Source organism: Alosa alosa, chromosome 9 (genome assembly GCF_017589495.1).
Source record: "Alosa alosa isolate M-15738 ecotype Scorff River chromosome 9, AALO_Geno_1.1, whole genome shotgun sequence".
Lineage (NCBI taxonomy): Eukaryota > Metazoa > Chordata > Actinopteri > Clupeiformes > Clupeidae > Alosa > Alosa alosa.
Genome location: NC_063197.1, coordinates 24,380,129 through 24,449,650, shown reverse-complemented (window position 1 = coordinate 24,449,650; position 69,522 = coordinate 24,380,129). Strand labels below are relative to the sequence as shown.

Sequence of the window (69,522 nt, the reverse complement as noted above, 5' to 3'; positions counted from 1 at the left end):
CTAGTACAACATGAAGAAAAATACCCTCTGCATGAAACAGCACTATAAAAACATTACAACTTAACGTGTGGAGAGGTTTTGGCCCACTTCATGTCCTGACTCCATAGCCCACATCCTAGTGTTAGTTGTTTGTGCCCATAAACACACAGTAGGTTGTTATTGCCATGGTGTATTGCAAACTTTGCAAACTCCATATGCTATGATCTAGACAAATAAATTGCAACAAGAAACAATTGTCTTACCTCTCTCACACTGTGGACCAGTGAAACCGTAGACGCAAGCACATCTGTTGGGGCCGATGCATCGTCCTCCGTTCTGACAGCCACTCTCACACACGGCTGTGGACAGACCAGAGTGTGATATGAGAAAAAGAATAAGTCTGGTGTCTCAGCTCAGTTGTTTTTCAAAAATGAACCTGTTCTTTGTTAGAATCGGTCTGTCCCGTTCATCTTACAAATCAAGTTCTAAAAGCTGCTAGCAGAGCATTCACAAATGGATTTCATAAAGTGTCCTTCATAGGACGCATCTAAGTAGGACCTGGAAGGATTCCTCTATTCAAGCAGGCCAAAGTATCCTTAAGCGCTCTAGACTGACTCATTTCTTATATGAGCACAGAGTGGAGCTGGGTTGTGTACACTCACATCTCCCCCCTGTGTCCCATGTTACAAGCAGCATCTGCTAGGAATGAGTAATGACTAAGCTAAGTGTGTGTGTGTGTGTGTGTGTGTGTGTGTGTGTGTGTGTGTGCGTGTGCATGTGTGTGCATGCGTGTGTGTGTGTGCATGCGTGCGTGTCTGCGTGTGTGTTTGAGTGTGCGTTGGGAGTTGGGGTTGCCGGGGGGAGTACTTACGCTGTCCACAGTGCATGCCTGTGTAGCCTTTCTGACATGAACAGGAATCCTCTTGGCAGCTGCCTCCGTTCATACACCTGACATTACAGGACTGCACTGTGGGAGACAGACAGACGAGTTCAATGCAACGTATAGACAGAACAAGCTATTCACACACGCACACACACACACACACACACACACACACAGATATGATACACATCACACAAACACACACACACACACACACACACACACACACAGATATGATACTCATCACACACACAAACACACACTAAGACAACACATGTACTAGCGCAGGAGGCCAACCATATGTGTCCTACAGCCAAGAATGTTTCCTGTCTGTTGGAATAGATGAGTCCTAACCATACATTTCATACAGACAGAAAACAACCCCAAAACCACACACACACACACACACACACACACTGAATACCCAATGCCATATCTGCCAGAGCCACCCACAACCTCACTCCTAATGTGTGTATGTGGGGAGGCTTTATCCCCCCTCTTAAATGCTCACTTCATAAGTGATCTAATTACACCTGGCAGAACCTCAGTCGAAGGAGACAGATTGCTGGACGGGCTTGAAATGACGCCCAAGACCTTGGAACACCCTCCATTCACTGCTGTCTTAAATCTTTTCAACATGCTACGGGAATTATAGATCGTCGTGGGGATGTGACTAGACTTGCTGGAATTTCGTCCTCAATTCAGTCCCTGTTCTGTGTTAAGTGTGTGTAATGCTCTCCCTGCAAGACCTACAGTAAGTGTAAACAACCCTTATCTTACTCACTGTTCCAGGAAACTGATGGTTTTAGGGTCTATTTCAATGGTTTCTGATTGCCTGTGTGTTTAAAGTATACAATCAGTTGAAGGCTTCTCTTCTTGTGCCTGGTCTGGCGTACCAAGCCAAAAAACATACAAACGCAGGGGAAAAGTTTCTCTTTGGCCAACAGAGAGAACTACAGCATAATATTCGTTTTGATGGATTTCACCCCTGTCTTTCGCTTAAATTGGATCAAATGCTCATCAAAGAAAATGTAAGTCTGCTGCAGATTAATCACATTTTTCCATTTTTCATTTTGTGTTTTTGAAAAAAAAAAAAATGTTGGGTCTCTAAAAGCAAACCCAACAGTGAGAGAGCCAGAGAGAGGGAGTTTGGCAGGACATTAAACATGGCTCTTTTCTTTGCATGTTTAGTTTTGTGTTACAGGCTGCTTTTTCAGCGCGAGCGTGTTTTCCCTTCGACGGGCGGAAGAGTGATGATCTCACTGGCTAGACCCGCTGACAGCTCCGCTGCGGGAGGGGAGACGGTTCAGCTCCCTGACCTGCACGCCACAACACAACGCCACACGTGCAGAAAGAAGGGACACACTTTCAAAAAAAAAAAGAGAAAGATGGGGGTCTCTGCTGCTGGCCCCATAGCAGCCACAATGCCCCTTCTGTCTGTGTGTGTGTGTGTGTGTGTGTGTGTGTGTGTGTGTGTGTGTGTGTGTGTGTGTGTGTGTATGCACACACCGGCTACATCTGTCCGCTTTTACGGGAGAGCAGGAAACATACGTGTGCCTGAGAACACAGGCTCCTCTTTATGGGCCCTGGGCTGCGATGCATACCTCAGCCATGGGAGTCATGTCATGCCACCATCCCACTCTGTGGACAGGGGTCTCATGTGCTGATATACTATGAGTCATACTCTTTAACTGTAATTTGATACTTTGTACAACCAGATGTCAATTCGTTTTTTTTCTTCACCTACAAAGCCAGATCCGAGGACAAGGCCTCCCTAGATGGTACTGGTGCGGTCTATGGTTTTATCTCAGTGCTGTTATAGGCATCCTGTTTGAAGGCAGACGGTTTTTTATCTCAGTGCTATGAGGTCCTGTTTCAGCACTGTGAGAGGTATATGGTCTTGCCTCGGGGAGACTGTTCATATTGCTAGCATAACGTTATCAAAGCTTAGAGAGGAGACACAGGGCCTCATCGTACTGTTTGAAGGCCACACCATCATCTCTACACACCAGTATTATGCACAGCACAGGTTACTGTCAATCCCTTAGCAATCATCTTCCCTCAAGCAACTCAATCTGGGCGCTGTCTGTCTCTCCACATCTGGTTTGAAGGAGGGAGGGCACGTCAAAGGCAGGCAGGCTGCAATTATGGTGAAGCAGGAGGCAAGAGGACTTGGGTCTCTTGGTTTTTCCCCCCTGAGGTACCACCGCTAGGCTTTTGGGCTTAAATTATGACAGCCTCTGAGCCACTTATGATTTATAGAGTAATTACAGATTTGTAACTCGACCATAAACATCGGAGCACTCCGTGTGACCACTGCAGTTGACATGGTGGACGCTAAGATGCTATTATTATTATGGGTGACTGAAGCGGTTTTGGAGCACCAGGGGTTTGTCAGTGCAAGTAAATGTTCGACTGCCCTCAACTGCATGATAAATCCTCCTCTACAGGAGGCTGGTTTGGAGCTCCTTAGAGATCACAGATTGGCTCACTAAGGTGCCATTACTTTTCTGTGTTTGTTTGTTTGTGTGTGAGACTACCTCTGACCTCACTTGAGAGGCATGCAGAGAGTTTAAACTGACCACTTGTGGAGGCAGGGAGAGTAAAAAAACAAATCATCATAGCACTACTGGGACACATTCGAAACAAGAAACATTCCTGCTCCCAAGCAAAGGCATCATGGTCCAGACAAACAAAAATCACTCCAACTTTCCATTTCTCCAGGTAGTGTTAAGCCGGTCCAGAGGTTTTGGAAAAAACAGACCACTAAGTGAGATGCCTGGGGAGGGGGGGTTCTGTGAGATCCGCCAACTGTCCACAATAAAAACAAAAAAACGGTGAAAGTAAGTGTGACCATCAGTTTTCTATAGTTTTGTTGAGGGCCTGGTTGAGGGAGGTAGGCTCTCAGCATTCCTAGCGTTTAGCCACGGGCAGCCATGTCCGAGGAGACCCAGGGAATAAAGAGCTCCTTTGACTTTCCAGGGTTTAGGAGCTGCTTTCTCGGAACATTAAAACTGGCGTCAAGACCTGCTAGGACGTCCAAACAGGCGGGGGATGCGGGATTGTGCTCTACACTTCCAGGTCAAGCTAAGTGGTCTTGGACACTCTATCCCTCTCTTTCCCTTTTCCATAATTCTTCTCCTCTCTCTTGAAGAGTGACAGCGCTGGCTGAGCCCAGCGGGGAGAGTACCATACCTGTGCGGACTGCACATTAAGCCATAAACTAAACAGCAGGCCCCCGGGGGCAGAACTGGGCCAAAACCTCTCGACCGGAGGAGAGCTACAACATGAACACTAGTGACCATGAGCCACCTCCGCTGATTTAGTATTCCCTCAACTGCAGCGCAAATGGCAGAGCTACATATCCAACATCTGACAAACCGCACTTGTCGTGACCTCACCTTCGAGGGAATGTGGACTACAAGACGCCAGCAACATCTTTCTGGGTCAGTAGGCCTTTAAAAAAAAAAAATTGACCTGAATAGCTAACTATGTGAATTCTTTACTTGTTTATTAATCTAGTGAGTAGGTTCCTACCTGAATCATGTGTTCTATTAATGCAAAGTAATGTGCCACTATCACAATACTATAATTGTTTTATGAATGTACTGTGTTGATGCTGCATCTTGTGAATGGTTATTGCGTGGGCTTTATGTGGGTCAAAGGGATGCTGGAGCTCACCTCCGGCCCCCGCCCCACAGCTGGGGGCGAGGTGTCCGCTGGAACAGGTGCACATGTTGGGCCTGGAGCAGAAGCCGTCGCCGCAGGAGTTCCTACAGATGGCTGGAAACAGTGAGGCAGAGAGTCAGCATTGGGGTCAGGCGGGGGAGTTAGGAGTGGCACTCAACACTAAAGCTTTCTCTCACTGGGCTGATTAAGCATGCTGTCTTAAAGGAGGAAAGAGCTTCTTGAGGACTCCTTAAAGGAAATAAATGGCCCTTTCAGCTAAGGAGATCCCTCTGAGGTGCTTGAGAATCATTTTCACAACTCAAAACTAGGCTATTGCTTCTGAGCTGAAGTATCACCCTGGGTGCTGAAGTAATACCTTCAGTGTTTCAAATAGTGCCATTAAAAATAGAGCTAAAGATGGCTTGGTTTTATATCACTGATATGTTAAGTCACAAAATCGGCATAGAAATACTAATGTGGATGAGAAAGAGCAGTCAAATGTACCTTTTTCGGGAGTTTTATTTAGAGAAATCAGCACAAAAAGTCTGGTAGAGCAATCAAATGTATCTTTTGGGAATTTAGAGAAATCCATGTTTTAACCATGTTTTGACTCGAAACATGTTGACACTTCATTCTCAGTTCATTTACACTGCGACCGCAAAAGTCGAACAAGATAGGAATCTTAACTTTTCAATTGTCCGACTGGTTTAGACCTCACACGGGGCATAATCTATGTTAATGATGTCTGACTTCCCTTCTCACTCTCTCCCTCTCTCCTTTCTCACAGTCATTAGAGGGGCGGCGATACTTACGGACAATGCACTGATTTCCTCCAGGGAGAGTTTTCCACCCAGGGCAACAATAGGAATGAAAACGTGAGCCGCACACATTGGGCCTAATAGAAAAAGGCAGAGAAAATAAACATGGCATTTAGAGAGGCCAAATATCATTTACACAGATCCCTTTCACAAACACACATGGACATGGGGTTATTTAGGATATCATAAAAGCCTGGGTTCTTTGCTTTTGATATAAATATGGCTAATGTTGATCTGAGTCCTCCAAGGACAACACACATATTCAAAGAGGATGAGGGGTGGGAGGTTGTAGAAAAAAGACACACCCGTTTGTTTTTATACTGCTATGTTTCTAAACTCTTGGGACGGATATTTGTAGTATTCCTCCTTGAACCCTTTTTTCTGCAGTTTTCGCTTTTGTATAAGCCCTTCTCAGCTTCCTCCCGGTTCAGTAAGGAAAGGGAGTTGGCCTGACCCCCTCCTGCCACATGTAAGAGTCATCACTGACTGGAGGGTTTATGTCTCTGTACTTCACCTGTGTTTCACAGTGTCATTTCAAAAGTGGCCTCTGGTTTAAGCATAACGCCGCTGTCCTGGAATTTCTTTGAGCCCCCGAGACATGTTCGCGAATGTAATTCGGATTAGCCGTCTCAGTTTAGCAGCCCATGTGATGCGCTCTCCTCTTCTCTGCGATGCTGCTTTTCTCATTTCGCTTCGAGCTCCATATGATGCATGACGGCAACAAGCCTGTGCATGAAAATGCGAAATCGACCATCTCCTTTATAACTACAGGTGACTTTATTTCCATCATCGCCTGCTTAGGCCTGGTGTAAATCCACCAGCCAATGACCACAGGGGTGTTTCGATCTCCAGTCCGTGACAGGGACTGCTTTTTTAAATAGAAAACAAATGAAGAAAATGTTACCTTCACCTGGGATGGCACAGCTGTGCATTGCATCTCATGACAGACTCTCAAACCACATAACCAGATGCCCGTCACTCCAGAGGTGGAAAAAAAACGCAAGATGGGGGGGGGGGTGGGAAGGAAGGAGGGGCGACTAGAGGGAGATAGAGGAGAGAGTTAGGTGCAGGAAAAGGCAAAATGGTGGGAAAAGGACAAAAGCCAGTGGGAGGGAAAGAAAACAAGTTTGAGGGGAGAGGAAGGATAGGATGGGGGGGCCCCAAGGAGGGGGAAAAAACAAAAGAGTGGAAACGAGAGCAGCGCATGATGGAACGTGAGCAAGGAGTGGCGAAAGCTGCGGAGGCCAGATCCTTTTTTTCCCTCTCCCACGGAGAGAGAGAGAGCGAACAAGCAAGCCAGCTCAGAGCTCGCGCTTGAAAAATGAAGACGCGCTCTGAAACAAGAGAGCAAGTGAGCACTGCAACACAACATCGCATGCTGGGGCTAAAAACAGCAGATTAATGGACCTCTGAAAACAGGCTCCTCTTGAAATCTGGATGCATTAATACTCTGGGTTTCTGGGGTGACCTTGGGTAGTGCCTGGGCTTTTGATGCCTCCTCTGTCCTTGGGGTTTCGACTGCTGTCCTTATGACTGGACTGGGATTAATATGACGGAGGAGATTCCTCTTTAAGTTGAAACTGAAGTGCAGCCCTTAGTGCTTTAAAAAGGGATTAGTTCAGTTTTACCACGGCACTTTGATGTTCAGCTTTGAAGGTCTCGTTCATTTAGATAATATTTAAGTACAGGAAAGAGTGGCCCACAAGAGAGAACGACACATTCTAAAAGTTCAGAGTCAAAGTAAACACATACAGAGACAAAAGATCCATCAGTGTTTACTAACTAACAGGCATAGTGTCATTTTTTAGGATACTAAACCTATGCAAAACCTTTAGAACTTGTGTGAGACATCAGTGAAGGCTAATGATTGATGTCTTTCGGGGCCAAAGAAGCTAGGGTGTTTGGGAATATGACACACGGCAGTGAAAATGTCTTAACCTGTTACATTTCTGTGGACAGAAAAGGTCAGGAACAAAGGATCAAGAGCAAAACCTCAGGAAATGAAATTAGGAGGATCTTCTGAAGCTTCTGAAGTCAAAAAAGACTGGCGGCAGGTCATTACAAAAAACGTTCGTCAATGAAAAAATTCTTCTACAAGAAGGGCTACCACTCTTTGAGGTCATGGGTTACCGCTCTGGCATCTGACCCTGGTTAGTGAATTTGCTTTACCCAACTTCAGTCCGCATAAAATAAGCCCACTGTTTTATCAAGTGTGACATTAATGGGATAAGGTGCTTTAAGTCTCCAAATCTCCTCAAAACCTTTTTTTAGGTCCAACTTGGCCAGCTTCTACCCTCTGACTGCCCTGAACTCTGAGCTCATAGTTGTCTAGACGGGTCTCTCGCCCCCTTTCTCTTTTCATGGGACTGGGAGTTGGAAAGGGGGGAGTTCTACCTTGTGATCCAAGCTATAGCTTGGACCCTGGTGGGTTTGTCTTGTACCACTGCCAACATTTTTCATTTTACTGGGCACGCAACATTTATGGGTCAACATATGATGTCAGTGATTAACAAGAAAACAAAATGTGCTGTAAAAGACATCAAATAACATCAAATAAATTGTGCAACCAGCTAAACAATGGATTTCTCAATGCTGGACATATTGAAGCCTTTATTCACATTCTCACACAGACAGAGGTGCTGACCTACCCATATGTTGCATACATCTGAGCTCTTTTGGTTTCACAATATGTATTTAGTTCTGACATATAAAAAGACAGGAACTGGCAATCCTTTTTTCAGATTTCCCAGCCTTTTGCATTTCCAACAGGAAATACCAGCTAATGGATGTTTACCGCTGTTTAGGTATGATTCAGGTATGGAGATTCAGCTGGCCTGGACCTTTGGACTATAACTCTGATAGGGGGAGCAGAAACTGCTGGGGAGTCCCAGGAGATTCCCATTTCACTCCGTGGAGAGGAGCTGACACCGATCTGGAAGAAACCTGAGCAGTCAAATGTGATCTTCAGCTCTGAGGATTGGCGCCCAGCGAGCGAGGAAAAAAAAATTCTCCCCTGAGTTCACCACTGGCCTTCGGAGCCAGGTCCCACAGGCCACATTATTCTGTGCCGCAGTTTTTTTGTGTTCTTTTGAGCTGGGCACGGGTGGACAGGTGCCATGAAACTGATTCCCAGTCAAGGCCCACCGGTTTACAAGGCTCTCCCAGGTTTCTCGGCATAATTTAGGGGCTCCCAAACCGCAATGTGATCAGATATCTCTCGTGTTCAGGGCCAAATTGTGTTTCGCTGTGAGCGCCAATAAATCAGACCAACTCAAAATCACCTCCAGCCCCCAAAAAAGTGAGTCTTAAAATGTATTGGGAAATCACACACTGCTGACCAGTGGAGGATCGAAAAAGGCAATGTCCAATTGCAGCCACATAATTACACTTAGTCTACACCACAGATATAAATTCAGTCATGTCCAGTCCACTAAGCAGCATGAGTGTCCTGACGATGCATTTGTGCGGGCTATGACAGGAATGCTTCTGCAGAGACATTTATGTCAATCCGCCGTCTTCAACTAGGCCATCAAATCTGGTCAACAACCTCAGTGTAACAGAATATAAAAAACATCCTTGATTTATGCACTGAAATACCATGACAAGGGAACGCATTAATGAAAACAATGTGTGGACTTGTGCAAGCCCTGGATCCCTCTTGGCTGTTCAGGCAATGGCCAAGTTTCTGAACAACGCATATGTGGCATTATTTCACATTTCAGCGTTGAGCTCGTGCCATGCAGCAGAACCCTGCTTTCCAGACGAGATCAGATATTTATCTTCTTTAGTAATACTGCGCAATTGCCCAGACATATAATTTAGTACAGACCGGATGGCTCACAGGTCTAGCGTGAATGCCAGACTGCTGGATTCCATACTCAAGTGTGTTCAAACACAAGGGCCTATTGAGATGTTTGCTGTTCTCTAAAACATGGTAACATTCTTGCGCTGCCGCCTGAGCAGACCAAGTATTCGGTGAGTTAATCAAACTGACTGGCAACGTCTTCTGCTGGTCTGTTTATTTGACCCCATGCAAGCGGACTGGGGGAAATGTTGTTTCAGAAATCACTTTTGTTTGTGTGCCTGCGCTTCGTCACCCGGGCCCTCGAATGTGATTAAATACAATTTTGGTTTCAAATTGCAGGAACGTTTTCCCCCCTCTGGCCATACTGCGTCTGTTGCCTCATCACCTGCACTACTAAAACAAATGTCCCTTGTTGTGTCCCCCGAGCGATCGGAATACCTCATTTCCTCATTCAGTGAGGGGGGGGTTTGGGGGCTGAGTGTGAAGTCAACCCAGATGGAGACTCAGATTGGAATAACTGATTCTGATATTTAAAACCACGCTGAACAAAACATCCTTTGTTTATCTAAAATTAGAAAATATACAGTATGCTGCCGACGTCGTCGTCGTGCACCAGTGACAACGCCCCCCACCCGCCCTGCCCCAGAAAACCCAGACTTTCTCACAAGCAGAATGGATGGTTTTCGCTAGGGCCACAGAAAAAGAAAACCTCCCCAATGTCAACTGGCCCCTGAGCCCAGACCAACTGCACTAACTTCAGTTTTCAGCAGCAGCTTCATCAGAGTTTCCTTGGAGCAGCGGAGCCGTCACATAAAACGAGCTCACTACACTGGCATGCCCCAATGGTCAGTACTCACTCTGGTAAGGCATTGCATCATCTGTGTATACAAACTGGTGTCATCGTGTAGTCATTAAAAAATATACTCACTGCCATTTCCCTCCATTTATAAAAACAATTCTCGGCTGTGAATATCCCCTGTATTTCATTTCTTTTTTTTTCATCCTGTGGAAAGCGTTTCTTCAGCTTTGCTTTGCGGCACATGACCTTCTTGAAAGGAACAATGACGTATTCATTGTGGTTTCTGCTCCAGTCCTGCTATGGCACTGGTCCAGGTCGCTGCCAGGCGTATTAATAGAATTACAATCTTGGGACTCCCCCCTAGTCCAGTCTGATGGCAAAACCTCATTTTGCAGTGGCACTAATCATGGACAATCCACAACACTTGCATTTAATAATTCTTCTAATTGCCCCTATTTCAGGCCTTCAAATGAAAATGTCACATACCATGGGAATTTGCATTTACCTTTATGTGTTTAGCAGCAGGCAAGTTGATCCAGGCAGGCTTACTGTACAGTTACTATGACCTCTGCCAAGGAGGTGGTGTTTCCATCAGACTTTGTTGTTTGCTTGTCTGACAGCAGGACAAAACACAAACCGACTGACGCAAACCGACTCCTTGTGAAAATTGATGGAGGGCTTAGCATGGGCCAAGGAAGAACCCATGGAATTTTGGAGTGGATCACGAAGTGGATCCTGTACTTTTTTCCACTTCGAGTTTGCCAGATAGGGCATTTGGTTGTGATAGGACAAAGGGCTGTGCTCTCCAAGTACTTGTCATAAATATTGCACAATGGCAATGACAATATCTCACCTAAATTCATAAGGACGTAAACCTCATTTTGCAGTGTATGTAATCATGCCAGCCATAATACCTCACAGTCATATCATCAACTCATCAAATGATCAAAAGCTGTAATGTAGATTCATGTAGATGTTTGTTAGAAAGGCACCACACAATACAACAGCAGACTCACCCCCTCAGAGTGTCCTGGCCTCGCCTGCGCACGCGGCTCTGCACATCATCAGGTTTTCCAGAGAAGCGGCTGGCCTGGTAGCCCCCGTCTCCCTGGCCTGGACTCTGCGCCTGGCTCTGGGCCTGCGGCTGGCCCTGGCCCTGTGCTGCCTGGAGGGAGGCCCAGAAGAGAGCGGCCCATCCCAGCACCAGCTTGGCCTGCTGCCACGCTCCCATTAGCCCCGACTAGTGCTGTGCGCCTTCGACTCGACTCAACTCGACTCCGTGAATCGCTCTGTTTGCTGACGCGAGCGCACCGTCTCTCTCTCTCTCCGGATGTCACCCTGCCCCACGGATCACCTCAACTGCCCCGAGCAACACGTGGCTGAGCGGACCTGTTCCGTCCCGATGCACTCCAGGTTGGGGGGGCTGGAGAGGGAAAGGAAGAGAAAGGGAGAAGACTTAGGGCTGGGAGACAGAAGCCGTTTGGAAGCAAGCTGTATTGTGTCTATGGCTACTTTCAACCTGCAAAACAGCCGGGTAGATATGTTACTTTTGTGAGTACAACCCTGAATCAGGACTCACAAATAAAAGATTTACTCCTGGGAGTTTTATTTAACTTTTTCTTTCTCAACCGGTATGTTTTACAGCCAAAATGGGATCCTTACAACATGGGATGTCTGAGCCAGCTGTTCATAAAAGGGGTCTTTTGTTTCAAACCATATTATCCACCTGGTTTCTGAAGCAAATTAATTCTGAATTACTTACCAGCAAACATAGTTTTTTTATGAGTCTATTCTGACTCCATTAGAATGTATTATATACACTGAAAGGACAGCCATTACGATTTCAATCTTTTTGTTCTCTCATAAAATCTCGGCTTTTAGTCTAAACTATGGGCCCCAAATGATTTATAACCAGGGCCGCAACGGGTTTCAACTTCAGGGGGGTTAAAAAACAGCTTGTTGAAACTGGGTGTTTTCTTTAGAGCTAGGACATATTGGTGTCTAGGAGAAAGGCAACAAAAATATCTTAAACTGTCTGACTGGAGATGAATGAGAAAGCACAGGCAGTGGCAGCCTCCCACCCACTATGAGTTTAGATAAACACAGAGTGACCAATACATATTCCCAACATTGCTGTCAAATATTCAATTTAAGTTGTAAAGTTTCTATAAGTGCTTATATTTTTACAAGTTAAAAGGCTATTTATTCAAATATGCTCGTTTTTGTTAAATAATTCGTGACTGGCTAGTGATTGAATAGTTGGCACTGTTGCAGGGGCAGACATTGTAATTCAGTTAGAAAAACAAACACTACAAGTAGGCTACAAATAATAGTCGCCATAATGAAACTGATACTGTAGCCTTGTCTATAGGAGGAATAAATGTGGGCGGGTCTAATTGAGAGAGCGAACAAAGAAAATGTCTGATCAATTACCTCCGCGTGCCTGTGGCATTTGGCATTCAAACATCCATTTCTCTCATGTCAACTAGTGTGTCATGGGAAGACAAAATCGTATAAAACGCTTGAATATGGATGATTGTTTCATATTTTTAAAGATAAAAATAACGAGTCACTTTCTCATGCTACAAGTTAGATGCATTCTCACGAGTAACGGTTCAGGGGAAATATTTGCAGAACTTTTCTACTGTCTTCTTTCTGAGAACTCATCGCGACTACTATGGGTAGACATAAAATAACATTCCCTGCAGTATCTAAAGAGCTATCCAACATTAAACTGTTATGCTAAACAATGCATTAGACATTGTGAAAATCAGAAGGCTTGACATCCAAACAAGTCTTTTTTTCTTCACTCAGGAATGTTTCACTTCCTATGATCACCTACGCGGCAACGAAGACTTCAGGAAAAGCCGGCATATGAATGTAACAAAAAAAGTTAGAGACTACACTTCGCTAGACTTCATTTTACTGCCGTGTTTCTTGTGCATTGTTACAGTAACCGCAGCTTTTGTTACCTACTTAAAAAATCTAAGTATTCGCGCTAAGTATCATTTAAACCTGTGCATGTCAACCTTTTGAAATAAATCAATAATCAAAGTATTTGCACAATACCTTGCAACGTTTGGAGTGGCCTGAGGTAGACGAGCCCAGGGTCCTTTTTTGTAATGGGATATGTGGCCCAGAATGGGAAATTGAACTCTACCCTTGAGAGAAAAAGAGAAAAGTTAGTGAATGACTCTGATTGGGAGAGGGGAGGTGCTTTTTTTAAGACACCGAGAAAGGGGGGTTTCTAACGGACTGCAGGACAAACCCACTACATTCCACATGCCTTGTCTATTATGTAGGGGGACAAAAATCTAACCTGTGAAATTTCTCTTCAACTACATCTGCACCAGAATGTCTCTTAGAATAGGCTACATCTTTTTTGCCTTTTGACATTTTAGGAGGACAAAGCTGGCTGTCTTTTGAAATGACAATTGAAAAAATATGCTTTAGACTAAACTGAAGATGCATGATCAAACACATCATGCATGGTTTTCATCTGAAATGCCCACATTTTTTCATTCTGCTCACCAATTTGATCTCATGCTAATGCAGGCTATATCTGTTCAAAAAGCAGACAAGTGATTTACACTCACTCATTTGTTCAGCTTATTGTTCTTGGAGACCATATACTGTAGGCCTACATATGTGGTTGATGAAATATCTGATATCTGAGCAGAATCATGCTGAACATAATGTAACTGACAATCTGCTTGAAAATCGCCACTGTATGAACCCAGGAGGACTTTTCCTGCTTTCCTCCCCCACACGCCTTTTCCTGGAGCCCCCTGTGAGGAGAAAGGCCATCTGGGGAGTCAATTGCAGGAGCAGCTGAGAACATCCCAAATACCTCCCCTGTTAAGTGCCAGTATATAGGTCCAGGCAACAGGTTTTGTAAACACAGCAAAAAAGCAACTTCAGCTCAAAATATCCACCCGGTCTTTCTTGGTCATGGATTATTCACACATCATGGCCACTTTCATGAAAGACATCAAAGTGCGCAGCTATTTTAGAGTGTGTAGTTTAATCAAAGTGGTTATTACTGCGGTTGTGAAATCTTGAATCTTGCTGATGCTCCATCTACTTAAATTACAATTAATCAGTGATCACATTGCATTTTAATAGGCAGATGGGTTGTAAGGACCATGTGTTTTTTTGCCTGTAGTTCACTATCCAGACACACATTGCAGATGTGATGTGGTCTTAGAGATGATTTGTTATCTCTTTTTGAAGCCTATAGACGCTCAGTGGCATGCAGTGGCCATTACTAAACGCAGGATAGGGGGTAAGGTTTAGACTGCACCCCAACCCTTCCCAAATCCACAACACCACTCCCCGTCCGCCCCCCACCCCAAACGAGTTTTGTTCATCCTCCTCCTCTAAGCAGAACCACATTTTCTCCACTTCTTCCTCGTACCCTCCCCATTTACTTCTCTGAGGATGATGAGGTACAAGTCCCAACCAGATTTTGCAGATGAAGTTCAGGTAAAGGTACAGATTTTACAGGTGCAGGTGTTTCTCCAACTCTCACCAAGTTAACCCTTCAAAGTCATCGGAGGCAGGTATGTTACATTTCATTCCATACAAAAGGACTTGGATATCACTGCCGTTTAATCAAAATTAGATGTCCTTTTTAAATCACAAACAGTCATTTGGCATCTTGATAGTGCTTCACATTGACAAACGCTGGTTTGTTTATTGTAACTGCTTTACTGCCTGGGGACACAGATTTCACATGTGCGTGACATGAGAGCCCAAAGTGGGATGTCAGCCCTGTTGACTTGTGTTGAAACTGAGATCCCTCCCAGCTCCCTTTGTGTATGGAGGATGACAAGTCGTACAGAAAGCAGATGAGAGTACAGTTGGGGCCCATATGGGCCTAGCCTGGCCGTCTTTAAACCTCCACGCCAAGCCTCTTCCCTGGGTGTCACTATTGATTCCCTGTGTTGTGTGCTAGAGGGCAGATTCTTGGTCGCTTGCCCAGTCTGCTTGGCCTGCTGTAAGTGAGGTCGGACCACCTCAGGGGGCCCGAAGCGCCGATGAGGAGCGTGTCCCATTAGCTGCGCCTCATCCAGATGCCTCAGCTCTGCTCACCTCATTGGCAGGCCAGAGCAAGAGGAGCTCCATTAGCAATCAAACATGAAGGAGAGATGCTATCTGTCCACAGGCTGTTTATAACCCCCCTCACAGTCGCTAACCCAGATCCAGGTTTAGGCAAGTCTGTGTGTTTAAGAAAACAGAGCAGGCACGAAGGTTAAACATGTGAAGCATCTTGGCCTAGTTTCACCGGCAGACTTTCCAACTCTTTGTAATTCAACACATTTTCTGCACACTTTCTGAGAGGCTTCTACACACTTTTAAAGCAACACTAGTTAAAGCAAGACTGAGTTAATTTCAATGGAATGTGGTCATGTGAAGAACAGACGAACACACCTGTTATTCTCACTAGCCCAGGCTATACACTGTGTTCTGCAGTTCTGTAGAATCAAAAACACGAGCATGTACGAAAAGCCTTCAACATCACCAAAAGTATTGCTGTAAACATGACAGTTATCATGTTAACAAGCTTTTGTCAGTGCCAACTGGGCTGTTGATAGTATTTGCAAGGTTTAAGCAAGTAGGTAGCTGGATCAAAATTCCGATAAGATCAAAATTCCGATAACCGACAACACATGCTTTTGTTGTTATTGTTTATTCTGGCTGACTATTTTTGAGCAAGTTGCAATGTTAGATGAGATGTATAACTTTGTAGTTTGATGGTTTGACTGTCATGCTCTCAGTGTGTTAGTGGTGCAATGCAAAGCTTACTCTGAAATGTGAGTATGATCTCTTTTTTTTACAAAAAACAATTTTTTACTATTGTACATTCAATCTCCTGTAGCTTGCCATCCTGTGAGACAGTTGATCAGTGATTTACAGTGTAATGTATCCAGGCTAACCTATTGACATGCACTCTTTTTCTGGAGTTTGTAGATTTGAGACACATGGGGAACCTTGGCTGTTACACCGGCTTTGCGGGGAAAAAAAAGAGTATGGTCTGTGTTTGTACAGGGCTCAATTCAAATATGTGTTTATGAAATCATCTGTGATGAAAAGTGAGTTGGAGATGGAAAGAGACTCACACCCTGCTTTTTTGAGTTTTTAGTGGAGACTGTTTTTTTCCCCATGTATCCTCAGTGTCAAGGAGAAGATTCTTGAAAGTTTTTTCTTTCTTTCTTTCTTTCTTTCTTTCCACAGGGCCCCAGAGCTCATGCACACATATATAAACAAGTGGCCATGTTTGGGAGAATGGTTGCCTTGTGGTGCGCGAGGCTGCGAGGTGTGGCTGTGGGGAGGTTTTGGAAGTGTCATCATGTAGACGTGCGGTTGAGGAGGGCCATGGGGTCGGGCTGGAATGTGGCTTGTTGAACCTTGTGGTCTTGAGGTTTGTGGCCTCCAGAGGATTAAATAAGGACCTTCCCAATAGGGCAGAAAGCAGAATGCAAACGAGATCAGGGATTTTTAATTTGCCAGCACCTCTCCCTCTTCCTCTCCCTCTCTCTGAGTCATAGCGAATGTACTATGAGAAATCCTCTGCCCCAAGGGGTCAGCCACTGGAGAACATGAGCTCATCACCAGGGCAGATGATTCCCTGCGGAGGGCCTTGTGGTCAGTGGGGAGGGGAGAGGGTTTGGGGTTGAGGCGCATGTAGTGGAAAACTTTAGGAAGTGGCTTCGCCCGGGCCTCATGTTTTATGTCTTGTTTTTAGCACACACCTTTTTTTTTTCTCCCTTTATTTTTGGGAAATCAGTCCCATTGTTTCATCCTCCTCCTCCTGAATGCGGGCACTGTTGAAGCCTGAGGTGGGAGGTTATTTTTGGAGGCCCTTTTCTGACATCACCCCAGCTACGGCTGTACTTATGCTCCTAGAGCCCTTATCACAGGTCCACACCTTTATGTGTTTACTCCCCTAAACACATTAACCTCACCTAAACCCAGCCGCGCTCCTCTGCATCCAGCTGCTCGGATGGGTATGATGCAGCGAACGAAGAATGTAGCACATCAAAGTTGGGACAAAGGAGAACTAGCGCTCGGGCTGCGCGCCTTTGTCATCTCATAAAAAAACACGCTAAACACACTGATCCACTTATGTTCACAGGAGACGGCCTCACATGTCTCGAGAACCGGTCGGAAAGCATCGGGGAAGAAACAAACACGTGAGATCCACCACTCACTCCCTCTCTCCCTCACTGATAGGGAGCTTTTGTGTGTTGCTTCTCATGCATGCTTTACCGCCTCTTAAAAACATACAGAGAGGGTGGAAGAGAGAAATAGAGAGAGGGTAAGAGAGAGAGAGAAAGCAAGAGAGAGCTGAATCTGTTTTTTTTTTTTTTTGGGGTGATGTTTGTGGAGCTTTGGACTCATTGGACCATGCAATAAGACTTCCTGGAAAAGGACTCAGAAATTCCACAGTCCTTGTAACTGTTTTAAAAGACAAAAAAATGAAGATAGAATAGCGGGAAAAAAGCGAGAGGGAGAACAGTAATGCCGAAGGAATCCAAGAGAATGGAGGGATTCGTCCGCTTTGCTTACAGCCCCCTGCACTAATAGCTTTCAGATGTACGACGTCTTTCATTTTCAAAAGCACATAAAACATTCGATTGTCTCGGGAGAATCTGTGTTACGGTAGGAATTTACTGCCATGCCGTCGTCATTCAATTCAATTATGTTCTACCAGCTCACCTCTTGTCCAAAGTTGAGTTTTAACCAGCCCCCTATCTCTCTCTTGCCATATCTCAGGCGTGTCGCCCCTCCATATGCACTCCATGCTACTCTTCCTTGTGCATATTGCCAAGGGAGAGATAAAGTATGGAAGGAGTGAGATCATTTTTGTGTGCCGACATTTAATCCTCTGCAGCATCCCAAGGTGACAAGAATCTCCAGAGAAAAATCCCACTCTTACATCTGCAGAGCAGTTCCAGCAGTCAGTCTTGTTACTGTACTTTTTAAATCATTTCATTGTTTTTATTTCTTTCTTTCTTTGTCTGACTCTTACAGTGGAACATTTAGGAATCATTTATAATCATTTATAATCATAATCATATAATCATTTTCTCTTTCTGCTGAATGCACATGGCTTCACTTAAGTCTAAATGAAGACTTTAATTGCACCCTTACTTCCTGTCACCATATCGTAAATCTTCTCATCGGATACAGATTAATGTGGGAGGGCAACATTAAAATCCGTTCAACCATTTTTCCTCCGCAGTGGCTTTTGGCTTCAGGTCCTGAGTTGACTTATGTCTTTTTCAGATATAACTCAAATTACGATCATTATACTTAATAACTCGGCCATGGCCCCCCTGATACAATAAAAAAGAGAACTGGTGTCATTCACAGGTTAAGACTCCCAGGGATATTCTATACGTCACATGATTTCTGTACAGCAAGACAAGAGTGGCATGATACTCCATCCAGGTGGTAAGTCCTCACACGGTTCTTAGCTATGCTTCTCACTTGCCTCCTGCCTCCGATCATGAGAAGGTCTTGTCATCAACACTGGAGACAAAGCTCCATGATTGAGCTTCCAAGAGAGAGGGGGAGAGCAGTGGTGTAGTCTACGTGATTCGCGGGACTACACTGTATACCCACTTAAAATAGGCAAGGATACATATTAACATTTTAGGGTTGATCACAGTATACCCACTACAGCTAACTAGACTACACCACTGGGGAGAGAGAGAGTGTGTGTGTGTGAGAGAGAGAGAGAGAGACAGAGAGAAAGAGAGAGAGAGTGAGGCGAGTCTGAGGTCAAAGGCTTGGTCCCAGGTCAGGGAGCTGGGAAGCTGGTTGGTTGTGAGTGAGAGGAGTGAGTAAGAATTAAGCTCGGGTTTCAACAAAAGCCTTGAGGTGTGTGCACAGCTCTCCGTTTCAATGAAATGCGCAGGGAATGGTGTGCCTCTGTTTTGACGTGATGGAGACGGGGGCCGTTTCGGACCATGACATTGACCTTGCACTCTGGCCCACAAGGACTCCATCTCTATCTGTTTATGCTGACCTCTCGGGGGCCCAGGCTCCAAATGGAAACCTCATGGGGACACAGATGTTTGGGAGAAGGGCCGGAGTGGTGGACTTAAGAGCCATTACGGTTCACATTAGTTTTCCAATCCCTCATCACCAGACAATTACTCTTGGAGGCCTGGCTATTTTTTTTTTTTTTTTATAGATTTCACTTAACAACCACCTATTATGTGTTACAAAGAAAGTACCATGTTAATAACATTCACTTTATAACTTAACCTTCTTGGATTCTGCATATTGAGACCTAGTGCTGGTGAATGTACAACTATCTGCAGGGAGTGTTCCAAATTTTAAAGGGTTGTCTGTCCGGTTATCAAGTTTGGCTTCTGAATGGCTGCGTCTTCCTGTCTGCCTGCTGGAGTCAGCAGAAGAAGATGGAGGGGCAGCTGGGAAATGAAGGCTCGGCCGGCTATGTTCTGGAGCGGTCATCTCATCTCGCCGCCTCACTGCCGTCTCCATGAGCAATAATAAAGCCCGGGCCGGTGCCAGCACTCCAGCGTGAGCTCTGATTATTTGCACAGCAGGGCTTCATCTCGCCCACTCCACCTCTAATTATTTACATTGAGAGTCTCCCAGTCAAGAGCAGTCACCCGCATGGACAGCAACCAGGTCACAATTACCAGGCACAGGGGGCATGGGGATGGTACCATAATCCACGGCCATTCTGATAGACTGATAGCATCTATGGTCCAGGGATCAGAATGAACAATAAACTCCATGAATTGTGAACATAAAGTCTAATCTTGCATGATAAATAAATGATTGAAGGCCCACATCATGAATATTTGCGAAGTTTTATAGAAAACAATTACACTAGTCAATAATATCCTTGTGAGATATGCATAACTTTGATGTGAAGCTCAGAGACCAGACCCATATAAACTGGGGCTAACAGCTGAGAAGATTGACCTGGAATGATGCATGTGTTTATAAGTCTATCAACCTGCCCTTATTTTGTCCTATTATTTGTTTTACATGTCTCTTTAAAAAAAATCAAAGACTGTTCTCAAAGTTTTCTAAGTGCTCTAAAAACCAGCGAGACCACAATTCCAGTCAAAGCTAATGTGGTGCACACTTTTTTACGAGTGTGAACCTCAAGTAAAGCAGGTGTACCTTTGACAAATGGATGGACAGCCTGGATGATCATTAAGGGGTTTAAACAACAGACGTTAAGATGCTTCATTCCAGAACACCCTACCTGCATCCAGTGTCTAGGACACTTCCTGCAGCTGTTTTCGCGGTGTTCCCAGAAGTGTGTGGATGTGATGCGATTGTTTGGAGCTGGAGGTAAATATAGGTCAGGCACACAAAGAATAGAAGAGGGAGATCTTGTATGTTTTCATGCAATAGTTTAATTATCTTATCTGAGTCCATTTCTGGTCAATCTCCAGAAGTACTTTTGTTTATGGTTCATGACTTTTATGGAGCATCGTGAGGATACATCATTGGACCACCCAGGAGTTATATACAAACCAACAGTGGTGGAATGAGAGGATAAGTACCAAAGCACAGCAGTGCACGCAGTGATACCAGAGATATGTCACACTGAGGATCTGATAGCTTTATCGGCTCAGTTGATTTTCACACATCTCATCTCTCTCTCACACACACACACACACACAGACACACACACATATACACATACACACACAGACATACACACAAACACACAGTCCCTGATTGGGAAGTGTCAAGAGGATCTTCCTCTCTTTGTGTGGTCACAGCCGTAAGGTCAGTTTGGGTTGAGTGCATCAGATGGCCAGCTGTGTTTGCCTGTGTCCCTGACAGCAGGAGCAGGAAGTGGCACAGTATGCGTAACCACGATGACAAACACCTACAGACAAACATCTCATCTGCCCGGCGAGCTCGGCCAAGCCAGCAATAAAAGAAGACAAGAGACAAACTTTTTTCATTGAAGGGAAAAAAACAGTGACAGTGGAACAATGTGTGGAAAACTCATCAGGTCTCTCTCTCTCTCTCTCTCTCTCTCTCTCTCTCTCTCTCTCTCTCTCTCTCTCTCTCTCTCCGTGTGTCTCTGAGTAGCGAGTGGCAGGGTGTGAGGGAGGATTTGAGGTTTTGAGGTGGGACACGAGAGGTGGGACATGAGAGGTGGGACACTAGAGGCGCACCCTCTCCCCAGCAGCTCGCCTCCAGGACTTGTTGCGCTTGCCTAGCATTAACAAGTGTAATCCTGTCAGATGGCCTCGGCAGCGGGGTGTCACCTCGACCTCTGTGGAACTCCTGCATGGCCGCTTTGAAGTGGGTTGGTGGGGAGGGAGTGATGAGGGGTGGGTAGGGCTAGTGGTGGCTTGGTGTGGCGTGTGGTGGGGAAGGGGCACTTGAGCGTGCCCAGCTGCTGGATGTTCATGTCCACAGTGATGGGTGAGAACAACAATATTTATTCCTGAGACTATGTTATACTCCCACTCCCAGTGGCCCACTGGTTAGCACTCTGGACTTGTAACCGGAGGGTTGCTGGTTCAAGCCCCGACCAGTGGGCTGCGGCTGAAGTGCCCTTGAGCAAGGCACCTAACCCCTCACTGCTCCCCGAGTGCCACCGTTGTAGCAGGCAGCTCACTGCGCTGGGATTAGTGTGTGCTGTTTGTGTTTCACTAATTCACCGATTGGGTTAAATGCAGAGACCAAATTTCCCTCACGGGATCAAAAAAGTATATATACTTATACTACATACTTGGATGCAAGAGCGCTGCTAGATAATTTGGGCCCGATGACAGATAATAATTTTGGGCCCCCCGATAATATATAGCATTATTTGGGGGGCTCTCTGGGGGCCCCCTGTCAGTGCTGGGCCCTTAGAATCGTCCTATAACCCCCTTTGATGGAATAATAGATCAGAGGAAGACAGGAAAAAGTATAACAGATAACATGTGAATGGCCATCACAGGACCAGACCTCTGCATCTGTCTGCTGGAAGACTGTTCTTTCTCCTTGAAAACAAAAAAAATGGATGAAGACAGAGATGGATGAAGTGACTGTTCAGCATTTGCTTACTGTAAGCCAACCAAAGGCCTGGCCATAGCTTTCACTCCAGACAGAGTTGTAGGTGAAGACCCCCACAGCTCATACCTCGGAAGACTGATGCCTGAAACCCGGGCTACCTCGCCGGAGTTGCGGAGCAGAAGTACCGCCCTATGCTTTTCTGCTGCCCTCTCCTCCAGACAGTGTGTCTTCATTAAGCTTTCTCTCTCCCCCATCCCGATCATGTGATTTAGATCTTCCACTGTTCCTCTGGCGGGGGTGTTTGAGGGGTGGTACATTTCTTCCCCCCTGGATCAGTCAAGTTCTGGAGATAGCATAAGCACTGCCCCGGTGAATGGAGAGGGTGGTGCTGATGGTGGTGGTGGTGGAGTGGTCGGGGTTTGTGGGTGTGGAGGTGAGATTTTAGGTCAGAGGATTGCAGCATGCAGCAGGATGTTCCTCTACTCTCCTTCATCTTGTTTCAGTGGCTTATGGAGTTTGTTTCTGGGAGGGGTGCAGAATGGAGTGAAATGGATGAATGAAAATGATAAATGTGGGCTTCTCTCCAGTTAAGTTCTGAGTGGCATTGTCAGTGAAACTCCTGAGGGGAGTAAGTGTCTGGTTTGAATTAATCTAATTTCGGAGCCAATTAACGCCCCTTACAGAAGGTGGTTGCAACTCCGGTTTATTCCGGAGGGAAAGAGGAGATCTGGTGGCTGGCGTCCTCACGTGTAGGGCTGCTCCTGGTACTGGCAGGCTCCTGGCCAGCACATAAAGTTTCAGTTATGTCATGTCTCATTGTGAATTCAGAACTGTTTCATATTCTCGCTCACACTGTTTCACACACTCACTCTCTCCACTCAAACCAACAGCAGCTGGACGCTTTTCAAACAGACACCCTCGTCTTCCAGCGCCAAAAGTGTTAAAGCTCCAAGTTGTTATAAATTACTCAGAGAGTGTTAAAAAGTGAGAAGTGAAAGATTAGACAGGAACACTAACAAGTTCTTGTGGCTTCTAATTTCAGTGCCTTGTGGAATAGGTGCATTCAGGTGCTTTTACTACGACAGTAACACCAGTGGACCCCAGCATCTGCTCTGATGACATGGAAGCTGAGCACCAAACACACCTTTAGCCCTGGCGCCGGACATCAGCTCCGCCGATGCGCAGGTCCACAATGTGCTTATTAGCCACATGTGTTTCCACTTTGAGTCTCATCTCAGGGTTTTATTTCCAGGGTGTTCTCACGGTCGAAGGAAATTGGTAAAATATGATGCAGCACGAGGAGAATTAATAGTCTTCGATAATAATGATAATTAACCGAAATGACGAAACCCCAGTGATATCATATGGGGACAATGAAAGACTTCTAAACAAGCAGGCGAGTTGCAACATGTGTGTGAGTGGAGAACAAAACAGTCAGACAAGTGTGAGGCAAATGTGCTATCGCTGAATAAACAACAGCCACAGCAGTCGACATAATGTTTCTCCTTAATGTGGTCTGACCATTGTTCTGGTCATTACCACTCCAGGCCTAAAGGGATTTGGGATTGGGTAATCGTTTGACCGAACCTAAATGAAAAAGGTTCACAGTGCTTTTTATGGAAAGGAACAGAGCCCCCATTAATCACAAGTTTTTTCCTTTGACTACATTTTTGTTTTTTAGACAAATTAGTGTCTTTTCAGAGTACAACAGACAGGTACTTGATGATCATGTGTTTCATCATGCGTAACAAAACAAAAAAAAGTGTCTCTCTTACTCTCTCCAACACTCACACACGCACACAAGCACACACACAGACACACACACACACACAGACACATACACACACAGACACACACACACACACACACACACACACACACACACACACTTTTTGCTCACTTTTCCTAAGCTTCTCTTTCTCTCCCTTTCTCTCTTTCCATCTCTTAGCTCTCTAGGCTTTTCTGCTTTATGCATCCTGACTCTTGAGGCCATAAATTCTGGAGGGCCAAACAAGTGATAGCATACTTTTGGTTTGTTTCCTGTGGCGTTAACATCGTCATGGATGTCTCATTATGCCGAGATTACAAACCTCTAAAAGCTGATATGGCACGGGGAATTGCCCACCCATTTCTCCCCTCTATTGTCTAACAGACATTGTAAATACTCTGTGGTGAGATTAGAGGTATCTTGTGTTTACCAAAGATCTTTATCTTTTTGTCGTATTTTCATTTCACTTGTCTCAGAGGACTTGCATACTTGTGTGAAGCCGCATCTTGTCTGGCCAAACACTCAGCTGCAAAGCCCTTCAACAGTAAAACCTCCTCAACATGGCTGGCCGTGGGTTTACGCAATGACGCCAGTGACCCGGGGTGAACAGGGCAGTCCCTTAAATGCTTGCAGAGTAGGAGTGCGTTTACGGCTCGACCCCCAGTACGTTTATGATGTCCTGACACCGGGGGATGACGTCAGTTCCATTTGAGCTTATCGTTTGTCCGTTAATTAATACCGTAAACAGGTGGGTGCTAGGGACTCTCCTGCCAAGGGTGCTCAAACGAAACAACCAAACAGGGAAGTCAGAATCACTTTAGGTGGGCAAACAAATAAACTTCAGAGGCGCATGTTCCTCAAGAGTGTGTGTGAGAGACAGCTGCAGGGAAGAGGGGCAGTAGGTGTATGTGTTTGTGTGTGTGAGTGTGTGTTTGTGTGTGTGTGTGTGTGTGTGTGAGAGAGAGAGTGTGTGTGTGTGTGTGTGTGTTTGTGTGTGTGTGTGTGTGTGTGACAGTGTGTGAGTATGTGATTACAATGGGAATGGGGGTCAGGTCTTTCCCACCTCTCCCTGAGGGCGCTCCTTATGGAAGGAATTCTTTCATCACATTCTCTCCTCTGCCACAAGCAGAGACGCGGAATGCACACTCAAAAAAACTGGGCTACTCTCAAAACCCTTGACCTCCTCTGCTTCCTCCTTATGTATGTCAAATACACTAAAATCCTCCTCAATCCCCCATTTTGGTAACTGAACAGCCAACGGCCAAAAATGCATCAAACCACTCAATACAATGCAGACTATCATGAGAGAGAAGTGAAAGGAACAGTCTGAGAAGCATGAGTGTGCTGGCAGTGCCCCAGTTCATGATGGAGGGAGACCAGCGGAGAGGTGTGGGAGACTAATGGCTGCTTGGAGGAACGAGGAGATCAGGAATGTTGGCACACACAACTAATAAGCGGAATGCACAGGAAATGCAAAACAGACGGAGGCACACAATCAGAATGCTCAATGTAAAAAAAGAAAATAGAGAAAACAGATTATAGGGATGAGCATCCTCTCTATGTTTGTCTCTGACATTTTACATTCTGTTTATGATAGATAGATAGATAGATAAATAGATAGATAGATAGATAGATAGATAGATAGATACTTTTATTGATCCCCATGGGGAAATTCAAGGGTCTCAGTAGCATACAGACATCACACACAACATGCACTTACAGCAGAAATGGTAAACATAAGTATAAACATATAACTAAACTCCACTGTACAATACAGACAGTACAAGATAAGAAAGATAAGAAAACTAACAAAAACTAAATACTAAATACACTATATAAATTAAATTAAGAAAGTCCAATGTGCTTGAGGGTTATCAAGCATAAGACGCTTGTAGTGACAGGGCCGGGACAGGTAATGTAAGATACTGTTATGACACATACTTTTCAATAGTCAATGACTAGTAATTTTCTATAACTATAAATGACTACATCTAAAATGTAACTATGTATGTTACAGTGATTTTACTGTAGAAGGATGTCTCCACAGTGAATGGGTTTGGAAATAGAGAGCCACCTTTTGGCCAATCGGCAGCACTGCTCTTCTGGATATGGAACTGGGTCTATTACGTTGGCCTTATGTTCTGAAACTTGATACACACACATCCTTTGTGCCCATGTCGTAATGTGTAAAACACATTTGTGGTTTCACTAAACATATGGCCGACATATTTCTCTCTGTATCAGAGGCGTGTCTCAAATAGAGGCGCAAACACAGTATGCTGTGAAAGCTACGCTAGTATGTCCATTTTCACACCAGTGACTTTGCTGTTGCCGAGGCGTCTGCAATCATAACCAGTTGCAGCCAATTTACTGTTCTCCAGTAGTTTCTGTAGAATTCCCTTTAAAGAGTGCAGGGGAAGTTAGATCATTGACACATATGTAAATGTCAGATTAGGGGCTTTCTGGTGCTCGGAAACTCTTAAACCCTCCCCTTGCTGGGACCCTGCTGTTCCCCTCTCGTTCTAGATAGTAGATAAGGACCTGGAAACTAGTCCTTTGTTCCAAAAGCTTGAAACATGAAACTGAGTTGAACCCCAAAGACTGATAGGAAAGGTCACTTTTGGCCTCTGATGTATTGAACTTTCTTGCTACATGTGCACAGAAGTGAAGTTTTTTTCTTTCTCTTTTTATCAGCTCCTTACACCATAAACATCTTGCCATTTAACAAGGTGTTGATGACTTGAATTAAGAACAAGGATTTCATTCTCCCCATTGCCTCCATAAACAGTTTTATAGAGACAAGACAATAAATGCCGTCGTACAGACAGAGGAGAAATCCCTCTTGATGAACTTCGCTTGTGAAATATGTGTCTACTAAACTGTATCAAGTCTGTGCTCTGTCAGATTTGATTTGTGAGGGATTCAGCAGCTGCCCCCTGCTGATAGAAATACACAAGTGCACCCAGGGCTATGGTAGCTGGGGGGGGGGCATGGGGGATAGAGCAGGGAAAGTGTCAGCAAGTGAGTGAAATTTTCAATTATCTCGTGGCAATATTTACTGCCAGATGTTATCATTGCTTGTAAGCTGGACGGACATGGCAGTTAGATCTTCTTTCCCTTCCCCAGACACTAGGCCGTTCTGTTCAGGGCCAAGAGCAACAGGATAAGAAATAACAGCGGGTGGAAGCCGTGGCCGATTCTACACTGGGGCAGAATCTATGAGCCCCAAATAATTTTTCAGCGTCTCCTCTCTGGGTTAGAGATCTCCCCAGCAGTGTTTCTTTATTTGCCATGCAGTTGTGTGGCCACCCCACGGGAGCCATCCAGTGGGGGCCTGATAGTGCCTCTGGCTGGACTGGCCTGGGCTGTTGCTGCCTCTGTGGGGATTTGTAGTGGCCGCGGAGGAGCCCTGGGAGTGCGGAGTCACGTGGGCTCGGGCCCAGATTAGCTGGAGCCAGAGGCCCGAGGGGGTCAGTGCTCCTGGACCTCGGGGAGCCTCCCGTGGGAAAGACCCGTGGCTTGTTTCCTGTGCAGGACCGCACTGGCAAAAAAAGTGACCACAGACCTAGTGCCCACAAGCTTCGCTCTCTCTCTCTCTCTCTCTTTCACCAGGTCCTCTACAGCTCAGAGAGATGTGAAATATTGGTTTCCTGTCCACATTCCCTACCTCCCTGGTCGTGTTTTTGTTGGCCAAGGGAGAGGTACCAGGCTGGGAGACTTTGGCCAAATGGGTGTCCCTCTGGAGCAAAATTGGCCGTCTGTTATATAGGTTATGCGGGGCCCAGACAACTGGCCGCCGTTTAAATCCACCTCTATATTATCTACCCTTTTTGACCCTGCACACACCCTCTGTTCGAATGCCCCAGGGGCAAAATATGTTGTGAGGGTGAGCCCAAGCATAGCTTTTTAATTGTTTTACAAGAAACACCATAATGTCTATCTCTATTAGTTGAATTTTTCATCGGTGACTCACTTGCAAATGTTTAAAATAATCACAGGCCCAAAGCAATGTACTTTCCCTTAGAATGTTGCTCAGAGAAGAAAACCTCAGTGATGATACCTTGAGGTCCTGACTGCTGAATGCCATTATATTTTTCCCTCCTTTGCTCCTCTATGGCAGATCATAAGATGAGGTTTCAATCCTGCTTGCACCTAAATGAGGTGCATGTACAGTATGACAGTTGAATGAGCATTACCAAGTGAATGCATATTACTGCTGAAAGCGGAAAAGTGTTCGAAAGTGATTATGGCAAACTTTCCCTTAATTCCCCCTGATTTTTTGCTTCTGTGTGGCCACATTTCTGACATGAGTTGTTTTACAGGCACTCGGTTGTAGGACCACATTCCAGCACTGGCCTAATACAACTCTCTCTCCCTCCGAGTTTATCTGATGGCAGCAGTGAATGTAAATCACACTTTAAAAGGACAACTTCAATAACATCTTATGATCATCACCTGACTGTCATGCTACCATGACACTGCCACAAAGAATGCAATAAATAATGTTCCTTTTCAAAGATATCTACCATCAAAGTACTTTCTACTAGTGAATATACTGTAAAGAGGAAATAGTGCTAATCTTTACATTTACATACATTTAGCTCACAATGTAAAAGACAGATATAATCAAATTCTTGGATGCAGATATATCTGAGCTGTTGTTTTTATATCTGTGAGCTGTTGTTCAGAGAGCAGAGACCAATTCTCAAGTTCATGCAAACTTTTATTGATATTTTTGGAAACAAATCCATTGCTGGAAGGGAAATAGTTATTAAAATATATATGTATTTTATTAGATTTGTCACTATTGAGTTCACTAAATAGGTAGTTTACAATCAAGCAATCACAACAGTTTACAGTCAGATATAAATATGTATGCATCTTGTGTAAAAAGGGGCAAGACATAATGTACCAGCTGGGAAAGTGTGTCAGGTGGGCCACTGGAGGGAGGAAAAGCACCCAGAAGAGACACTAATTTACCTGTGCAAAAATAGTCACACACACACAGATAGCCACACTCACAGCAAAGGGTGGTGCAAACACGCAGTTAAGAGTGTACACAAACACGCTATAAGGAAACACTCTAAGCATGCAGGTAACCAATAAGGAGGAGAAAAGAGTAGGCCTACCCAACCACCAGTGGGCCTGACCAATCTCCGACGCTTGTAGTGACAAGGCCGGGACTGGTAAGGTGCTAAGGGGAGTGAGTGTCATGATGAAGGTGCAAAAAGTAGTCCAACCATAGTCCTTTGAGTTATGTGTGCATCGCAAGGTGCTCAAGAGAGTGAGTGTCATGGTGAAGGTGCAAAAAGTAGTCCAACATTAGTCCAACAGTGCAACAGTGCAAGAATAAGATCTAGAGACCAGCATAAATAATATGGACAAATAGGAGAGTAAAGTATAATGTAGACAAGGTCAAATAAAAAACTATGTCAGTGCAAGAACAGGTTGAGGTTATAGCCATTCATTCATTCAGTATTGTAGCAGAAGCCTGACCGCAGCCATTGATCATGTGTGCTAATATAGCATGAAAAACAGTCTAGCAGTAAAACAGTAGTGAAAACATTAGGCTGTGTACAATAGTAAAACAGTAGTAAAACAGTAGTAAAGCAGTAGTGGGCAGTCAGTACTCACATGGAGAGGGTGGAGAGGCAGACAGACTAAGCAGAGGAGTCTATCTCTCCTCTTCCCTTTAGTGAGGCATTGAAAAGTTCAATGGCCCTGGGGACAAATGACTTCCTCAGCCTTAGTTGTGCATGGCAGTGAGCGAAGTCTCCAGCTGATCAAGCTCTTTTGCTTTTTTTTTTTGATAGTGCTGTAGAGTGGATGACATTCATTGTCCAAGATGTTGATCAGTTTGTTTAGGGTCCTTTTGTCAGATATTGAAGTGATGCACTCCAGTTCAGCTCCCACTACAGAGCCAGCCTTCCTTACCAGCCTGTCAAGTCGCCCAGCATCCTTCTTCTTCGTGCTTCCTCCCCAGCATACCACTGCATAGAAGAGGGCGCTGGCCACAACAGACTGGTAGAACATCCTGAGGAGCTTGCTGCACACATTGAAGGACCGCAGCCTCCTCAGGAAGTACAGCCTGCTCTGTCCTTTCTTGTAGAGTGCATCAGTGTTGGCTGACCAGTCCAGTTTATTGTCTAGGTGGAGACCCAGATACTTGTAGGTGCTTACCACCTCCACATTGACCCCATCAATGGAGACTGGTAGCAGAGCGGGCTTAGACCTGCGAAAATCCACCACCATCTCCTTGGTCTTTGAAGTGTTGAGTTGAAGGTGATTGAGTTTGCACCAATGCACAAAGTCCTCCACCAGGCTCCTGTAGTCCTCCTCTTGCTCGTCCCTGTAAATCTGTTGTTATTCTGCCAATCCTGCCTAACTGTTGCTTTAAGGTGCAATTCCTACGTGTTCGTTTTCATATCTTTCACCACTCCAGCTGTCTGTTAGCACTTTGTAGAACATACTAAATGTGTTGCATTTTATTTTACTCCGTCACCACAGATTTCAGTATTACACAATGATGGTATTCAAAATGTCTGTCATTGGGGTAGTCTCCCATGCTGACACACCCAGAGCATAAACAATGTCTGCCACAATCACTCACAAACTTATTTGCCAAAAGGAAGCTGGTGTTTTCTCCCCTTTGAATCCAAGGTGTTTTATGAGGCCATATAATTGAGATTTGACATTTGTGAACACATGGTAAAGTAGCTACACTATGCTAACAGCCTTAAGCAGGGTGACCTGTACTGTATACAAACATAACAAGGAGGTCACCAGAGATTTTCTCTTTCTCTCTCTCCCTCTTCTCTCTCAGGGAGTTGCTTACTCTGGCAAAGTGCCACTAGGCTAAGCAACTGAGCCTGCCAAAGCATACACACTGTAAAGGCCCTCCAAAGAGACAGCTGTAAACCCTTCAGAGTTTGCCTAAACATGAGCCCAATCAATCTGCTCCTGTATGGACTCCATCATACATAGTATCAAAGTTATTCCTCCAATTTACAAAATGTAGCCTATTCATTAATGAGGCTTAAATGAGCATTTTACATTGGAAAAAATGCACTTTTGTGTTGATTTTATAAATGAAAGACGCATAATGGTTTTATGGTCCAAGCCTCAGGCTACCTAACTACAAGCAAACACCACCAACCAGACCAGCTGGCACTGATAACATACTGAATGGTGTGTCGATGTTGTATAGCGTGGAGGATTTATGCATTCATGCATTTATGCATTCAAAGAATTTCTTTGCAGCACAAATCAAAGAAGTTAATGTATAACCTTGACGGCTAGAGGAAACAACAAGTGTGCTTACATGCCCTTTACTATTCCATGAAAATTAATTGATACCAAGAAGATCATACCAAAAGTTGTTGCTCAAGAGGAGGGGATTTTTTTCATAGTGCATTTTTAAATACAACTGTAATAATAATAATAAAAAACAAAAAGACATGAATAAAAAAAAACTTTTCCATTTTCTGGTTAGGAACAAGAGTCCCCTTAAAGTAAGAATTGTTAGATTTTTATCAGCATCTTTTACGTGAGTGGTGCTGTTCTGCCTGACAAGTAGACTCCACCTTCAGTCAGGTGAATAAGACTTGACATTTCCTCCTTTATCAGCCCTGCTTACTCTGTTCCCTCACTCCATGCCATGTGGTTCAAGGTTAAATAATTGCTCATTGCTAACTGTCAGATCAGATGGAGGCCTCTGTGATGAATCTCCTGCAGAGTGAGCGACACATGGTCAGGTAACAAGGGTACCACTCGTTTTGCTGAATATAACTTCCGTTCTTGCCTGGATGTGTGCTGCAATGTGACTAGGTTCGCCATGGTCTGAGTGTCTGGGTTTTTTTTTATTACATGGGCTATAAAGATACAATGATGAATCAACACAGGGGTTATTACACTCCCAGTATACTTATTTCTTTGTTTCTTGCAAAACCTCCATAAAACCTACACCTTCCAGGGAAAATTTTGCCTGCCAAGACAAATCTGGTTTTGCAACTCAGGTCCATCTATGGAATGTTCAGGAGGGCCAGTTTGTGATGAATTTGATAGTGGATCTCTTGCCACACGCGGAAAGCTCTTAACATTGCTTTTCTTAACATTGCTTTTTCTTACATAGTGATTGACACTAAAGATGTACAGCTGTTGCTATTCTTTTACCCTGAATAATTCTTTCTTCCCCAACACACACACACTTACATCATCACTGTTTTATAGAGAACTGCCCCCCACATACACAGCACATTGAATCTTTCCATTGCCCCCACCTACCCACACACACACACTACACACACACACACACAGTCACTGTCCAGATGTATCAGATCTAGAGAGAAATTTACAGCTCAAGCTTTTTTACTCAGCTCACACTGCCCCCCCCACACATACACAGTCTGGTTTCTCCAACACACATCCTCTACTGACATAGGCTATTTCCTGAATGTGAAGTCGCAGTATACCAAATGTACAGCAGAGGGCGTTGATTCCCTATATGATACAATAACAGAGCCCATGGTTCGTCAAAGGAATATTTTTTATATTACTTAACCATTACGTCTTACAGTCTGTGTTTTCAGATATGCCTATAACTGCATATTTAGACTATTTGTTAAAATTCCTGGTTTTGTCTAAATGTTGCACAGAGCGGATGTGTAAAGCATCTGGCTTGCACCACTCAGTAGGCCTATGTGGGACAGTCTCACACATCTGCATTCTGTATGTTCCCCATATTTTCTGAATTGCACATAATGCTATGCACACGTTTGAACTAACATAGCCTAGGTTAACAGGATTTTTCATTGCGAATTCATTTTCGACGCCACCATCGATTTATCAACAAACCCCGCCCTCCTCCACGGTGACATAGCCTACTGCTGTCGTTCTGCAGTTTGACTTGGCGCCCAGAGTAGGCTACCTCCCATCCATCCTCCTTGTCTCTGCCCCCATCCTCTCATTTCTCCCTCCACACCTTTCTCCCCCATCATCGGACACCGGAGTATGCAGAGCAGAGGTAAAGATTATTATTTTCTGTATTTCTGCGTTATGGTGGCTACACTATTATCGGTTTAACTGTAAATTAACGCAAGTTTATGGGCTAGCCAGCTGGATAAATAACGGAAGTTATTGATGCGGTTTGAGTCGAAAGGCAGACAGATTAATTTGCTTAGCTTGGTATTTTGTCTAGCCATGAGCAGGTGACATTAGTTGGTTAGCTGAATTTCTCTTGTTTTAAAGAGGATTGGTTAGTTTGTGCTGAGCTGTGATTCTGGGCCTCTTATTCGGTTTTTGGGTAAGGGTGCTGATGCTGCTGTTTACATGGCGCGTGCAGTAACCCAAAGATATCGTAGGCTAATCGTAGGGGTAAGTTAACATCAGACGCTTCCGAACATCGTTCTTCTGCCGGGGACATATTTGTTGTCAAAATCAAAACAGCCAAAAGCTTTGGGAGTAGCCTGTGTGATAATCGCATTAGCAGACTGTTGTGGCAATCATGCGTCACAGCTTATAGATAGATGATTTTCTATCATTGTGTTGATAAAGTTTCAGTTTATTAAAATTCGAGAAATGAGAGAAAAGGTGGAAGGAGTAGGCCTAGCCTATTTCAGAATATGTTCTGAAATAGTCCCTGTTAGCGGCCAAACTACATCAAACACTCAGTTATGTCTGGATCCTTTTCTTCACAAAGCAGAAAGCCTCTGTTGATACTCAACGTGGAAGTTTGGTAAGCAAAGATTCATCAGTTGTCTCGTACCAGTTTGGTGTATCAGGATGAGTTCATACTTCATTCATAAACTAAATGTATTATATTTACTGATGCCAGTGACACCTCATATTTCCATTGTGTTTCCCAGAGTTCTTTCTCACAACGTGTGCTTTTTAAAAAATATTTTTTTGTTAAATCATGGATATTTGTTTTCAATTGTCTTTTTTCCCCTCTTTCTCTGTAGGATGGAGGGTCTACTGAACCAGTGGCTATGGCAACAGGAGTACTGGCTGCCCCCAGGCATTACGTGGAAAGACATGCGGATGGAGGAGAGGATGGAGAAAGGGAGTCGGTACCCTCGTCCCCGTGATCTGCTTCTCACTTTGCCTCTGGCACTAGGCTTCATTGCCCTCCGTTATGTCTTTGAAAGGTCAGTGGCCTTTGTTTTAAAAGCTCCTCTATAGACCACATTTTTTAGGCATAGCTTATCTTGTTCGTCGTGTTTGATGTCCCATTTTTGACTACACATAATCTTCCATCGGAGCGTTGCATTGTTCTCCGTTTGAAGTTTTTTCAGACCAGCCTCCAGTGCATGTGGTGAAGGTAGGCTACAGGGGCATGTTCCTTGACTGGACAGGCCAGTGCAACTGAGACAAGAAGACAAGTGGTGTAAACTAAATGTTTTAGCGACTGACTGGAAGGCTTATCATTCTTCTGAGACTGTTCCTGTCAGACTGGGCAGGGTTAGGGAACAGATATCAGATGGCAACAGAATGCCATAGTGAATTATGGCATTCAGAAATGCACTGTTTTACAACAGCGGCTATTATAGTATTCCAGTTGAATATCTTCATCAACATCAAGGCTCAGAGATAAGATACCCTGGCTTATATTTTAACCACCATCATGTCGTGAACCGAACTATGTTTCCAGATAAAAAGTGGACCTTGCATCAGGGAAATGACACCATAATAATGCCACGATAAAGTATGCTAAACCACTACTACAAAGCAGTTAGATCAAGACTATTATGGACTCCTTTTACAGCGTTATTCTTCATGTCCGCATTGATAGCACCTAACCGGTTTGAGATGAGAAGGGCTAACTCTAGGGTCAGGATGGGGTCTGTTTACATCAGAACAGCAGGCTAGCCTGTGGGTGATTCTGGGAGGGCAGCTGTTGGTCTGTAACCTGAAGCCCTCCTCGGCTGCAACCCATCCCTGACCTTCTTTGACAGCCTGATTGCCTTGTCAGCTCACTCCTGTCTAATTAAGTCTCTAGAATTACACAAACATAGAAGACGCCCATAAACAAACATAGGTAGTCTTAAAAGTACTCAAAAGTCTCAAAATGATATAGCTGTGGCCTTAAAAGGGTGATTTTGTTTGTGGTTGTGGCTTAACAGTTGTGGTGATGATCTAACTGACATTTTACGTGTTAAAGGGAGGTGTGCTAGTGATATCACAAATTGCTTTTGTCCTGCAGGGTCATAGCTTTGCCACTCAGCAGACGTTTTGGTGTCCGGGACAGGCAACGGGTACGAGTTGCCTTTATCCCAAAACTGGAGGCGTTTTACTTAAAGAAAAGAAAGCAGCAGCCTTCACAGGTCAGTGGGCTGGATGCATGACCCTCCCAGAGGTGTGAAACGCTCTGCAGATGGGCTGTGTGTACACAAGTTGTTTTTCACCTCAGTAACATCTACAGTTCAATGGGTGCCAAAGCTGTGATGTCATTTCCTGTGGATCATTGATGATATGAGTGTTCACTGGTCAAACTATGATTGGAGTGTCAGTAAACTGGACGCGTAAACAGAAATGGGTTGTTCATATTGTGAGCGGAGCAGACAAAACAGTACAAACACAAATACCACTAAACCCCTTATTCCTCCTGGGTCTTCATGCAATCTGGTCTCCACCCTGCCCAGAGCACAAGTCAGGAAGGAGAGTGAGGTTATGAGGAAATACACCGACCTCAGTGAGCTGCACAGAATTTACAAGTACAGGCATGAGTGAGTTTCTGTCAGGTGGAATTGCTTTCGCTTCAAAGAGGGCTTCACACAGTCTGCAAAAGGTTCTGCTGACTGCCGTGCTATTGACTTGTGTCTCTTATGTAGGTTGCTACAAACGCAGGGTCGTCCAGTGGTCTTAGCCTACTTTTTTTCAGAGCAGTCTGATCTTGTAGTTCCTGGATCATTTGCAAACCACAAAGCCTATTGTGTCGGAGATGGTTTTAGTCAGTTGTATGTTCTATACTCACAGTACCTGCTTTTTATGAGTCTACAACACCTTCATCCATTTAGATAAAGGAAACACTGATAATACTAGCTTATATGACTTGCCATGCAAAGGCCCAGTGGAAGTTAAGCTGAAGAAATTCAGATTTAAGATCTCCTCTATAAATGTAGGTGTGCCATGCCACTGCTTATCTGCATCACACTGAAAACCCTTTGCACAAACGAGAAAGGTGTTCACATAAAGGTGTTCACATAAAAACCATGCACATACATGATATACATGTATGTAGTTGATGAATAAGCATATTTTGTTTTGTCAGCTGTTAGTTTGCCTGAAAGGTCAATCCACATGTACTACATTTTGTGTTTTTTAAAGGATACCTTTTGATGATCACATAGCTGTTTGGCATGGTGGTGAGTGTGGCGCAGGGCTCATGACTCCTCGTCTCTTGTTTGAGAGCAGAGTGACATCCTTGGCCTGGTGAAGCAGTGTGGTCTAACTCGGAGGCAAATTGAGACATGGTTCCGCCATCGCCGCAACCAGGATAAACCGAGCAACACCAAGAAGTTTTGTGAGGCCTCGTAAGTCATCAATGCTACCACTCTACATGACTTTTTAGAGAGACAATGGGCCCTATCATGACATTCTAAAGAGCATCGTCACTCGTCAAAAGTCTATTCAAATTTAGTAGGATGTCCAGTTCACATTGGGAGGGGTTTCGTTATCAAAAGTGGAGCGCATGGCGCAACAAGGTGTTCCTAGGTTTTTTAATCAGTCATATGGGTGTGTTTGGGGCGTAACATCATTTTAAACCAATGAGAATGACATCTGTCATTCCCTTTAACGGCGCAAAGTGCGATATGTCAAATAAATGCATCGGTAATTTGGCATTCAACGGCGCATTTGAAGGAGGCTGCTCGCAAAACCGTATGGAATAGTCATTCTTAAACCATGCTTTACTAAAACCTAGCATAGCCTTCACGCATTTGCACTCGTCTATTATTTGAACTCATTGGCAAAGTGAAACTAATTTCACCAAGGAGTCAGTCAACGACGAGACAGTTAAATGCAGTTACTTTCACTATTGACTGACAATGGGTTACCACCGAAAACATAGGCTGGAAAAAGCAACACTTACCCTAATGTTGCTCAAATGACTGAATAAAACAACATTTATCCTGCAGAGGAGTTGCTTATATCTCGTGACAGTGCGTCTTCAGCTGTGCTCCATACGTGTCTCTCGCCTCTCCCCTAATCACTTCTAACCATCATTACCAATTTGCAAATGATGGTGAATAACTACTCATCATGAGATGTACAGTATTTCGTAATATCTTTATTCTAATTATGTTTCCCATTGTAATCGTGCAATTTGTAATGCTTTGCATGGACGTGCGCTGGTGTGCGTTCATGAATGATAGAAGGATGGTGCGTGCACCTGCCAATATGACTGTTGACATGCGCTCTTAAAATAGCATATGAACAACTCGCCATTGACTTCTGACCAGGTTTAGGTGGTGTATGATAGCGATTTTTAGACAACGCGCCAGGCCCCTCCCTAGGTTGTTAATTGTTGTTAAATGGTAGTTAACCCCTGGGCGCAATGTTTAAAAAATAAACATACAAAATACCGAATTAAATTTTGCGCGGGTGGAAAACGAATTTTACGCCATGCGCTGGTGCCCAAAATACAGCCCAATATGTAGCTCTTGTTTTGTAGACATTTTTTTCCAGCAATGACACAAGATAAAGAAAAAGCACAGTTTTATCTTGTAATGGGTTATTAGTCTGCAAGATATAAAAAGAAATAATAATATTCAAATAATGAAAAAAAAATCTAGAGTTTGGGTTCAACCACAGCTGTCTGTCATATTTCCAGGTGGAGGTTTGTCTTCTACCTCATAGCATTCTCAGCAGGCCTTGCCTCTCTTATAGATGTGAGTACTGTGCACGCCCTCCCTCAGCCTCTTGTGTTCCGCTATGTCTACATGTGCCTTGCCTAAGTTGCTGTTAAAAATATGTGTTTAAATTATAAATGATTCTTGCATAGCTCGGCAGCTGCACGGCTACCATCTGTACTGATGTGGTCTCCTGCACGTGTAGCTGAACACTGACTCTACTGTGTGACTTGTTGTCTTTCTGCCCCTGCAGACCCCCTGGTTTTGGGAGCACAGGGAGTGTTGGCAAGGGTACCCCAAACAGGTGAGCCACTTGCCTTTTTACTTTCCCTTTGAATCACTTTGGGGCAGCAGGACCTACTGGTTGGGGCTTCGGGCTTGTAACCGAAGGGTTGCCGGTTCGAACCCTGACCAGTAGGAAAAATGTGGGCTGGGGAAGTGGTTGAGCACTGCTCTCCTGGTTCGTTTCCCGACCAGTGGGAAAAATGTGGGCTGGGGAAGTGGTTGAGCACTGCTCTCCAATGCCCACATCCACAGCTGAAGTGCCCTTGAGTAAGGCACCTAACCCCTCACTGCTCCCCGAGCGCCGCTGTAGCAGGCAGCTCACTGCGTCGGGATTAGTGTGTGCTTCACCTCACGGTGTGTTTGCTGTGTGTTTCACTAATTCACGGATTGGGAAAAATGCAGAGACCAAATTTCCCTCACGGGATCAAAAGAGTATATATACTTATACTTATATATACATTACTATATACACAGGAAGCATAGTTTTTCTGCTCTCCCCCCCCCAACACACACACACACACACACAGTCACACACGCAATTATTGTATTTTGCACCTAACTCAACCCCACCCCTAACGTGAACAGGAAAATAAAAAACAATAACTTCTTCTACAGACTGCAGAGATTAATAGTATTGACTTTCTAAGCAAGATCGTAAACATTGTAGTGTTTTCTTCCCTCAGGGTTAAAGGATGTAACTTACGGGGTGTGTAAGACCTGTGTCAACTTCCCCCCATTGTTTTTAGGGTCAGTCCTGTTGAAATGTTGTTTTGTTTAGCACAGGCGTCTGTAACTAGACCCATCCACTGTTTGAGTTTGTGCTCTATACGAGTCAGGCCCTCTGCTGTTGGTCTTGTGCAGTGGTATTACAGATTACAGATTATCTGAATGTAAACTTCCTGTCAGGAAATCTCATCCCACTCATGCCCTCAGACAGCTGCTCCCTCCCTCCTCCCTCCCACCTCCACGCTTGACGAGTTATGATTGGCAGGCAGCAGTGGAGCAGGTGGAGACTCCTCTGGTCATCTCCTCATGAGGAGCCAGAGGTCAGAGCTCCATAGACAAGCATTACTCTCCAGGTGTGGCACATCACTCATTTATTTGAAATGGTCCTTTCCATTGATCCCACTCCAATCCTCTCACCCACTACATCCACGAAAACATACGCACATACTTGCAAAGTTAGAAACAGGTGCGGATTCTTAAATTGCATCCAGGGGTTGGGTTGCTCCCTCCAGTCTGTTTGTATGTTGAGGTAGGGCATGCATGGAAGGCTCCACATACCTATCTATGCAAAGAGAGTTAAAGGCTGCGTGCCTTTCAGGAAGTATTGCCCGTAGGTGGGCAGTCTTATCAGTGACATCAGCTTGTATGTGACTGTGACGTTCTTCCCATCCCCCCACAGTTACAGATAGCTGACTTCCATAATGTTTCCTATGTTTTCTCTGCAGCTGGTTGCCGAGGCTCACTACTGGTACTACATCCTGGAGTTGAGCTTCTACTGGTCCCTACTGCTCTGTGTGTCTGTAGATGTGAAGAGGAAGGTAAGTGTGATGGCCTAGTGCTCACACCACCACCATCCCCAGTCTAAAGACAGTGCTACTCCATCAGTGAATAGAGCTTGAGGAGGGCAAGAGAGAGTGAAGGGAAACGAATTGCAAGGAAAAAGCTATTCCTGCTAACTGACTAGTTTGTAAACTTTGTACATGAGTAGTTAAGTCACAAGATGGATGTTGAGTTGTGCAACACCAACTGTGTGTATCTGTTCACCTTCTCCCTTTCTTGTTCACATGTTTCCCAGGAGTCATTTTGTAACGAAAAAAAAAGTTAAATATCCTTCCACTTCTGTGAAGATTGACATGCAGGTTTTTGCAGGTCATGAACATGAGACAACCTGCACTGATTGCCTGGGAACTTTTCTAACCCATTGCTTACCAATTTCAGACTGGTTCTTAAAACTTGTTTGTTGTGGCATGACATTTACCTGAGGCTTTGATTCACTCTTCCTATGCCTTCTGTGATGTATTTGTTTTGTTTTTGAAGAGATTTATTAGCTAATGCTTTTTCTTCAAAAATCATTTAGTTTCTGGTCAGACATGTTCTGTCCCCGCCAGCTCCGCCATGCCACTATAACTCATTACAAAAGGGCCTGTCTTTGCTGATTTACATGAGGAGCGATGTCTGGCACTGCAGCAGACGTGCTGAGGGAAGGGTATTTGTGTGCTCCAGGAGAGGTGGTGCTCTGAGAGCTTGGGGAGTTTGGGGGAAAGAAACAGAAATGTGTCCCCATTCTGCAGGCTCTAGCTGCACCCTCTCAGGGGACCCAATCCTCCATTGTTTGCTCTGTTTGCACAGGGATTCGTTTTGTTCCTTTTTTGATGCTTGAGAGCCTTAGAAAAGCATTTAAATGTTCAAAGAGTTGACGTGAAGGCAGGGAAAGAGGAGATTAATGGACTGTGACATTACATCTCCTTAGCAATGAGGGTTCCACATTTAAGCATATAATTATAATCGGTGCTCTTGGACTGCATGGTCATTGAAGGTGTTCAAATGAATCATTTGCTGATGTTTGATGGTAATAATATACCTACTACTAGAGCACTACATATATGATGTCAGATAACAATCCTCATATCTTGTTAGGAGAAAGTACAAAAATTGTGGTTTCTTTTTTTCTTGTACTCAATTAATATGTGGTGGTGACAGAATTGGTCGATAGACAACACAGGCCCATAACCACCACAGCAGCTAGTGTGTTTATGTGTGTGAGTAGGGTACTGATGACTGATGACTAAATGTTAAAGCTGCCTGTATTGTTTCTGTGTCCGTACTTATTGTTCTTGCAGGATTTCAAGGAACAGATTATTCACCATATCGCCACCATCTTCCTCATCGGCTTCTCCTACTGTTCTAACTATGTACGTGTGGGGACTCTAGTCATGTTAGTCCACGATTCCTCGGACTTCCTTCTGGAGGTGAGCACCAGGAGGGAAATATGACTGAAGGGGGTTTTGTGAGCATCCAGACCGGCTTTGTTGTGGAATGTTATTCCCCCAGGCCCGTTTTCAAGACATTTTGTTTCCTTTACTATTGTGTGATATTTCACTGATGCTGATCTGACTGTTTTAGAGTTTCTGAAATACTGTATGCATGACCTGTCTGGTGACATCAGACGGCATGGTTCCCTGGTAGATCTGCGCCACACTCTGTGGGAGAAAAAAAATCTGGCAGCATTACAAAGCTCCAGGCCCAAACTGGCAACACATTCTCTCTCTCTCTCTCTCTCTGTCAGTTACAGAGCTCAAATCATTCAAATGTTTTAGATTAGCTAGATTAGCATTGGGCTCTGCATCACATGTATGATAGCTGAACTCAGGACTAAGGTTGTTTTTTAACTAAAGGGGCAGATGAGAGGGTTCACAGTAATTAGAAGGTTAGAAGGAGGAAGTGACAGCGGCGGAAGACACACCCCCATGGGACAGCTAAACCAGGTGCATCGTGCCAAGGGGGAACCGATGGAGTAAAGGTGATGAGGGTTGGGGAGAGACAAGGACAAAACCTGTCAGAGAAGGGGAAACCCCACAGCCTCTCTCCAAAAGGGGGATTTGGGGTTGATGATCAATGTGAGGACATATCTGAATGTGCGATGTGTACCTCTTTGAGAGAATTTATCAGGAGAATCTATAATATTTTTGACGTTTTGAAGTTCTTTATTGAGACAACTTATTACCAGTTATTACCAATTTTATTAAGGAACATTTCTTTCAGTGTTCCGATTAGAGGTCTGCAGAAAGGTTTTGTTTGACATTAGGGGACACACTTTTTAACAGAATTTCTTCCTCTATACAAGGTGTAGTAGATCAATATCTTGAAAGGAGGAAATATTACTTTTGAAACCGCTGCTCTGTTTTTTGTTTCCAGCTCTGGGACTCACAAAGCCTATTTTATTATTTCTCTAGACCAGTTTATGCTTCCTGCCAGAACAGGGAAGAAGGAAATGAGAAGCTTTCATCACTGACATTTTAGTGAGGAGTGTTGTTTACATTTGTATGAATCATCACATTATCTTCAGTATTTTATTTCCAAAGAGAAGGTTGAATGTCTTCAAATGAAATGATATGCTCAGTCTGTCCTTTAGGCTACGGTCAGATTACTGGAAGGATGTTGCCCAGTGCGTGTTTGCACGTAACTTGAAACATGCAGATGCGGGTCGTCTCGGGACAGAACTACATTCACAATAGTGAGAGACATGGATGGACATGGACTTGCATACTAGCAAAAATTGAGCTTTGTGCCTGGACAATGTCTTGGACTTGGCAACTTGTCACTGGCAACTTAGGTTCAACCTACCTGCGTCTTAAGCCCATCCATGATTCTGTGTCACTATTTAGTGTTAGTATGCAGATGTTTGAATGCTGCTTGCTCATTACAATACACTACTAATGAAGCATAGGGTTTGTCTCACAAGTATAACCGCAGGTTTATACTTTTCTATTGCAGTCCGCTAAGATGTTCAACTATGGTGGATGGAGAAAGACCTGTGATGTGCTGTTTGTCATGTTTGCAGTGATTTTCTTGGTGACTCGGCTAGTGGTCTTTCCAACTAGGTGAGATATTCATTTATGTGCTGATAACAAACATGGACAAGATCGGCCTATTTAATGAGAGTATAAGCTAAGATAAGATAACACTTTAATGTCCATTTACACAGAAATTTGTCTTGCATTACAGCTCAGCAATCAGCATAGAAAGACGTTAAAAATAACATTCAAGATCATAAAATCATTCACGTATGTAACAGGTGTAGCCTACACATAGTCAATGTCCATTAGACTAGGGATTAGGGATCTACTTTACTCTCCTCTGTTGATTGAGTAAAAACAGAGTGAGGGAGGAAAGAGTGTTTGTATTTATTTCTCCTCCTATGATGAGAGAATTATGTACTGTATGTAGGTTTATCAGTAGATCATTTTCTTTCTCTCTCTCTTTCTCGTAGAATTGTCTACACTACACTTGTGGATTCTCTAGATTTTTTCGCCCCATTCTTTGGCTACTACTTCTTCAATGCCCTTCTCCTGGTGTTACAAGGGCTGCATATCTTTTGGGCCTGGCTGATCCTGCGCATGGTCTACAAGTTTGTCTTCCTTGGCAAGGTGAGTCAGGTTCACAATCACAGTACCTCCATATGACATTAGTATTACATAGATACACAGAATCTTAAATCTATACCATGTCTCTTTGAAAGGTGGAGCGTGATGAGCGGAGCGATGAAGAGAGTGATGTTGAAGAAGAGGAGGAAGAGAAGGAGGAGTGTAGTTGGGAGCAAAAGAAAGGCACCCTGAACTCTAAACTTGCCTCACTGGCCAACAACTGTGTTCTCAATAACTTAACCCATCAAAGAAGAAATATGAGTTACCGGATGGCCAATACCAGATAGTACTAAGATCAAACAAGAGGTTGATATGTATTATCCTGGTTTCCTAGAGCTAACTTTGTGGTTTATGCATTACTACTGAAGTCCACTCATAATTTCACATTAGTTCACAGTCATATTGGGAAATAATACAAAAGAAAGACGTGTTCTAATTTCGTCACAGACTATTTGTTGTCTCTCCACTGTTTCAAACACAATGGATTTGTTTTAAAATTGACAAAAGAGACATGGCAGGAATATCAGTTTTGTTTCATTTTCTGGTTACAGTAATTCTTTTTGGGCTCTTCACTCTTGTAATTACTTGCCTTTATTTGTCATTCAAGACCTGTAGATCTACTCAAAATGTAAAGGTGTATGTAGTGTATGTAATGTAGTGTGATGAAAAAGAAAAATTGAAACGCTTTTTTAAAGAATTGTACAATTACATTATGAGTGTCTGTGACGGACAGGTTGTACAGAACTGGAAGTTGTTAGGTGACTGTGAATTTGTTTAAAGTAATATACTGGTATTTTACATGTGAAAGATAAATAAACATACATTGATTGAAATGGGGTGTTTTGGAAGTCTGCCTAGTCAGGGAAGCAATACACATTAAGATACGGTTGTTATGCATTTGCTGACAACTCAAAAGACAACTTTTTTTAATTATTTGAATAAGTGTTTGCATAGTTTTTTTCCCTTCCTACCTCACAACATAGAGCCTGCTAGACTTTGACATATTTTATTGCCATTACAGAGTCTTTTTTATGATAATTGGATGTTCAGTGCTTTTTACAACCACCTGTAACGTCTTCTTTTGGGTCGTTTTTATAAGTAAGTAAGTAAATAAATAAATCTGTTATATTTGTTTTAGTGATACACTGAAAACTGCTTTATTTTACTGTAAAATACACACAGGATACATTGTGCAATGTAAATATCCATTGATTTCAGCATTTTCAGTTTCTTGGATTATTATCACTTCTATTTTCTGCATTTGAGTGTCTTAAGTTCTAGTAAATACCATGGGTCGGTTCCACACGGTTAGCATTTGTGAGCTTTAATGTATCTCCTTATTTTCATTCAAAAATCATTCAGAAAATTATAATTCAGCGTATTTTCAATGTGAAGACAACACATATTTAATGTCACAATGTGTAGATTATCAACACCAATAAACTCAATAAATAAATTCAAAATAAAGTCATACTATATATGCACAGCTATGCTGTTTCTTAACTTTAATAGAAGGCCCAGACCTGCAGGCTCAGTAGCAGCAACAAGGCTAATGAACAATGGACAATGAGAGCCTGTTATGTGTCTGTGATCACACACACACACAAACACCAAACATGCCAACACCCACCCCCATACAAACACTATCACTTACACAGATATATCAACTACAGCATCAGCACAACAAGCGCTTACATATTATACTCTTATTTTTTTTTTTTTTGCTGCAGGAGAAGTCATAACACACCATTTTACTTTTCTTATGCATGTATAATGAAATGGAACAATAAACAAATCATGAATCAAAAAATTAACGGTTTAAATATTATTCAACATCCTTACCATCAACTTTGTATGAGTAGTACTTGACATCTTTTTACATTAATATGTGCCCAAAACTTGGTGCAGTGCAGTACAAAAAAGGAGTGGTAAAATGACATGACAAGATAAAAACATTTTTGAGTATAATCTGCCAGAGGCCACTAAAGTCAGAAAAACTATTCTGGGTTTGTGTTTTAGTAGTTTATCATACGGATGGAGACACATCCATGTGTACAGGAACTGGACAGGGTATTGCATCATCTATCTCAATACAAGTGTCAATGTATGGATCAAAGAGAACCATGTTGGGAATGTTCCTCAGCCTTCGCTCACCCAATAGGTAGATTTGCCCACTGGCCGTGGCACATCCAGTGAAAAACCTCCTATCCAGACACTCCTCCTCCAGTAAGGTCCACTCATCTGTGTCTATGTCCAGCCGCAAGGCCTGTCCTCCGAAGAGATAGAGAGCACCATTCAGCTCTGTCGCCAGAAGGTCATAGCTGAAAGAGGAAGTACAGGACAGTCAACCATAAATCTAGGAGTTTTTCTGCCCACAGTCACACGGCCTTGACAACACTCGCTCTGAATGCAAAACATGATGGAGCTAGACTAACTGGTAGGGCCGCCTTGCTCATTGCACTTGTATTGAGCAATTTTGTAGTTAACATCTGATTCTAGAAAATTAAATCATTGCAAAATCAGAGCCCTTGGCCATCATTTATCCTGCCTTCTGAAATCAGCCACTCTGTGCAGTCTAAATGGAAAAGTACCAACTGTAACCAACTGAAATGGAGATGGTCCATAATTCTCTGGGGCCTCATCAACATTTTTATGAAACGGAAATCCTGTACATACCGTGGATGAGGGCAATGCAAGACGACGTCCCATTGGTCAGTCTTCATCTGGTAGCGCTGAATCCCACTGTACACCTCCCCGTTCTCATCCAGTCCACAAGCCACGTAGATGCAGGAGCCCATGGTGACCACGGCCGCTCTCTCCACCGCACACACCATGGGGCTGACCTCCTCCCAGGCGTCCGACCCCAGTACAAGCACCTCAACATTGTCCACAACTCCGTCGTCCATGCTGCCACCCAGCACATACAGCCTGTTGCCCATGCCGACAGAGCAGTGGCTGTGTCTGGACTTCTGCAGTGCCGGTCCGTCCACCCAGCGCTGGTTTCCGCACTGGTACATCAGCACCCAGTCCACACTGTACCACCCGATCTCACGGTAGTAGCCCCCTGTGACCACCACATTGTCCTCTAAAAGACAAAAGTGTTTATTAAAATGGATGTCATTAATTTTGCAATTAGTTAGAAGTGTAAAATAGATAGATAGATAGATAGATAGATAGATAGATAGATAGATAGATAGATAGATACTTTATTCCCAGGGGAAATTCAAGGTCTCAGTAGCATACAGACAACACACACACATTCACTAACAGCCGAAAAAGTAATTAAAAGTATATAATATAAAAACACAACTAAGCAATAAGGACAGTAGAAGATAAAGAATATACTAAATATACTAAAATACAAATTATACTAACACTTAATCTAAATCAGTTCTAAAAACAGTATCCACATAGTAGTGATTAATCAATCTAGACGCGCTTGCAATGACTGAGGTAGGGACTGAGCCTGTGATTCTCTGTGCATAGTAAGGTAAGGTAAGGTGCTCTGTGTAAGTGAGTGTCATGGTGATAGCATATCAGAAATTCAACATATCTAATCTATCTAACCACTGTTCTTCTAGTCATGCGAATTAAATGAAGATGAAATGTATTCAGCTGAGTTTGGCTGAGTGGCTGTGTTTTCACCACCCGTCTCCTTTCAGAGAAAGCAATTTACCTACTGCTGCGATTGAGTACTGGGTGAGGTTTTTTCTCTTCATTGGAGCGCAGCACTGCCACCTGCTGCTACGCGGGTTGAACTGGTACAGTGGCTGTGCATCAACGTCATGTGGCCCACCAATCATAAACAGGGATTCTCTTGAGCGTCCCCGAGGCATGGAGCGGCCAGCCGTCCAGCTGGCGGGGATGTTGTTGTTGAGTCTGCAGATGAGCTTGGCTCTCGGGTCAGAGCCTTTGAGCCGGGTCAGCAGGTCTGTGAGGTAGGGAAGAGTCAGGGACTCTGGACGCACTAGTCCAATCAGCTCCATGAAGTCATCCTCCCTGCTGGGGTCAAAGGTCGCCCAGCGCAAAGTCACTTCAAAGGCCAAGTCCTCTCTAGGTATGAACAGGTCATCACTAGCAAGCAGATCTGCCACGCTCTCCTTGGAGAGATACAGGAAGTCTTCGTCAGATGCTATGGCAGGTAGGTGGGTGAGGGCCACATCTCTGGCTGCAGCATATAGTCCTAGACAGCCTAACTGCCAAGCATATGCCATCATGCCCAAACAGTTGCTTAGGTGTAGCTCCCTCTCAAGGAACTTACAGCAAAGTAGTCTGGCCTTTTCCAGCTGAAGGAAGTCAGCTGCCTCCAAGATTCCCAGAACATTTTGTCTATTCAGAGGTAATTTAAGAGTCTTAGTGAAGTCCATGAGTATGCGGAACTGCTCTTCGTGTACTCCTTTAATCACAATTTGTCTTTTAGTGCTCTCTTTACCGCCACCATAGAACATGGCACGGAAGTATGGACTGAAGTCTGCCAGTTTTTTTCGGTTCACTAGGAAAGACTCTGTCTCCACAAGAAGGACTGTGTCAGGCACCACATCGTCCACTAATCCCACATCAGTCTTGGTATGTGCCACTAAAAGACCAACTACACGGAGTCCAGAGTTATCCCTTTCTTTCTCTTTGTAAGCCATATTAGAGGTCCACTTTCACAGACTGCAGGCAAAGGTATTTATACCACACGTGGTTGCCAACTTACTTGGCTGAGTAATGGGGTCACTGTGTTTGAAAACAAGAGCTAAATATAACCCATCGGTTTGCTGTGCATAATTCTGTCATGAAAGGACATTCCTTGCACTTCACAAAAAATAAAATGCATGCAGTTTGAAGTTCAAGAAATCTTCTCACAACATGAAAATCAAATGTATTCTACAATGTTCAGGTTACTGCGTTTTGTTTGGTACTACAGTAATGATAATGTCTACAGGATCACCAATGGCTATACTATATCGTCTTTAGTTTACACATATTAGCCAAATAAAATATATCAAAATCGCCAAATCTATGCTGCCCTATGAGACGGGTTTGATTTTCATGCCTGACAAGAACCGATGGGGTCAAAGTTGAATTCGCAAAAGGGGCGGTCTTACATTTTGAACATGGCGGTGAGTTCTGCGTCTGCTTAGCGTAGTTGAATGAATTCAATGAAATCACAACATTGTTTAAGATTTTTGTATTAAACACAAATTATTTGTAAACACACTCCGGGGTTACACAAATCTCGAGATTCAAAAGCATGTTTTACTGTGATGTGCAGTGGAATACTTCGAAGTGTTAAGCAAGTAAGCTAGCTAGCTGGCTAGCAAGCATGCTAGTAATGTTGTTAACCGAACCTCAGCTTAATGAGAGTAAACAGACATGCATTCCTGTTGTAGGACAAAGAGAAGAAGAAGAAGGAAAGTATATTCGACCTGTCGAAATACATCGATAAGCCAATCAGAGTGAAATTCCAAGGTGGACGAGAAGGTAAGCGACTTGTGATGTAGAAAACTAGCCTTAACACAGCTTTAGCATCACTATGAAGTCCTGCATTTCCTTAGACTGTAGGCAGTTAGACTAGAAGCTTAAACTTCGGTGATATCATTTAGGTCTAAAGTAAATATGTTCAATGTGTCATGTTGTAAGCAAGCGTGTATAACAATAGCCAGTGTCAGTTTTGATTCCACGTGAAAGTCAATTCAGTTGTCTCGCTAATCTCTTTGTAGGTTACTGTAAATGCTTTCGGCTTGCTTAACAGTTATAGCCTATACGGTTAACACTTATAATCTAGTTTTCCTTCTTTTCTCATTCCAGCAAGTGGTGTCTTGAAAGGCTTCGACCCTTTGTTAAACCTCGTATTGGATGGCACTATCGAATACATGCGCGGTGAGTAGGATGGGGGACACATGACATTCAACTCGGTTTCTTCTCCAGCTGTTTTTAATTGAGCGTGTATCCATAGAACCTGAGTAGTTGAATACCGGTATGCTACAGTGCATAGCAAACGTGGTTTTCAAACGTGTGTGTGTTCTTAGTCGTCAAATGTGCATTACAGGTTTTAACATGCATCAGAAATGGTGTGCTTTTTATATAGATATATATAGCAATAGTAATTTTCCTGTCAAAATCAAAAAAATAAATCTGTTTGAAAATACCTCTTCCACTGGACTAGAAGCTCTACCTTTATCTTATAATGACTCTAACCCAATAACATTCCTTTGTCCTTTTATGCAGACCCTGATGACCAGTACAAATTGACTGAAGACACTCGGCAACTGGGCTTAGTGGTGTGTCGAGGGACTTCCGTGGTGCTCATCTGTCCTCAGGATGGCATGGAGGCCATTCCAAACCCTTTCATTCAACAACAGGATGGCTAGTCCTCTGCAAAACCTCATAGAGCTCATATGTACATTATTTGATTAGATTGAAGTTGTGGGTAACATTTGTTAGACAGACCTATTGAGTTGTGGCAGAAATCATGCTAGTGCTTAAGCCTTGGTTCAACTATTATTTTGTACCACACCACTTGAGTAAAAATGTGTTTGTTTCACCATTTTTTTTTCTGTTGTGGCGCATTGAATCAGTTGGAAACGCGGCAGAGTTGTAACATCTTATTTCCCTCTTTGTCTTTTTTTTATGAAGTGTCCATATTTTTGAAGTGTCCATATTTTTGGAACTGATGTTAGTTTACAATTAAATTGATATTTCATAAACTGCAGTCCTGGGAATTCTTTTGATGTGTGACTGAAAGTTTGCTGATTGTGTGAGTGTTGTGTGTGAGAAAGAGAGGGAGTGAAGTTTATGGGTTTTTCAGTAAAATATCAAATTTTACTCTGAGTACTGTGGTGTAATTATGTACTCACACTTTCTTTATATATGTGGAAACTTATTTCCTAATTCAAAACAATATTTATGAGAGCCTATCTTCAAATTCCAAAAAAGGTTGGTTGTCAGAAGTGCTTCGTCACTGATATGTCTCTCGAAAGCAGGTGCTCTTTGGTTTTACCATCAGTGCATGAAGACATGATTTGTCGAAACGCGTAAGCCCACCTAAATTAAAGGTTTTTTAACTATAAAAAGCAGTGTGCCTTTGGACTTTTTTGGTCAAACCAACTCTTTAAAGCCAATATTTATGAGATTTTTTTTTTCCAATTAAGAGATTAGGCTTGCTGTAGGTGGTGTCTGTAGATCAGTGTTTCCGCAAGTGTGGTCTGCAAGCAGACGTAAAATAAAATATAGATGAGTTGGTTGCAATATTGAACCATCTTGTATGTAAATCCAAACAGTTCTGTTACACTGCCTATGTAAGCTACACTACTGTAGTTTAAATCATATGAATCCTCTGACACAATAAGCAAGGTGCAAACAATAAGTAAAAAAAAAAGCTTCCATCCCTGAACGAACTCCATTAGAAGAGATGTTGGAGTAGGACTATCAGGATTTTAAAAGACACCTCCCACCCCGGCAGCAGCCTATTTCGGTTACTGAAATCAGGCAAGCGATTCAGGAGTATCATGTCTAACAGAAAGACTCAGGAGGAGTTTTTATCCACAAGCTGTTAGGCTCCTGAATCAAACCATGACGTGCACCTCCCTCATGAACTGCACAATGCACCTTGCACTTTAAGCCCTGGTTCTACTTTTAGTGAGCTTTTAGTAGTACAAGGTTTTATTGTATTTATGGGTAGGAGTAGTCTGGGGGGTATATCTTTTTATCTTTATTTTAGTTTCTTATTTATTCATGTTTTAAACTAAACTTTTATTCTATAACTTATTATTACACTCGTATGTGAAAGCACAGTTGGAGTGGAGTCAGGAGTTCATTTCACTGCTTGTTGTAGGTATAGTATAAGTATATATACTCTTTTGATCCCGTGAGGGAAATTTGGTCTCTGCATTTATCCCAATCTGTGAATTAGTGAAACAAACTCAGCACACAGTGAACACAGTGAGGTGAAGCACACACTAATCCCAGCGCAGTGAGCTGCCTGCTACAACAGCAGCGCTCGAAGAGCAGTGAGGGGTTAGGTGCCTTGCTCAAGAGCACTTCAGCCGTGCCTACTGGTCGGGGTTCAAACCGGCAACCCTCCGGTTACAAGTCCGAAGCGCTAACCAGTAGGCCACGGCTGCCCCACAAGTCTATGACTGCATGTGACAAATAAAGAAACTTGAAGTAAGGTGGTTCAGTGAGTAGGCCTATACTGTTGAAGTAGGTCTACTGTTTTTTTTAGCTAGGTGGTCTATGAGTTTTTATTTATTGGTTAAGTGGTCCTTGGTCTGAAAAAGTTTGAGAAACAGGTGTACATGACTCACCAGTTTTGCAAGAGACTGAGTTTACACTCTGCATGTAGTGTGTAGTCCAATACAGTCTCCAGCCGAATTTTTACAGTTTCATGCTAACTTAAGTTTAATTGTCCTTTCAAAGTGTTGTTAATTCGAAAAGTTTAAACACTGTTCATTGCCCCCCTTAATTTACTGTTCGCGGTCAAATTTGACCAGACAGTTTTAACTGCTCTTAAATACCAATACCATGACAAAAGGTATTATTTAATAGAACAAATTGTAATGTCTATTGTAAATAGACCCTTATTAGGACATTAACATCTACATCATGTGTGTGGGTGTGTGTGTTTCTGTATGTGCATGAATGTGTGCGAACACTGGTGGCTCACATGCACAGTGGCAACATGACAACATGAACTGACAACATGAACTGTGTGTGTGTGTGTGTGTGTGTGAGAGAGAGAGAGTGGGTGTAAATGTATGTGTGTGTGTTTTTTGTGTGTGTGTGTGTGTGGGGTGAGTGTTTCCATGTGTGTACATGCATGTGTGTGCAAACATTGGTGGTTTTCCTGCACATGTGGAAACATGACAACATGATCTGACAACATGAACTGTGTGTGTGTGTGTACGTGTGTACATGTGTGTGTATGTGTCTGTTTGTGTGTGTGTGGTGTGTGTGTTTCTTTGTGTGCGTGCATGCCTGTGTGTGCGAACATTGGTGGTTCACATGCACAAGTGGCAACATGACAACATGAACTGTGTGTGTGTGTGTGTGTGAGTGGGTGTACATGTGTGTGTATGTGTGTCTGTTTTGTGTGTGTGTGGGTGGGTGTGTTTCTGTATGTGTGTGAATGTGTGCGAACATTGGTACAAGTGGCAACATGACAACATGAACTGACAACATGTACTGAGTGTGTGTGTGTGTGTGTGTGTCTGAGTGGGTGTACATGTCATATGTAAGGATATATGGATAATTGTGGTCATTTGTGCATGGTGTGAAATGTGAATTTTTAGATAATGATTGCTGTGCTTTTTACTTTCTTATTTTATCTTGTGGTGTGCATTGATTGCTGTGTATTATTGTCTGACCGTAATTGCATGACTCGGGGCTACACCCTTTTCACCCCCTGCGCTGCAGGTAAGAGCTGAACAATGGCCTAATAGCTGATTAGGTTTACAGGTGTTATTGATTGCCGGCCTAGTAGTAACTTAGACTTACAGGGTGGACTGTTCAGATGAAGTGGTGCGGCCTGGCTTGCTGTTTGGTGTCTGCTGCTCTTTTTTGCTCTTTCCTCCGTTTTTGCTGTGGATAGTCCGTTTGGAGCTCCTGGCTTAAGCTGCGCCTGTGGTTCGCTGGATTGTTGAGCTGCGCTGATCTACGACTCCCGTTCCCGACGTTACGTTTTGGGCGAATGGTTTGCCACTCATCCCCGTGGGTTTCCTAAGGCGTGGAGGCCCAGTGTCTACAATCAACCAAGCGGCACCGGCGCAGTGACTGTGGGCTACGTGCAACCGGACTGGGAGTCAGATGCGTCTGCTCCTGCAATGCGGCTTCTCTTTTGTGGTGTGCATGTTGTGTGAGCGCGCGTGTGGGTTATAGGTGCGCCTTGGATACGCTGTTGTGAACTGGACTGATAAAGAGGGGATTCCCCATACGGACTGTGTGGACTTGCTGTAGCGTCTGCTGTGTGTGTGCCTGTATCGGATGGAACGTGGACTGGTTATTCGGATTGCCCCATACATGAACGAGTGCATGAATGGTGTACACTTTTAATTGAAAGCTTGTAATAAATATATTTTTTTTATACGGATTTGCTGTTGTGGTAGTTCTGTTCTGTTGCTCCCACCAAATTAAAAGAACTTGCCGTTCATTGTTAGAGTTCCCAGCTCTTTAATTGGGTGGCGTAGTCGGGTGAACCAGTGCCTTATATGTGCGTAATGTATGTATGTGTGTGTGTGGGTGTGCGTGCTTCTGTGTGTGCATGCATGCATGTGTGGGAACATTGGTGGTAAGTTGTAGTGTGTAAGATGTCTTTCATCTCCTGGATGAAAATTATATTATTTCCCATTAATTTTCTATGGCGGTCATTAACATTGAATAAATCACTCAAAATTCAAAGAAAGTAGTTGAAATAAATTATGTGTTCAAAAGCCTTTTGTGAAGGATATCATAAGATCTTGAGGCAATCTGATGAAAAATGCCATTTATGGTACAGGGAATGTGTAAATCGGTCATTTTTGACCGGAACAGTGTTAGAAGGTTAAATGGGAATGCAGCTGTCCAGCGTCTGGTGAAAGAAGCAACAGGAGAAGAGAGAGCGGTGATGCTGTTAATTTATTCCTGATGTGGGACGTTGCAACCCATTCATTAGGACTGTGGCAATGCAATGTATCAATCTGCGCTTTGGATAATCTGATTTCATTCCTATATTTGAAGACACAAGTAGCCTACAAAGGTGCGCTCTGGAGATATAAGTGAACAACATTTTTATTTAGTAATTTAGCTGAGACCGGGTATCTCACAGATTTCGTCTCTACATTGGGGTTTGCGGCTTGAGTAACGAAGTGCCCCGGAGGAGGTGTGCTGTGCACAAAGCAGAGCACTGTTACAGGAACTGATAAGAACGTTTAAAGCAATGCCTGCGATTTAATAGCCTCTCAGCTTCGACAAGGGCCATGAGGCAAATGTGGATAGTTCAAGTTTACAGTAGGCCTTTTGTGGAGAGGCCTAGCCTATTCTTTATAGTTCTACACAATTCTATGAAGGTAGCTAAGCTTAATATGATATATTGTATTTTTTTTATACGTCTTGTGGCCTACCTTGAAACGTTTTCTTAACAGTGCACCGAATTCCTTTTATCTTTGGGTGTGTCGCCAAGCCTAAAGCGTTATTTAAAAGCCTTAACTGATGCCTTGCCCATTTGTTTGCCGGCTGGTAGCCCGAATTATGTAGTCTAGGCCTAAAGTATTCAGTTAGCAATCAGGCGACACAAGTTGCTAAACAAAACAATTTACCTTAAATATCCAATATGTTCCAACTGTTCAAATAGTAGAGTTTACAGAGAAATGTTGCTAATCCGTAAAAAAACCCCATGATTGCTCAGAGTTGGAACAAGAAAGGGAGGGGTAGAGGCAACCTGAGAAGCCTTCGTCGTGTTCACAATTTAACGGCAGTGCACGCCCCATTGATGGGTAAGATAATAGCGGTGTTGAATTTTGAGTGGCCAGTGCGCCATGTGTATCATCTCTTGAATCTCGCCATCGACAGAGGGAATTCTGTAGGTAAGTATATTCAACAAAATGATTTAGTGACAAGTTTTATGTAACTGATTTGACTGCTGTGGCTTTTATGGTTTGCACGTCAGAGCACCTGTCCATCATCACAAATGTGTGACCATGTACACAGTAGGCCTAGCCTATTTTGTTTATAAGGTGAAAATTATTTTGTAAATGGATGTTTTGTTGATAGAGAACTCATATACATCTTTGCTGATATCAGGACTTCTTCAAATAGTTGCTTCTGTGAAGTTTAAGTGGGCATATACAGAAAGTTGTGGTAGTGTTAACATTTCACACGCTGAATTCCTTGGTATGACACTGGAAAGTGAATATTGAACATAAAGGGAATGTTTACGCTTTTTGTGGGGCTCTGCCCAGTATTGGTGAAAGTACAGTGTTTGAAATAATACTAGCGTGTCACTATTCCCCCTGAGGTGATGGGGTCTGCAACAGAATCTGTGGCAGGCTATTGTGTGTGTTTCTGTACTGTGATTTTTAAACCACATGCTCCGATTTCCTTTAGTGTAGCCTAGGTCTGATGCTCTTGAGCCTGACAGAAGGAAGATGATGGTTAATGCTGTAAAATTGTCCTCCTAGATTGATATGGATATGAAGAAGAATGAGGACAAAGACCATGTTGTTCCTTCACCCTTTACTCACCACAGATGGGTTGCATTGGCATTCATCTTTCTCTTTCTCTTATTGGGAGTGTTTGTAGGCCTTTTGATTGGTGAGTTATTGTTCAAACTGTTTATCTTCAGAACTGTATTTTACATATAGATTTTATAGAATATTCTTTTGAGCACTGTCAGACACTGGTTAATCCCATGTTTCAGCATATTTGGTGCAAGAGCAGCATTATTTCATGGAGACCGTGGAATTAAAAGGACTTGAATATGACTCAGATCTTAAAGATGGCTCATCAGCTTTCTCTATGGTGTTATCAGCCACCCTGAAAAGCAAGGTATAGCCTACCTATATTAACCGTACACACCAATTCTACATAATAGATTTATCTGAAATATTAAAATTGCTGGTTAAATATCCTAATTTTTTCACTTGCAGATAAAAAATGTTTTCCTGACCTCATCATTAGCAAATCATTTTATTGATTGTGAAATGGTTGCTTATGGGTAAGTCAAATAAGATATTTCATTCACATCCTCCCTGAAGTTTAACATCTTGGGAAATGTTTACAACATAGTTATGTATTCTGAATAATTTACGGTAATAACAAAGATTTAAACACAGCTATGTATGCATTTTAAGAGCTTCGCTAACTCAGGGTTCACCTTCCCCAGAAACATCAAGGGAAATGTGATGGCAACATTTCGGCTGGTCTTCCGCGTATCTAAGGTCCAGCAGTACTCTAACACATACATCCAGGAGTTGCTGAGAGCAGGCCTAGAAACTCTACTTAATGGGCAACCACTGTTAATTCCAAAGTTCGGAGAGATTCACACCATCACACTTCTAGGTCGGAATCTGCATTCTCTTGTGTAATGCATAGTTTTTACTCTTGATGTTTGTGTCCCTTTTCTCACTTTTCTATCAATTTGTTATCTGCCTTGGATGTATTTTTCAGGGGCCAGTGGAAAGTCATTTTACAACATTGGAGATGATACAGGTATGACTCCTTATTTAAATTTAATTGTAGGAGGTTTTATTTTACAGTGGCTGTCATTTGATTTTTCATATTTATTTTTTACAGACACCTGCCCTAGTAACACTTTTGTCTGTCTCAATGGGGAGTGTGTAACAAAGCTCAATCCAGAGTGTGATTTGATTAATGATTGTGCTGATGGTTCTGATGAAGTTGATTGCTGTGAGTATCCACTGGCCCCCTATACCAATGTGGCTTATTTATGTGCATGAATACAGTGAACATGTGAAATAATATGCTGTCATATAAAAGAAATATAATATTTTGTTGATGTAACCATTAGGAAAAAACTCAGTGGATGGGTTCTTGTTATTATTAGTTGTGGTGATGAAATGGCCATGGCAAACACTATTGTATACTAGTTTAGGCTGTTGTATAACTACATATTGCTGCAAATAAAGCAATACAAACAAAACAAACAAACATTCTCAACAGCTTTCCTCAACTATTCCACCATTTCTTTATAAAGACTGCAATAACAGATTGATTAAGTTCACTGTTTTACTTCTTCCTTACGTGTGTAGCCTGTGGTACCCGTCCTGCCATGGGCAGTCGTGTGGTTGGGGGTGAGGATGCTCGCCGCGGGGAGCTGCCCTGGCAGGTCAGTCTTCGGTTACATGGCCGCCACACCTGCGGGGCTTCCATCATCAACAGCCGCTGGCTCGTCAGCGCTGCCCACTGTTTTGAGAGGTGAGGGAATCTTTCAGAAACAATTAAGGCTTTTGTTGTGCTGTTTTATTCAGAGCCTTTCTCTGTTTCTCTTCTTTAACCACGCAGGGAGAATGACCCCAGTGTCTGGACAGCACTGATAGGAGCCAGCCGGGTGAGTGGAGAGGAGACCGAGGCAACCATGGTGAACATCAAGTCCCTTATTGTATCTCCAGATTACAATCCCATGACCACCAACAACGATGTGACTGTGTTGGAACTGGAGGACCCCATATCCTTCCACCAATATGTCCAACCGGTCTGTCTGCCCTCCCCAGCACATGTCTTCAGCCCTGGGAAAAAATGTGTGGTGTCTGGCTGGGGCGCTCTCAACCAGTTCACCAGTGAGTGCTGATATAGTACCTAGGTGAAAGTAGAATAGTTTCATCCATAAAATATAGACATTACAGTTCAGTTCTCAATTTACTCCCAAACCAGCAAATAACCGAGCACAGGTCCCGAGCACAGATCTTTAGAGTGAAATTTGGCTGAACTAGCTTTTCCTGCCCTTTCAAAATGTATTTTCTTTCTCTTTGTGCAGGTGATATACCTCCTGTGCTTCAGAAGGCAGTGGTGAAAATCATTGATTCCAGGATATGCAATCAATCATCTGTATACCAAGGGACTATCACACAGAACATGATGTGTGCTGGCTTTTTGCAAGGAAAAGTAGACTCTTGCCAAGTAAGTTGGAGTGCAACACACAACCCAATAGTACTTGGATTATACATTGTGCAGAAATATAACACATTGTAATGCAAATGTACACAAATTTGATGGAAACATTTTGAAAATAAAAAGCTATCTAGTAAGATACCTTTGCTTTATGCATACATACAAGCTGAAGCTAGACATTTGTATATGACAGCTCCCTGTCTGTCAAGGTTGTAACAAGACTCAACAAGTCTGCCCTGACGGTAAGGTTGTTAAAACTATGCTGACAGCGGTGGGATTCGAACCCACGCCCCCGAAGAGACTGGAGCCTTAATCCAGCGCCTTAGACCGCTCGGCCACGCTATCCCTGTAGAGTTGGCTACCTCACGGCTGTTTCACTGCAGATATGTGAGGTGGTTTTTCCTGTTTTCTTTGCTCAGAGGATCCTGTGAATTGACACCGTCTTGTAACTAGAATGGCCATTCTAAAAATATAGCAGTCAGAAATAACTTAACAACATTGGGCACAGTGTAGTTGAGCTACAAGCAAATCTAATTGGCACATTTTCTGAACCCAATTTCCCTGCAGACTGTGGGCACAGTGTAGTTGAGCTACGGCATGTAGTTGCTGACCAGTTTGTTTGTGTGGTGTGGACTATGTCACTGTTGTGACAGTCCTGTGTGTAAAGGAAGAAGACATGGTGAAATTAATGATTACCACTGATGGACTATGGACAGCATTAGTGTTCTGCTAAAACAATGCTGGCAGGGGTGGGATTCGAACCCACGCCCCCAAAGAGAATAGAGCCTTAAATTCAGCGCCTTAGACCGCTCGGCCACACTACTATGAAAGACATTGCGGCCTCAAGGTTGTCTCGCTGCAGATATGAGGGGTGTTTTCTCCAGTTAGAAGAATATATTTATTGACACTGTCTCGTAACTAGAATAGACATTCTGAAAATATATCAACTCAGTCAGTAATATGATCTGTGTATAGTGTAGTTGTCATGCATAATGAATGTGGGATGTAGTGTCATGGACAACTTGCCCACACTACCTTGCACTCTTGATGCACTCATAGATAGATAGATAGATAGATAGATAGATAGCAGAACACTAATGCTGTCCATAGTCCATCAGTGGTATAATAAAAATATAGAAAGGACAGTACCAGAGCTGGTAACATCTGGACTTGGTGTAGTGTTGGATCCAGTTGCATAGCTTAATAAGCCCCTGAGCACAGCCCACTCCCCAGCTCAGGAACCAATCGGGAGACTCACACATCAGGGGTTCAGGGGCTGACAGCATGAGTTTTCTTGTGACATGAAAATCATGCTGGCAGCGGTGGGATTCGAACCCACGCCCCCGAAGAGACTGGAGCCTTAATCCAGCGCCTTAGACCGCTCGGCCACGCTACCCATGAGAAAAAGTGTCGCTCAAAGTTCTCTCAGTCCAGATATGAGAGGTGTCTTTTCCAGTTAGAGGATTCATTTATTGACATTGTCTTGTGACTAGAATAGCCATTTTGAAAATGTATCAACTCAGTCAGTAATATGTTGTGCCACAGACCACTCTCCCATGTTAACATGATATACCTAGGCCATGATATATAATATAAAATTATTTTTAATACAACTTACCCCAGAAATCCAGTTTGCAGTGCAGCCATTAAAATATAATATCTGGAAGTAGGCTAATAGTTACCAGTACTTACCAGGGTGTAATAGAATAGTTAAAAGACAAGTATCTCTTGCTGTTGTCTTGTTCTAATCAGTGAACTACCAGTAATTTCATCAGGCTGTGACAACCTCCATCATTCCACCATTTTGTTTGTGAGTATGTAATGTCTTCTTTACAGGGGGACTCTGGAGGACCCCTGGTGTGTGAGGAATCTCCAGGGCGGTTCTTCCTGGCTGGTGTGGTGAGCTGGGGCGTAGGCTGTGCTCAGATCAACAAGCCAGGGGTTTACTCGCGCGTTACTAAGCTACGCAACTGGATCCTCCATTACACCAACCCAGGCCAAGTCCAGATGCCACCAGCTCTGCCCAATGCCACACATGTGCTTGACTACATGCTAAAAACACCGTCGTCACCTCTCATTATGACAGGTAATAGTTTTTCAAAGCTTATGTTCGGCAGTGAGTGAAATTGACTAACTTATGCATTTATCATGTATACAGACCTTACTGTTCTGTAACTGACCCTAGGCAGATGGGTCAGGCCCTTGAGTCGTGGATCTGCTCAAGGTTTCTTTCTATGTATCTCCAATTCTAGGGAGTTTTTCCTCGTCCCTGTTACCCATGGGCCTTCTTTTCTTCTCTTTGATTGTCTAACATTCTGTAAAGCGCCATGAGACATGTGTAATGTTTTAAAATTGAAATTATAACGTTTCCTCTCTTAAATGGTCACAAACCAGATCAGTGGATCTGTCTTTACAGGAACCAGTTGTACTGGTGCCTTCAGCTGTGGGTCTGGAAGCTGCGTTGCCAAAATAAACCCTGAGTGTGACAACATCCCTGACTGCCCGAATGAATCAGATGAAAAGCATTGTGGTGAGCAAGCAAAATTCTTAACATGATAAACTCTGGCCTAATTGAAACAAAGCCCATAATCTTGGAAATTCTTGGAACACTTCACATAACACTTGAGCTACAGCAGCACATGGTCTGTGTGGCCTGCCTTCCTCGAAACCCATCTGAGGCCTGTTGGTTTAACACATTTGTTCTGCTTCCTCTTTCAGCAGTTATGCTCATTTGCTAAATCTGCAGCTAATGAAACAGTTGTGCTGCAGCCTTTTAGGAAGCCTGTAAAAATTCCACCCAGTCTCTCCACAACAAGCAAATCTAATAAGCACATTTTCTGAACCCAATTTCCCTGCAGACTGTGGGCAGCGGCCTGCAGAGCAGCAGGAGAGGGCAGTGGGTGCAAGAGCTGCCCAGCGAGGAGAGTGGCCGTGGGTGGGCAGTCTACAGTACCAGCGCTCCTATCGCTGCGGAGCCACGCTCATTCACAGTAAATGGCTTCTGACCGCAGCGCAATGCTTCAACAGGTACTGTAGTTCTGTTGGTCATTAAACTTCACTCAACCCACAGGAAATACGATACAAGATGGCCAAGGAGATCAGGGGAGGTCACATGTTTAATGTGGGGTTAATGTTTACTTCATGTTTTAATGGTAGGTTAATATTTACTTTTCACTGTGCAATTACCTAAGTAATGAATAAAACCATTATCCTGAAAATAAGTACACATTATTAAAAGTTCCGAGCAATTACCAGTGCAAATGGTACCCTAAGGACAGTTCATATTACATTTGATTCCTGCCTCCTATGTAGAGTGGCACCAACATACTGTCTTCATTAAGGTTCTATTAAATGCATATGAAGAATAACAACTCTCATTTAACCATTGTACATATTGTACAGATATATACGATGTGTATCTGTACCTCCTTTGAACTCCATACCCAGTTTAATTCAATTAAACAAGTTTACCCTGTTTATTTGTAGGGATTTGAGCCCAAATGACTGGTCTGTGAGTCTGGGCTCTGTGTTTCCTGTTGGACTGGGTGCCTTAGTAATACCTGTGCAGACGATCATCGTCCATCCTGGCTTCAACAGCACCAGTAAGGATTTTGATGTGGCTCTTGTACAGCTGTCCATCCCAGCACCGAGATCCTACACCATACAGCCTGTGTGCCTGCCATCATCTTTCCATGTCTTCAATGAGAACACAGAATGCTACATCACTGGGTGGGGACCAGTTAGTAATAAAGGTGAGAAGCAAAAAAAGTTTTGGGTCAATATGTGAGTAGGTCAACAGGACACCTTGTGCAATTTTGTTGCACATTTATTCTGAAATGCAATGATTTCTGTAAAGATGCCGTTCTCTCTCTAACACAAACACCTACACACAGGCAAACAAGCCAAACTGTTGCAGAAAGCCAGAGTCAACATTATGAACCAGACAGAGTGCCAGGGGTCCTATGCTGAAGATCTGTCAGCGAGAAAGATGTGTGTTGTCTCCATGGACGGTGACACAGATATGTGTCTGGTGAGCAGTGAATTAATTCTTCGTTATTGCACTACTGGGTCACTCTTTCTTCGAGTGGAAAACAAACACTGTTATTGTACTGTTATCCTTTTTCACCAAATGTCATTCAGAACAACAAATGTGTGGGTATATTTGTGCCACTCTCACTATTTCAACTGTCAATATAAAATATGAATATATAATACCGTTAATACACTTTGATATAGTCCTCTGCCAGGGTTAAGTTTCAGCCACATTTGTTCTTCTTAAGCCAGTTATGACCCAGGTCAATGGTACAAATATGTATCACTGAAAATGCCAGCAGTGTTCAACTACATGTCACTTTGACTGGGATGTGCACATACGATACACATACCATTTTTTTTTTTCCTCTTACAGGGAGGCCGTGGGAGTCCCCTTACATGCCGGGAGCATCATGGTCGCTGGTTTGCGGCGGGGGTGGCCAACTGGGGAAAAAGCTGTCGAGAGAATGGCCTCCCAAGTGTTTATATCCGTGTTACATCCATCAGGGAATGGATATCAAAATATCTTCCATTTTAAGGATGCATTAGAAAATACACTACAGGATTACAAACTGCCATTATACTGTGAGAATTTCTTATTTAGCTCATTCACTGAATTTGTTCAGACTTCTGTGAATTAAATGTTTTTGCCTGGTTGTAATGCAGTCACAGAGCATCTACTATACTGTCAAGCATCTCTTATTTATTACCTCTACATAATGTATAAAGTGAGTTGTTTGAAACATGATCCACTCTGTGTATAAAGCATCTATATCAATACAACATCAGATTTGATACTTGGGATGTAGAAACCTTAGGGATTTGTGTGGTGCTCTCATAATAACCATCACTGTTGGTATTTGATGATTCAAAATTAGAATGTTTGTAATGAAAATGTTATTTATTAAACTATGGCATTACATCTTATTGCTCAGCTTACAACACTACTAATAACATATTTTCATTCATTCTCAACAATTTTCAACAGACATGTTAAAAAAAAAACATAAGTCTGTGATCTGCAGAAATAATTATCTTGCAAATTCAACCAGACAGACTGCATTTACTGAGACCTGTGTAAATAGATTTTTTTATTTTACTATTTCCACAACTAAGAAACTTCAGTCCATATACAGGCTCATACAACAATTAATATACAGATGCACATCACATTGTTAGATATTGCCACCTTGAGGATTTACAAAATCAGACCAGATCCTCTGAGCATCCATGTGTCACAATTCACACGCCATTTCTGTCCCCACAATCCCACAGAGATGAATGGGGGCGAGAGGTTCCCAGAAATCTGACTTGGACATAGACAAAGCCAGCCAGAGCCTGTGGGTACAGTAGTGTTTTCAAACAGACCCACTACTGTGGTGGGCAGATACTGTGACAGAGGGAGGAAACGAGTCTGACAATAAGAGTTTGTTCTACAAAGGTATCATGGCGTTGACCTGTTCAGTAGACACAGTTATGGAAACAAAGTTGTTCCTAAATAACTTCAGTGTAAATGAGAGCCGGTTTCTGAATACAGGAGGTAAGGTGAGCTCGTCAAGCGCCCTTGGGGAGAGGAGTTGCACCTGCAACACAATCAGTGGTGATATAAATGAATAGGCACATGGAAATCCATATTAGAAATGGGATCAGTGCACAGGGCTAAACAGATGGATATAAGAGGTGATTTCAGAATTGTGTCTGAAAGACATGCAGTTTTTTTTCTTTTTTCTTGGGGGGGGGGGGGGGGGCACTGGCAAACTTTTATGACTAAGATCTGCATTCTCCATCCATCCTTCGATGTTTTCTATTTCAGATTCTGGTCCAATGTGACAATGGCAAGTCATTTAGCACCTGCAGCCCAGGCATCTTCACCCACAGGTTTGGCAAGACTGAGATTTTGGCTGACTGGGGCCTGGTGGATGACCTTCACATGCGTGCCCTTTCCTTCTGTAGTCTGGAGTTATAGGTCCGGGATACCGTGTTCCATGCATCCATGTATCGGTCCATGCACATGGCTATACATTTCTGCCATAAGTAGGGAAAGAATTTTTTTAAGTTTCACTGTTTGCATTATTCATTTTATTTGCACAATTATTTACTCACAAAGCACACATATTGCATAACATTAAATGGCGAAGGAGCTACTATGTCTAAACACTTTAATAATACTTTTATAATTCAACTTAAATAAACAATAGTACTTTAGTAAATCAACTGAAGTAAATTAACTGTATATTTACAGCATAAGACCGATCACAGGTTTGTTAAAAGTAAAGGAGTTACTAACATCAAATCAGACAGGAATAATAGAATCAACAATTCCTTTAACAGTAAGTTATGCTGGAACAATCATGGGCCAAATGGAAATCGATTCATTTAAAGGCTGTGTGAGTTTGCAAGATAATACATAATAATAGAAAAGGATGGGTCTTTTCTAGCTATGAGAACATAATACATCTTTTAACTTTACAGAAATGTATTGTAACATTACCTGTTCTGAATTATCCAAAGTCCCACCAGGTTTGCCTATGCATTTCTTGAAGCACTTGTCTGTCATTCTCTGGAATATAAAAAAAAAATGTCAACCATCAACGTCATTTGTAGCATAGATTCTTCAGTCTCCTCAGTTTACAGCATGTGTGACATTAGACATTTCTGAAACTCAGGTGTACGCCTGCCCAGGTGCAAGTAGTACTCCTCACTGACTTGAGAACGATAGCCATTCTAATAATTCCTATTACCCGATAACATTCAATGATCTTGCATAAACACCTATCAAGTCGCGGCACAGTAGCGTTACTGTAGGCTACGTAGACACAATAGTAGTAGCAATCCAGAACACAATGTAACATAATGAACACAATGTAACCAGAGAGGGTTAAAGCGGAGCTAGTAATCAAGGATCTTTGATGTAACCCAATGTCAGCTAGCATGTCAATAACAGCTAGCAACTCAGCTAGCTAGCTAACGGTGCTGGCTTCAAACAAAATTAAGTTCTGTGAATTAATCAGCCAGTCACTAATTCCGACCATACATCAAAACGACCAGTTATAACTTGGACTTCATGTATGTAATCTGTGTAGCTCAGAATGCTATATAACGTTAGTTTTGAAATAGCAGGCTAGTTATGCACTGTAAAGGAAAGCTAATTCAAGCTAGCTAGATGGGTACATTACCTGCAAGAGCTCTTGTGCATTAGCCACTGCAATCTGTACTTTCACTTGTTCCATAATGGTACCGGTATCCATTTTACCAGAACCAGCACCAGATGAAAAATCTGATCCAAAGCCGTCCATGTTAAAATTTGACACACACACGAGCACTACCCTTACGTCCACACGTGTAATAACTTCACTGTGCCCTTGACGCCGGCCACAGGAACCGGAGTAGTATGGGGGCTTCCTGTCAAGTCTGCTCGTCTTCATGGGAAATGTAGTTTGTAATAACAAAGGAAATTGATTCAGAAGTTGAGAAAGGTGGTCGTTTCGATGTATAGTCGGAATTAGTGACTGACTGTGGTTCATGATTATGATAAGGCCAACAGTAATATACCAGACCCTTCTGTTGTTATCCAGTTCCGGTCAAATCCCTCAACAACCCAGGTATGGCCTAAAGCAGAGACTTTCTAATGTGGAGACACAGCACTCAAAAAATACTCCATAGAAATGCATAGGGCTAGTTTGTCACGCCAATATGGCCGTTGTCTACACCAGTGTTTCTTAACTGGTGGGTCGGGACCCAAAAGTGGGTCGCGGAACCATTCTGGGTGGGTTGTACGCGGAGCTTGTGGGTAAAAAAATAAATAATCACCCATTTTAAGTGCTACTTTGTCAGATCTACAGTACTATCTTATATCCTGAAGACTTCACAAATGTAATGCCAAACATCAGCATGTTCTAAACAAGTAGGCCTATAGGCACTTTGCGTGTCCATGTACAGTAGCCTAGCTCACCTTATCTGTTGGCTTGAACACTAAAAAAAAAAGAAATGGGCTAAATTAACATGGGAAATTGTGGGTCCCAAAGCCAGACCAGTTAAGAACCACTGGTCTACACATATCCCACCCCTTCCTCGGCAAAACGTCGACATGTGAATAGTTGAGCCAATCATGTGGTGTGATGTGAATACATTGAGCCAATAATATGGTGTGTTGTGAAGACATCGTGCCAATGTGTTGTGATCTCGCCGCTGGAGCAAGATTGGTGTCGTGAAGCCTTGGGCACGCGCATTTCTGCCGAAATGGATGCCCGACGAGTGCCCAAAAAGCGTTGTCAAATGGTCGCTGAGTGGAGGGACTTGCCTAAAAGGACTTTGCCTAAAGGTAGGCTATGGAAGATGTTGCCTCCTCAGCCCACCCGCCATTCCATTAGGGAAAACATACAGTATATGAAGTTTCCCTGTAATTCCAAGGTATGCGAACATCCTGTAAACTATTGTATGGTGTAATGTACATTGTTTAACATAAGGTCACAAGTCCTCCCATGCAACATGTACTTTACTGGCAGGTCTCTTAAGTGCAGAAAGATTTGGTGAGGGAGGAGGAAGAATATCCACTACCTGTGGTCCCCCACCTCCTTTTACGTCATTTGGACCGGCCTCCTCTACCCCACCGAGCCATTATGCTGTGGAAAGACCACACAGCATGAGAATAAATCCTCTATTGATAAGGTGGCAAGAATCTCATCTTTTTTTCAGATGCATTTCGCTGTTAATTTTGTACAAAAGATCAAAGAATCAAATGACTCTAAAATGACCAGCAGTACTCTATTCATAGGTGGCCTCTGTGGAGGATTTTGGAGTGGAACAGGTAGGGAAGGCCTCCAGTGATGGTCTGATTAAGGGCCTTGAGGCGGAGGACAGAAGGAGTGCAGCCTGCCTCTTCTGGTCACATGCCAGAGTCACCATGTTTGGAAGAAGCCACAGGGTGTAAGGCGAGCCTGCCATGATAAGGTATCATAAACTGTTCAACGCTTTAAAATATATTTGTTCGTTTTTGTTCTTTGAAATAAATGTATGGTGAAAAAAGTGACATCTTGTCTTTCTCAGGTCTGCAGGATGGAGACTTGAACAAACAGGCAGAGAAGACTCCAGGTCAAGGGGGCTTGAAGACAGCAAGACAGCAGTCTGTCCCTCTGAAGATGAGGATGAAACACCACAAAGTGTCTTCAACAAGGTCAGAGGAAAATACTTTTTTTTTTTTAAGTTTCTTTTTTTTTTTAAGTATATTTTTTGGGCTTTTTATGCCTTTAATTAGATAGGACAGCGGAGATCGACAGGAAGCAAGAGGGAGAGAGAGTCAGGGTGGGATCCGGAAAGGACCACGGAGCGGGAACTGAACCCAGGTCGCCGGCGCACGGTGCAGGTGCCCCAGCCAGTCGCGCCACTGCTGGGGCCAGGAATTTAATGAGTTTCCATGCATACTATTTTATTATCATTACTGACCATTTGTTGTTTTTTTTTTTTTTTTTTATTCATTGGGAAATTAAGATGTTATTGAGGATATGAATATATTTTAACTGTGTACTAACAGAAACGAACTCATGTATAGCCTATATTAATGTTGTGTGTGTGTGATGCATATAGACTAATTAGAGCATGTGGGCTATGTTGTGGGTGTGTGTGGGTGCTGCGTTTCTATGTGCGGCTGCAGAGCTGGCTGTCACATGGTCACTCCATTATGTAGTCGTAAGGAATGTACAATGACACTACTGTTGAAAATATCAGGTCAGACCATAGACTGTATATATCTATGGGTCAGACATACATACAGTGGTGTGAAAAAAGTCTATTTTTGCATATTTGTCACACTAAAATGTTTCAGATAATCAAACTAATTTTAATATTAGACAATGATAACCAGAGTTAACATGAAATGCAGTTTTTAAATGATGATTTCATTTATTGACAGAAAAAAGCTATCCAACCCCATCTAGACCCATGTGAAAATGTAATTGCCCCCTTAGTTACAAATTAACTAATTGACCAAATTTAATTGACAATTTGGTTCAACTTCACTAGACACACCCAGGTATGATTACTGCCAACCCTGTTGAATATACATCACTTAAATAGAACCTGTCTGGCAATTAAACTTTATTTAATTAAAGTTACTGCTAATACACTGCACATACTTATATTTAATTTTTACTACTTTAAACCACCTTCTGAAAACAACTGTATACTACTGTCTACACTGCACTATGTCTTTTGTCCTGTCTATGCACCAACTACTCTGCACAATGACAATAAAGTTGAATCTTATAATCTAATCTAATCTAATCAAAAGCAGCACATGATGCTGCGATCTAAAGAAATTCAAGAACAGATGAGAATCAAAGTCATTGACATCTATCAGTCTGGAAAGGGCTACAAAGCCATTTCTAAGGCTCTGGGACACCATCGAACCAATGTGAGAGCCATTATCTACAAATAAAGAAAAATTGGAACAGTGGTGAACTTTCTCAGGAGTGGGTGGCCTACCACAATTCCTCCAAAAGACATCAACGACTCATCCAGGAGGTCACAAAAGAACCCAGACTAATATCTAAAGAGCTGCAGGCCTCACTTGCCGTAGTTAAGGTCAATGTTCATGATTCTACAATAAGAAAGAGACTGGGCAAAAATGGCATCTATGTAAGAGTTGCAAGGCGAAAACCACTGCTGACCAAAAAGAACACAAAGGCTTATCTCACATTTGCAAAACAACATCTTAATGACCCCCAAGACTTTTTGGATGATATTCTGTGGACTGACCAGACAAAAGTTGAACTTTTTGGAAGGTATGTGTCCCATTACATCTGGCATAAAATTGGCACCGCATTTCAGAAATAGAACATCATACCAACAGTAAAATATGGTGGTGGTAGTGTGATGGTCTGTGGCTGTTTTGCAGCTTCAGGACCTGGAAGTCTTGCTGTGATAAATGGAACCATTAATTCTGCTGTCTACCAAAAAATCCTGAAGGGGGATATCCGGCCACCTGTTTGTGACCTCAAGCTGAAGCGAACTTGGGTTCTGCAGCAGGACAATGATCCAAAACACACCAGCAAGTCCACCTCTGAATGGCTGAAGAAAAACAAAATAAAGACTTTGGAGTGGCCTAGTCCTGACTTGACTTGACTTGACTTGACTTGAAAACCCTCCAATGCGGCTGAATTACAACAATTTTGCAAAGATGAGTGGGCCAAAATTCCTCCACAGCAATGTAAAAGACTCATTGCAAGTTATCACAAACACTTGATTGCAGTTGTTGCTGCTAAGGGTGGCCCAACCAGTTATTAGGTTTAGGGGGCAATCACAGGGCCATGTAGGTTTGGATTTTGTTTTTCCTTAATAATAGCAACCTTCATTTAAAAACTGCATTTTGTGTTTCATCTTTGACTAATATTTACATTTGTTTGATGATCTTAAGTGTGACAAACATGCAAAAAAAAAAAGGAATCAGGAAGGGGCAAACACTTTTTAACACCACTGTATGTACATTCCTTTCAGGTCCTGTCAGAATGTACAGAATGGACAGGAGTACACAGGAGAACACAGTAGTGGAGTCTGCCTCTCTGCTGACCAACCTGCCTCTTCCACTGTCTCTCCTATGAAAAAGCCTCAGGGTGTGAAAATATCCTGTCACACTTTACTTGACAGTATCGACATAAGAGTGACATGACACTGTCATGACACATGAATTCTAACCCTAACCATAATCCTAACCCTAACTTGTTGTGACAAAAACCGAATGTCACTTAATAACAGAAGCGTTGTGTCATAAACGTTTATGACTTGTTTATGACACGTTCATGACAGTGTCATGTCACTCTTAGTTAGGGAAAGTTAGACTTTTTTTCTGCCATCTGCAAAAAAAAGTCTTACCAATAGCTTTTTTT

General features: G+C 43.1%; 6 protein-coding genes and 2 non-coding genes across 13 annotated transcripts in view; 3 read left to right on the top strand and 5 right to left on the bottom strand.

The window, feature by feature from the left end:
• fbn2b (fibrillin 2b) overlaps window positions 1-13,108 on the bottom strand; it is a 64,118-nt gene extending 51,010 nt beyond the window's left edge. Inside the window, 6 exon segments of the mRNA XM_048251968.1 lie at window positions 243-338; window positions 851-946; window positions 4,544-4,645; window positions 5,344-5,426; window positions 10,970-11,376; window positions 13,023-13,108. Of these exon segments, the coding sequence (XP_048107925.1) occupies window positions 243-338; window positions 851-946; window positions 4,544-4,645; window positions 5,344-5,426; window positions 10,970-11,184 (592 nt within the window). The 5' untranslated portion in view covers window positions 11,185-11,376; window positions 13,023-13,108.
• Window positions 13,109-32,641: 19,533 nt separating this feature from the next.
• cers4a (ceramide synthase 4a) lies at window positions 32,642-44,167 on the top strand. Of its 3 annotated transcripts, none has more exons than XM_048252806.1 (12): window positions 32,642-32,764; window positions 33,443-33,475; window positions 33,702-33,887; window positions 34,943-35,063; window positions 36,154-36,272; window positions 37,571-37,628; window positions 37,843-37,893; window positions 39,326-39,418; window positions 40,721-40,849; window positions 42,375-42,481; window positions 42,871-43,027; window positions 43,120-44,167. In XM_048252806.1, the coding sequence occupies exons 3-12, from the start codon at window positions 33,703-33,705 to the stop codon at window positions 43,309-43,311; spliced, it is 1,212 nt and encodes a 403-aa protein (XP_048108763.1). In that variant the 5' UTR covers window positions 32,642-32,764; window positions 33,443-33,475; window position 33,702; the 3' UTR covers window positions 43,312-44,167. The 3 variants fall into 3 exon arrangements, with proteins under 3 accessions (XP_048108763.1, XP_048108764.1, XP_048108762.1); XM_048252807.1 differs by having other exon boundaries at window positions 33,440-33,475; XM_048252805.1 differs by lacking the exon at window positions 33,443-33,475.
• Window positions 44,168-44,215: 48 nt separating this feature from the next.
• LOC125300699 (kelch-like protein 23) lies at window positions 44,216-47,472 on the bottom strand. Its single transcript, XM_048252804.1, has 3 exons — window positions 46,701-47,472; window positions 45,701-46,109; window positions 44,216-45,345 (listed from the first exon to the last, which is right to left on the bottom strand). The coding sequence occupies exons 1-3, from the start codon at window positions 47,470-47,472 to the stop codon at window positions 45,051-45,053; spliced, it is 1,476 nt and encodes a 491-aa protein (XP_048108761.1). The 3' UTR covers window positions 44,216-45,050.
• lsm7 (LSM7 homolog, U6 small nuclear RNA and mRNA degradation associated) lies at window positions 47,453-49,716 on the top strand. Of its 2 annotated transcripts, none has more exons than XM_048252808.1 (4): window positions 47,453-47,590; window positions 48,400-48,490; window positions 48,818-48,889; window positions 49,238-49,716. In XM_048252808.1, the coding sequence occupies exons 1-4, from the start codon at window positions 47,471-47,473 to the stop codon at window positions 49,378-49,380; spliced, it is 426 nt and encodes a 141-aa protein (XP_048108765.1). In that variant the 5' UTR covers window positions 47,453-47,470; the 3' UTR covers window positions 49,381-49,716. The 2 variants fall into 2 exon arrangements, with proteins under 2 accessions (XP_048108765.1, XP_048108766.1); XM_048252809.1 differs by lacking the exon at window positions 47,453-47,590 and adding an exon at window positions 48,028-48,129.
• A 4,802-nt stretch (window positions 49,717-54,518) lies between these two features.
• tmprss9 (transmembrane serine protease 9) lies at window positions 54,519-62,542 on the top strand. 2 transcript variants are annotated; one of them, XM_048251475.1, is made up of 16 exons: window positions 54,519-54,567; window positions 55,162-55,294; window positions 55,401-55,528; window positions 55,630-55,697; window positions 55,866-56,041; window positions 56,150-56,191; window positions 56,276-56,389; window positions 56,752-56,917; window positions 57,005-57,279; window positions 57,477-57,619; window positions 59,447-59,696; window positions 60,027-60,140; window positions 60,469-60,637; window positions 61,097-61,362; window positions 61,513-61,640; window positions 62,019-62,542. In XM_048251475.1, exons 2-16 carry the CDS (start codon window positions 55,168-55,170, stop codon window positions 62,178-62,180), a joined length of 2,328 nt encoding a protein of 775 aa, XP_048107432.1. In that variant the 5' UTR covers window positions 54,519-54,567; window positions 55,162-55,167; the 3' UTR covers window positions 62,181-62,542. The 2 variants fall into 2 exon arrangements, with proteins under 2 accessions (XP_048107432.1, XP_048107431.1); XM_048251474.1 differs by having other exon boundaries at window positions 61,504-61,640.
• On the bottom strand, window positions 57,874-57,955 carry trnal-aag. Its single transcript has one exon. It is a non-coding gene; the product is annotated as a tRNA-Leu (tRNA).
• On the bottom strand, window positions 58,925-59,006 carry trnal-aag. The gene has a single exon. It is a non-coding gene; the product is annotated as a tRNA-Leu (tRNA).
• A 162-nt stretch (window positions 62,543-62,704) lies between the features above and the next one.
• timm13 (translocase of inner mitochondrial membrane 13 homolog (yeast)) lies at window positions 62,705-65,035 on the bottom strand. 2 transcript variants are annotated; one of them, XR_007194498.1, is made up of 4 exons: window positions 64,819-65,035; window positions 64,134-64,202; window positions 63,494-63,667; window positions 62,705-63,225 (listed from the first exon to the last, which is right to left on the bottom strand). XR_007194498.1 is itself a non-coding variant. In XM_048251476.1 (3 exons), exons 1-3 carry the CDS (start codon window positions 64,936-64,938, stop codon window positions 63,569-63,571), a joined length of 288 nt encoding a protein of 95 aa, XP_048107433.1. In that variant the 5' UTR covers window positions 64,939-65,035; the 3' UTR covers window positions 62,705-63,568. The 2 variants fall into 2 exon arrangements, 1 of the variants encoding a protein (XP_048107433.1); XM_048251476.1 differs by having other exon boundaries at window positions 62,705-63,667.
• Between the last annotated feature and the right edge of the window lie 4,487 nt (window positions 65,036-69,522).

Excerpts from the sequence above, each read along its gene's own strand:
- cers4a (XM_048252805.1), top strand. The coding sequence starts at position 33,703 with ATGGAGGGTCTACTGAACCAGTGGCTATGGCAACAGGAGTACTGGCTG. Across the intron at positions 37,894-39,325 it reads GGCAAGGGTACCCCAAACAG|CTGGTTGCCGAGGCTCACTA; the intron begins GTGAGCCACTTG and ends TTTTCTCTGCAG. Across the intron at positions 39,419-40,720 it reads CTGTAGATGTGAAGAGGAAG|GATTTCAAGGAACAGATTAT; the intron begins GTAAGTGTGATG and ends TTGTTCTTGCAG.
- lsm7 (XM_048252808.1), top strand. The coding sequence starts at position 47,471 with ATGGCACGGAAGTATGGACTGAAGTCTGCCAGTTTTTTTCGGTTCACT. Across the intron at positions 47,591-48,399 it reads CTAATCCCACATCAGTCTTG|GACAAAGAGAAGAAGAAGAA; the intron begins GTATGTGCCACT and ends TTCCTGTTGTAG. Across the intron at positions 48,890-49,237 it reads CACTATCGAATACATGCGCG|ACCCTGATGACCAGTACAAA; the intron begins GTGAGTAGGATG and ends CCTTTTATGCAG.
- LOC125300699 (XM_048252804.1), bottom strand. The coding sequence starts at position 47,472 with ATGTTCTATGGTGGCGGTAAAGAGAGCACTAAAAGACAAATTGTGATT. Across the intron at positions 46,110-46,700 it reads GTACTCAATCGCAGCAGTAG|AGGACAATGTGGTGGTCACA; the intron begins GTAAATTGCTTT and ends TTTGTCTTTTAG. Across the intron at positions 45,346-45,700 it reads TTGCATTGCCCTCATCCACG|CTATGACCTTCTGGCGACAG; the intron begins GTATGTACAGGA and ends TTCCTCTTTCAG.
- tmprss9 (XM_048251474.1), top strand. The coding sequence starts at position 55,168 with ATGGATATGAAGAAGAATGAGGACAAAGACCATGTTGTTCCTTCACCC. Across the intron at positions 56,192-56,275 it reads CAACATTGGAGATGATACAG|ACACCTGCCCTAGTAACACT; the intron begins GTATGACTCCTT and ends TATTTTTTACAG. Across the intron at positions 61,641-62,018 it reads GTGACACAGATATGTGTCTG|GGAGGCCGTGGGAGTCCCCT; the intron begins GTGAGCAGTGAA and ends TTCCTCTTACAG.
- timm13 (XM_048251476.1), bottom strand. The coding sequence starts at position 64,938 with ATGGACGGCTTTGGATCAGATTTTTCATCTGGTGCTGGTTCTGGTAAA. Across the intron at positions 64,203-64,818 it reads ATGCACAAGAGCTCTTGCAG|AGAATGACAGACAAGTGCTT; the intron begins GTAATGTACCCA and ends TTTATATTCCAG. Across the intron at positions 63,668-64,133 it reads CTTTGGATAATTCAGAACAG|AAATGTATAGCCATGTGCAT; the intron begins GTAATGTTACAA and ends TACTTATGGCAG.